This window comes from Hordeum vulgare, chromosome 5H (genome assembly GCF_904849725.1).
Source record: "Hordeum vulgare subsp. vulgare chromosome 5H, MorexV3_pseudomolecules_assembly, whole genome shotgun sequence".
In the NCBI taxonomy this organism is placed as follows: domain Eukaryota; kingdom Viridiplantae; phylum Streptophyta; class Magnoliopsida; order Poales; family Poaceae; genus Hordeum; species Hordeum vulgare.
In genome coordinates this window covers 511,217,588-511,289,676 of record NC_058522.1, presented here as the reverse complement: position 1 = coordinate 511,289,676, position 72,089 = coordinate 511,217,588, and the positions used below count along the sequence as shown (strand labels likewise).

The following is a 72,089-nucleotide window of genomic DNA, read 5'->3' as shown; positions in this document are numbered from 1 at the left end:
GGTGAAGCTCTTCCGCGCCGATAATCCTCCTCCGAATGAGGTTAGCACCTCTTGTCGAGTGCTTTCAATCTTCTTAGATTTATCGCTTTTCTTGTGTCGCCGCTTGGTGTCTGACGTTGTCAACTGTATTTTGTGCAGGAGTGGACCAACTGGCATTCTCCCTTCTCGAACGGGAATCCCGCTGAGGAAGAGGAGGGCAACCAGGAGGGCAGCGTGGATAGCGCCGAGTACGTCTCCCACAGTGGGGAGACGGAGGAGGAGTCTGAACACGAGGAGGGGAAGGTTGGGGAGCAGAGCTCCCCACCTCCACCATTGGAGCCTCGAACTAAGCGCCGTCACGAACCCGCGGCTCCGCCGGCTCCTCCAGCAGCTCCGAGTGCTCTGCCTGCTTCTCCCATGGCTCCGAGTGATCCGCCAGCTCCTCCCATGGCTCCGAGTGCTCGGAGCGTGAAGAGGACCAGGGACGCTGCTATCGAGCCCACGAACCAACCGTCCAAGGTGGCCAAACCGAGTGGGTCCAAGCCTCGGAAAGCTTTGCCTCGGATGAGGATCACTGTTCCAGTTGCCTCAGCGTAAGTATCTTGTTCTCCCATCTTCTTTCAATATTTGATTGAACTCATGTTTACCGGTCGAGTGGATTTTACTCGACACAGCTGCTAGCTCCGCCACCTCTCTGCCGTGCCAGGACGATGATCCCATGGATACGGATAACGCTGCCACATCCCAGCAAGGTACGTTGTGACGACTCCGAGAGTTTGCATTATTGTTTCGCGAGTGATGTCTTTAATCTTGCCCTTTTTCTGCAACCTCATGTATGTTCAGTCGGGCTTCCTTCGGAGGTGATTCATCTGGAGGAGGACGACCAAAGGGGATCAGGGCCAACTTTGGCGCCTGTCCTTGAGGTTGTTCCATCTGTTGCTGCTCCCACCATGGACGCGCCGCCGACCGAGCTGATGCCGTCGACTGAGGCGGTGCCCCTCGCGGCGGAACCGACTGGAGCGGGACTTGGGATGCCCAAGGAGTCTTCTGTCATGCCAGGTCCATCGACCGTCCAGTACGACGCCCGACACCTCCCGGAAGACCAAGTGGGAGCCGCCAAGGAGGCCATGGTGCAGGTGGAGTTGATGGTGGGTGATGCCAAGGGAGCGTACGACTCCATCGCGTCTTTGTACAAGAGAATCTTGGAGCGCCGAGACGATATCCGAGTAAGTGCGCTAGTAAGTGTTTACTTTCCTCTTGTAACCCACTGGGGGTTTAAGTGATATACTCGGATACAGAAGGATTATTTTGCAATGGGTTCACTCAGAGTGAACGCAGTGGGTGTAGTCCCGGAGACTTCTCTTGAGTGCTTGCACCGGCAGTTGTCTTTATATGTATTTCCCGTTATCTGAGCAGATCAAAGCTGGTCTCCCGAAAATTACCAGTGGGGGCACTCCTAGTGCATCCACTGGATGTAGTCCCCGAGAGTAGTGTTACTCAGGTCGGGTAATAACATTCTCATAGATTTGTCTGTTTGTCATGGAGCTCAATAGGGCCGACCTGTTCGAGCTTCATGCCAGTGGGGTCACTCTTAGTGAACCCACTGGGTGTAGTCCCCGAGACCGCTGCCGAGTGCTTGCATCGGTAGGGGTCTGAAGAACTTTGATTGTTTTGTTTGTTTTCCTTGTTGGATGTGTCTGATCTTCCCTGTGCGTTGATTTGGCAGAAGACTTGCGAAATGGGATCCGCGTACAATGCTCTGAAGGCTCAAAAGATTCAGCTTGCTGCGAATTGGATGCGGCTGTGAATGACTTGGCTGGTCTGAAGGGGGCTCTTGCTGACCGAGAGAAGTCTTTGGAGGAGTCCCGGGAGACCAACAAGGCATTGGTGGCCGAAATTGAGAAAATGGGCAAGCAAAGAACCGAACTGATGGGTCAGATGAAGGTGATGAACCGTCGATGCATTTCGCAGGAGAAGTACGTCAGCGACTGGGCAAGGAAGATGATTGCACTGCTCGGTGGTAAGCTTTTTGCCGAGTGCTTCTTGACTTTGTAATTCATTCTGTGCTTACTTTCTGCTCGTCTTTTCTTTGCAGATTTTTGTCCGGACGCTGAGGCTGAAGCAACCGACATTGAACGGTCGGTTGTTCCGAACGTTCCACTCGGCGACGAAGCCAATCGGGACATGCTCCGAGCACATATTCGCCTTGGCAGAGTGGGACCTTTCATCGGCCGTCTGAGAGAAGTCATCGGCCGGATCGACAAGGAGCTGTGGCCCGAAGACGATTCCCGGCAGGAAATGGAAGGGTTGATGACTCGGCTGGAAGAAGTCTGCAGCTTGTTGTGGTGCGGACGTGGCGCTATCGCTGGTCCGAGTGCACTGCAAGGAAGATCGCAAAGAAAAGCTGAAGACGTTGCAGGTCGCCAACACCAAGAAGCTTCAATTCAAAGATTTCATGGAGACCTTCCTGGAGGCAGCCACTCGTATCGCGGACGGGATCGACCTTGAGACCTTTGTGGAGCCTGCCAGTCCCGGTGCCAGTCCTGATGACGCTTGAAAAAGTTTACCTCGGTATGCCGAGTGGTATCTGTATCAAACTTGGGCCACTGTTGTTGTTCGTCACATTCGTGGTTCGGTGTGGATAAGCTTGATCCACACCGAGCCGACTATCGTAGATCCAACTTTGAATTCGAATCGAATATTTTGCTCTTCTTTCGCCAAGTTTTTTTTTGACACGATTTTGGCTCGTGGTTTTTGTTTGGCGTTTCTTGGTGAAGCCAATGGCAAACATGCGGAGCATGTAATTGTCAGTTGTCTTCACATCCACATGAGCCTCAATGAGGGTCTGCTAAGCCTCCGAGTGGATCTCGAGGATACACTCGAAGGAAGCTTTTTTACTTAGGCGATTCTAGATCGCAGCTAAGTCCCCGAGTGCGGCATCTCGTGCGCACTCGGAGTGAGTTGATACTCATGTAGTTGTCAGTTGTCTTCACATCCACATGAGCCTCAATGAGGGTCTGCTACGCCTCCGAGTGGATCTCGAGGATACTCATGTAGTGCACATTCGGAGCGAGCTTTTTACTTAGGCGATTCTGGATCGCAGCTAGGTCTCCGAGTGCGGCTTTTAGTGGGCACTAGGAGCGAGTTTTGTACTTAGGCGATTCTGAATTGCAGCTAAGTCCCTCAGTGCGGCTGTTAGTGCATACTCGGAGCGAGTTTGTACTTAGGCGATTCTGGATCGCAGCTAAGTCCCCGAGTGCGGCTTTTGGTGCGCACTCGGAGCGAGTTTGTACTTACGCGATTCTGGGTCGCAGCTAAGTCTCCGAGTGCGACTTTTAGTGCACACTCGGAGCGAGTTTGTACTTAGGCGATTTTGGATCGCAGCTAAGTCTCCGAGTGCGGCCTTTAGTGCACACTCGGAGAGAGTTTTTTACTTAGGCGACTCTGGGTCGCAGCTAAGTCCCCAAGTGCGGCTGTTAGTGCACACTCGGAGAGAGTTTTTTACTTAGACGACTCTGGGTCGCAGCTAAGTCCCCGAGTGCGGCTGTTAGTGCACACTCGGAGAGAGTTTTTTACTTAGGCGACTCTGGATCGCAGCTAAGTCCCCGAGTGCGGCTGTTAGTGCACACTCGGAGAGAGTTTTTTACTTAGGCGACTCTGGGTCGCTGCTAAGTCCCCGAGTGCGGCTGTTAGCGCACACTCGGAGAGAGTTTTTTACTTAGGCGGCTCTGGGTCACAGCTAAGTCCCCGAGTGCGGCTGTTAGCGCACACTCGGAGAGAGTTTGTACTTAGGCGATTCTGGATCGCAGCTAAGTCCCTGAGTGCGGCTTTTGGTGCGCACTCGGAGAGAGTTTTTTACTTAGGCGACTCTGGGTCGTAGCTAAGTCCCCGTGTGCGGCTCTTAGCGCACACTCAGAGAGAATTTATTACTTAGGCGACTCTGGGTCGCAGCTAAGCCCCCGAGTGCGGCTATTAGCGCACACTCGAAGAGAGTTTTTTACTTAGGCGACTCTGGGTCGCAGCTAAGTCCCCGAGTGCGGCTCTTAGCGCACACTCAGAGAGAGTTTTTTACTTAGGCGACTCTGGGTCGCAGCTAAGTCCCCAAGTGCGGCTGTTAGCGCACACTCGGAGAGAGTTTTTTAGACCGGAGTCTGCAAACGCGGAAGAATTTTGGGCCTGCAAAAAATCAGTCTGCTTTGTATTACTTCAATGATACTTCTTCTTTACATTGCCTCCGTCAGCGGTCACGTGTAGAAGCGCTTCAGGAGATCTCTGTTCCATGCTCGCGGCTCGTCTGTTTCCCTGTCGAGGTTGTAGAGTCGATATGCTCCGTTGTTCAGCACCTTAGAGATGATGAAGGGTCCTTCCCAGGCGGGAGCCAACTTGTGAGGCCTCTGCTGGTCCACTTGGAGCACGAGGTCGCCTGCTTGGAATGTGCGACTCCTGACGTGCCGCGCGTGAAATCACCGCAGATCTTGTTGATAAATTGTTGAGCGAGTCAGTGCTATTTCGCGCTCTTCTTCTAGTAGATCCACTCCATCTTGCATGGCTTGCTCTGCTTCGGCTTTGGAGAAGAGTTCGACTCGTGGAGAGTTGTGAAGCAGGTCACTCGGAAGGACCGCCTCTGCTCCATAAACGAGGAAAAACGGGGATCGCCTTGTAGATCTATTTGGAGTTGTGCAGAGGCCCCACAACACCGAAGGAAGCTCAGTGACCCATGTGCCAGCGGCATTTCCAACTTCTCGTAGGAGTCGAGGCTTCAACCCTTGAAGAATAAGTCCGTTCGCCCGCTCTGCTTGCCCGTTGGTTTGGGGGTGCGCCACAGATGCAAAATCCACTCGGATACCTTGGCCTGTGCAAAAACCTTTGAATCTGTCTGAGTCAAAGTTTGTGCCATTGTCAGTGATTATGCTGTGCGGAACCCCGAATCTGGCGATGATGTCCCTGACAAACTTGATGGCCGTAAGGGCCTCGAGCTTCTTGATGGGCTTGGCTTCAATCCACTTGGTGAACTTGTCGACTGCTACCAACAGATGTGTGAATTCCCCTTGGCCTGTTCTGAATGGACCGATTGTATCCAATCCCCACACGGCGAACGGCCAAACAAGAGGGATTGTCTTGAGCGCAGATGTTGGCTTGTGGGACTTGTTCGAATAGAACTGACAGCCTTCCGCACTGGTCGACCATATCTTTCGCCATTTCATTCGGCTCCAACCAGAAGAAGCCAGCTCTGAATGCGTTGGCGACGATTGCTCTTGAGGAGGCATGATGGCCGCAGGTTCTCGAGTGAATTTCTTCTAGGATTAACTGTCCCTCCTCAGGGGAGATGCATCGCTGAAGGACGCCTGAAACACTCTCCTTGTACAACTGGCCATCAATGACGGTGAAGGACTTCGACCTGCGGACGATCTGCCTCGCTTGGACTTTGTCTTCTGGCAATTCTTGCCTCAGGATGTACGCAATGAACGACACAGTCCAATCGGGGATGATAGCAAGAATCTCCATGATCAAATCAACCACAGCAGGGACTTCAACTTCAGTCGGATCTGTTGAACTCTTCGGTTGTACCGGTTCCTCTGTAAAAGGATCTTCTTTCACCGAAGGGAGATGTAGGTGCTCGAGGCAGACATCACTCGGGACTGGTCTCCGAGTGGATCCGAGTTTTGCCAACTCATCAGCTGCTTGGTTCTTCAGTCGCGGAACATGGTAAAGTTCCAGACCTTCAAACTTCTTCTCGAGCTTCCTTACTGCGTTGCAGTACGCCGTCATGGTGGGGTTCCTGACATCCCACTCCTTCATCACTTGATTAACCACCAAATCTGAATCGCCATAGACCATCAGGCGACGGACGCCGAGTGAGATGGCCATGCGCAATCCATAAAGGAGAGCTTCATACTCTGCCTCATTGTTGGAGGAATCGAAATGTATCTGCAACACATACTTAAGTTTATCACCTTTTAGCGATATGATTACTACGCCAGCGCCGGAGCCATTCAACATCTTGGACCCATCGAAGAACATAGTCCAATGAGCCGAGTAGATGTGAGTCGGTTGCTGTTGTTCTACCCATTCTGCTATGAAGTCAGCCAGAGCTTGAGACTTTATAGCCTTCTTGGCTTCGAACTTGATGTCGCAGTATAACATCTCCATAGCCCACTTCGCCACTCGGCCTGATGCGTCTCGATTGTGGAGGATTTCCGACAACGGAGCATCAGAAACGACAGACACCGAGTGGTCTTGGAAATAATGAGCCACCTTCTTTGCAGTCATGTAGATCCCATAAATAAGCTTTTGATAATGGGGATACCTCTGCTTGGAAGCAGTCAGGACCTCGGAGACATAATATACTGGCCGCTGAACCTTGTACGCTTTGCCTTCTTCTTCGCGTTCGACTGTGAGAACAGTGCTGACGACTTGATTTCTAGCCGCGATGTACAGAATAAGGGGTTCTTTACTGAGCGGGACAGTAAGAACCGGCTGGGTGGAAAGCAGGGCTTTGAGGTCGTCGAATGCAATTTGGGCTTCGTCTGTCCACTCGAAAGTATCTGATTTCTTCATGAGTCAGTACAGAGGTAAGGCCTTCTCACCGAGTCGAGCGATAAACCTGCTCAAAGCCGCTAGGCAACCAGTGAGCCTTTGAACATCATGTATTCTGACCAGCCGCTCCATTCGGACGATGGTCCCGATCTTTTCGGGGTTAACATCGATCCCTCGTTCGGAAACGAAGAAACCGAGTAACTTTCCGCTGGGAACACCGAATGAACACTTGGCAGGGTTGAGCTTGATATCGTACCTACGAAGGTTGGCGGATGTTTCTGCCAAGTCAGTCAGCAGGTCGGAACCTTTGCATGACTTGACTACGATATCATCCATATATGCCTCCACATTTCGACCGATCTGGTCAAGGAGGCATTTTTGGATCATGCGCATGAAAGTTGCTCCTGCATTCTTCAAACCGAATGGCATAGTGATGTAGCAAAAACACCCGAATGGGGTGATGAAGGCTGTTTTAATTCATCTGGACCATACAGAAGGATCTGATGATAGCCCGAATAGGCATCAAGGAATGATAAACGCTCACAACCCGCAGTCGAATCGACAATTTGATCAATGCGGGGGAGCAGGAAATGATATTTCGGGCTGACCTTATTGAGATGCTTGAAGTCGATGCACATACGGAGAGACCTGTCCTTCTTGGGCACCATGACAACATTGGCGAGCCACTCGGAGTGGTGTACCTCGCGAATGAAGTTGACTGCCAAAAGTTTAGCCACCTCCTCTCCGATTGCCTTCCTTTTGTGCGCGGCGGACCGACGCAGGCGTTCTCGGACGGTCCGAGCGTTAGGATCCACATGCAGTCGGTGCTCAGCCAACTCCCTGGGTACACCTGGCATGTCAGCGGGCTTCCATGCAAAAATGACCCAGTTCTCACGGAGGAATTGGATGAGCTCGGCCTCCTATTTTGGATCAAGGGTGGTGGAGATGTTCGTCGGGGCGGCGGTGTCATCCGTCGGGTGGATGCTGACTTTCTTCGTGTCGCCCGCCGACTGGAATGTGGACTCCGAAGCTGGCTTCTTCGAACGCATCAAGTCAGCGGGGTCGGCTGTCTTCTTGTACTCATCCATCTCGATGATAGCCATCTGCTGGTCGGCAATCCTCGACCCCTGCTGCAGACATTCCTCGGCCCGCTGCCGATTGCCTGTGATCGTGATCACGCCTTTGGGACCTGGCATCTTCAGCTTCAAATACACGTAATATGGACGGGCCATGAAACGCGCATACGCCGGACGGCCCAGAATCGCATGGTATGCACTCTGGAAGTCCACCACCTCGAATGTCAGCTTTTCCTTGCGGAAGTTCTTGTCGGATCCGAAAACGACGTCCAACGCGATCTGGCCGAGTGACTTGGCCTTTCGTCCTGGGACGACTCCATGGAACTGCATGCTGCTCTCGTAAGTTTGGACATCGGAATGCCCATCCCCTTGAGAGTGTCAGCGTACATGATGTTCAAGCCGCTGCCGCCGTCCATGAGGACTTTGCGCAGTCGGACTCCTTCCACCACCGGGTCGACGACCAGAGCCTGCCTCCCCAGGGTGGGCACATGTGCTGGATGGTCCGACTGGTCAAAGGTGATCGCAGTCTGAGACCATTTGCGGAACGTGGGGTTGGTTGGTGTTGCCATGTCCACCTCCCTGTTCACTAGCTTCAATCGACTCTTGCTTTCCACATCAGCAAAAATCATCAATGTTGCATGGACTTGGGGGAACGGATCCTCCTTGTCCTCATCATCCTGCTCGTTGTCCTTTTCACTCGGTTTCCCTTTGCCGAACCCTTGGATCAGGAGGCGACATTGCCGAGTGGTGTGCTTTGGGAATATGGCGTTGCCTTCTTCGTCCATCTTCGTGTGGATTGGACATGGCTAATCCAGTATGGAATTCCCGAACTGCTTCTTCTTGGGGGTGTACTGAGCTTTCCCCTTGCCCTTGAACTTGGGATTGGTAACGGCTGCTGCCTCTGCCTGCGGAGTGGACGGAGCTTTTTTGCTTTTGCTTCCGATTTTTATTCCCATCTCCGTCCGCGACTGCCTTGTGCTTGCCGCTACATATGCGGTCCTCTTCTTCGCCATTTGCATAGCATGCGGCAATCTCCATCATCTTGCTCATGGAGATGTCGCCTGTTCGACCGAACTTCAGGGGTGTGTGACATTCTCCATCGTGTGGTAGAGGGTCGTCCAGCGCTGGCTGAAATCGTGCAGGGGTTCATTCTGCTTCTGGACACAGTGCTGGAGCTCCACGAGACCAGCAGGGCGTTTGCACGTGCCCTCGAAGGTTCTGATGAAGACTCGGGACAGATCTGCCCAGCTGTAGATGCTTGATGGAGCCAACAGATTCAGCCACGCTCGTGCCGAGCCATCGAGCATCAGGGGGAGATGTTTCATGGTGACCTGGTCATCTCCGCCACCGATCTGGACTGCCACTCGGTAGTCGTCCAGCCACGTTTCTGGCTTGGATTCTTCTGTGAACTTGCTGATCCCCGTCGCCAATCGGAAGTTGGGAGGGATGTCAGCTGAATGGATGGCCCGACTGAAGCACTCGGGGCCAGAGACGATGGTCCTGCTACCACTCGGACGGTCTCTATCGTGACCATCACGATGGGCTCGACTCCTGTCGACCTTCCTCTGCGCGATGTACCCTCTTGCGTCGGGCCTTGGATCATACGTGTCACCGACTGAACGCCGATCAACATGATGTCGGGGCCCGTAAGGCCCACCCCGCGGAGGGGTGCGTGAACGGCGACGATCTTCGGGATTCATGGAACGGTTGTCCCCTCTGCGTCGCTGATGAGAGTGGGGGTTGTAAACCGACCGATGCGTGTTCGCGTGAACAGAACTGTTGTGGATCCTGTTGTGCGACTGGGAGACCGCCGAATTCTGCTGCTGCGCCGTGTGCAACAGGGCACGGATCTGCTCGATCCCTCTACCAGCCTCTGAATCAGTCGGTTGGAGGGAATCGGCTCTCTTGGCAGCGGCAGCCAGGTTGAGGACGGGTGTGCGGAACACCTCGACGTTGCTGTGACAAGTGCGTCGACTAGCAGAACGGTGGGGTTGACGGCGAGCGCCGGATGACTCGCCGACCTCGTGCTCGTTCCGACCAGTCTGACGGGGACTTTCATGGGAATTGGCCATGAGAACTTCGGCTGTAGGCCCGCGACCCAAGTACTCGGAAGGCAACTCAGTCGGAACTGAGTCCAAGCACTGGGACGGCGGCGCGGCCACAACCGACTCGAGGACCGCCACTTGAGAGGACGCGTTCTGGCGCGCCTGGGCGTGTCGCACCCAACGTTGGAGCCGCGGACGGCGGGACCGCTTGTTGCGGCGCGTGACGGGGGCGAAGATCGACACCGGAGCCGATTGCTGGAGAAGAAGGACGCCGCGGGCACCGGCACGGAAGTGCGTAGCCCCGCGACTGGGGAGCGCCTCGACGTCGAGAGGCGCATCCCGAAGCCATGCCGAATCGTCGACGATGAAGGAGAGTGCGCCGAAGAGGATCTCATGACCCATGCTCAAATCTCCACCGGACGACATGATGAAAAGATGAAGTTGCAAACTCGTCGGAAGTCGCTTAGACGCCTGCCCCACGGTGGGCGCCAACTGTCGTGGGTATAAGTCGGACAGTAGATGTGTAGGGTACGAAAGGATGGGCAGAGCCTTAACTACGGCGAGGTTGTATGAGTTCAGGCCCCTCTACGGTGGAGGTAAAAGCCCTACGTCTCAGTGCTCTTGGGAGCTTAGTGTCGAGTGGAATATAGGATTACAGTAAATGCCAACCCCTGCACCAGTGGGGAAGAGCGGCTTATATAGAGTGTGTTGCCTTCCACAACGACACGGTGGACAGGGGTGGAGTAGTGGCGAATAAATGCCTACGTTACAGGTAACGTATGCCTTAAATGCTAATAATGGTGTATGAAAACGTATGACCGTTGCCCTCGTGGGAGGTTGCGATGTACAGAGTGGAATTCAGTCGGTACGATAAATATGCTCTGAATGCTCGTCACCGACTGGATGATGGGGGGTCCTTAGTTCAGTCAGAACTGTCTAAGGGTCTTGCCCTCTATGAAGGGTAGTCCTTGGGTAGGACCTATAGGGCAGGCCTATGACCCTACCCTGGGACTATAACCCCATCAGGTATACCTTCTATCTTAGATCCGAAGGTAAAACTTTTGTTGCCAAGAACGGATCCTTTCTAGAGAAAGAGTTTCTCTCGGAAGAAGTAAGTGGGAGGAAGGTAGAACTTGATGAGGTAATTACACCCCCTCTCGAACATGATAGTAGCGCAACACGTGAAGTTGTTCCTGTGGCGCCTGCACCAACTGAAGAGGAAGTTAATGATAATGATCATGAAGCTTCGGATCAAGTTACTACTGAACCGCGAAGGTCCACGAGGGCATGCTACGCACCAGAGTGGTACGGCAACCTTGTGATAGAAATCATGTTGTTAGACAACGGTGAACCTTCGAACTATGAAGAAGCGATGTCGGGCCCGGATTCCAACAAATGGCTTGAAGCTATGAAATCCGAGATAGGATCCATGTATGAGAACAAAGTATGGACTTTGGTGGACTTGCCCGATGACCGGCGAGCCATAGAAAATAAATGGATCTTCAAGAAGAAGACTGATGCAGACGGTAATGTAACCGTTTATAAAGATCGACTTGTCGCAAAGGGTTTTCGACAAATTCAAGGAGTTAACTACGAAGAGGCTTTCTCTCCCATAGAGAAGCTGAAATCAGTCTGAATCATGTTAGCGATTGCCGCCTTTTATGATTATGAAATTTGGCAAATGGACGTCAAAACAGCGTTCCTTAACGGGAACCTTAAGGAAGAGTTGTATATGATGCAACCAGAAGGTTTTGTCGACCCTAAGGGTGCTAAAAAAGTGTGCGAGCTCCAGCGCTCCATCTATGGGCTGGTGCAAGCATCTCGGAGTTGGAACATTCGCTTTAATGAGGTGATTAAAGCGTTTGGGTTCATACAGGTTTACGGAGAAGCTTGTATGTACAAGAAAGTGAGTGGGAGCTCTGTAGCTTTCCTCATACTGTATGTGGATGACATATTATTGATGGGGAACAATACAGAAATGTTGGAGAGCATTAAGGCCTATTTGAACAAGAGTTTTTCAATGAAGGACCTTGGAGAAGCTTCATACATATTAGGCATCAAGATCTATAAAGATAGATCGAGACGCCTCATAGGTCTTTCGCAAAGTACATACCTTGACAAGATATTGAAGAAGTTCAATATGGAAAACTTAAAGAAAGGGTTCTTGCTAGTTTTGCAAGGTATGAGATTGAGTAAGACTCAGTCGCCGACCACGGTAGCAGATAGAGAGAAGATGAGTTTTGTCCCCTACTCTTCAGCCGTAGGCTCTCTAATGTATGCCATGCTGTGTACCAGACCTGATATAAACCTTGCCATAAGTTTGGTAGGGAGGTACCAAAGTGATCCCGATATGGTACACTGGACAACGGTCAAGAATATCCTTATGTACCTGAAAAGGACTAAGGAAATGTTTCTCGTTTATGGAGGTGACGAAGAGCTCGTCGTAAAGGGTTACGCCGACGCCAGCTTCGACACAGATCTGGATGACTCTAAGTCACAGACCGGATACGTATATGTTTTGAATGGTGGGGCAGTGAGCTGGTGCAGCAGCAAGCAAGAAGTCGTGGCAGCATCTACATGTGAAGCGGAGTACATAACTGTTTCAGAAGTGGCTCATGAAGGAATTTGGATGAAGGAGCTCATCACCGACCTTGGAGTGGTTCCAAGCGCGTCGGGTCCAATGAAACTCTTCTGTGATAACACTGGGGCCATTGCCATTGCCAAGGAGCCCAGGTTTCACAGGAAGACGGAGCACATAAAACGCCGCTACAACTCCATCCAGGACCATGTCCAGAGTGGAGTAATAGATATTTGTAAGGTACACACGGATCTGAATATTGCAGACCCGTTGACTAAACCTCTTCCACGAGAAAACATGATCAACACCATAATGCTATGGGTGTTCGATACATCACAATGTAACTAGATTATTGACTCTAGTGCAAGTGGGAGACTGTTGGAAATATGCCCTAGAGGCAATAATAAAATGGTTATTATCATATTTCCTTGTTCTTGATAATCGTCTATTGTTCATGCTATAATTGTATTAACAGGAAACAGAAATACATGTGTGAATAAATAGATCACAATGTGTCCCTAGCAAGCCTCTAGTTGGCTAGCTCGTTAGTCAATAGATGATCATGGTTTCCTGGTCATGGGCATTAGATGTCATTGATAACGGGATCACATCATTGGGAGAATGATGTGATGGACAAGACCCAATCCTAAGCATAGCACTAGATCGTATTGTTCGTATACTAAAGCTTTTCTAATGTCAAGTGTCTTTTCCTTCGACCATGAGATTATGCAACTCCCGGATACCATAGCAGTGCTTTGGGTGTATCAAACATCACAACGTAATTGGGTGACTATAAAGGTGCACTACGGGTACCTCCGAAAGTATCTATTAGGTCGGCACGAATCGAGATCGGGATTTGTCACTCCGTGTGACGGAGAGGTATCTCTGGGCCCACTGGGTAGAACATCATCATGAGCTCAATGTGACTAAGGAGTTTGTCACACGATGACGTACTACGGAACGAGTAAAGGGACTTACGGTAACGAGATTGAACAAGGTATAAGTATACCGACGATCGAATCTCGGGAAAGTTCTATACCGACAGACCTGCAACGAGAGAGGGGTGAGTGCATCTTCATACCTTTGAAGATCACTAAGCGGAAGCGTTGCTAGAACGCGGTTGAAGGAGTCGTACTCGCGGCGATTCAGATCGCGGTGTGATTCCGATCTAGTGCCGAACCACGACACCTCCGCGTTCAACACACGTGCAGCCCGATGACGTCTGCCGCACCTTGATCCAGCAAGGAGGAGGGAGAGGTTGGGGAAGATCTCCGGCAGCACGACGGCGTGGTGTCGATGGAGAGACGAGGTCTCCCGGCAGGGCTTCGCCAAGCACCGGCAGAGAGGAGGAGAAAGAAGAGCAGGGCTGCACCGAGGGAGAGGGAAAACTGTTTGTCAAATAGCCCCGAAACCCCCACTATATATAGGAGGAGGGGAGGGGGGGTGACACCCCTAGGGTTCCCATCCTAGGTGGTGCGGCGGCCAGGGCAGGGGGAGGGGTGGCGCACCCCTAAGGGTTAGGCCCACCAGCGCCTAGGGTTTCCCCCATCTCCACCTCCTGCGCCTTGGGCTGAGTCTGGGTGGCGCACCAGCCCACCTAGGGGCTGGTTCTCTCCCGCACTTGGCCCATCTAGCCTCCCGGGGTCGTGGCTCCCTTCCGGTGGACCCTCCGGGACCACCTCCGGTGGTCCCGGTACGTTATCGGCGACGCCCGAAACACTTCCGGTGTCCAAAACCATCCATCCTATATATCAATCTTTGTTGGGGAACGTCGCATGGGAAACAAAATTTTTCCTACGCGCACGAAGACCTATCATGGTGATGTCCATCTACGAGAGGGGATGAGTGATCTACGTACCCTTGTAGATCGTACAGCAGAAGCGATTAGAGATCGCGGTTGATGTAGTGGAACGTCCTCACGTCCCTCGATCCGCCCCGCGAACAATCCCGCGATCAGTCCCACGATCTAGTACCGAACGGACGGCACCTCCGCGTTCAGCACACGTACAGCTCGACGATGATCTCGGCCTTCTTGATCCAGCAAGAGAGACGGAGAGGTAGAAGAGTTCTCCGGCAGCGTGACGGCGCTCCGGAGGTTGGTGATGATCTTGTCTCAGCAGGGCTCCGCCCGAGCTCCGCAGAAACACGATCTAGAGGAAAAACTATGGAGGTATGTGGTCGGGCAGCCGTGAGAAAGTCGTCTCAAATCTGCCCTAAAAGCCCCATATATATAGGAGGAGGGAGGGGGACCTTGCCTTGGGGTCCAAGGGAACCCCAAGGGGTCGGCCGAGCCAGGGGGAGGACTCTCCCCCCCCAAAACGATTCCTACTTGGTTTGGTGGGAGGGAGTCCTTCCCCCTTCCCACTTCCCCTCCTTTTTTTTCCTTCTTTGATTTTTCTTCCTTGGCGCATAGGATTTGGTGGGCTGTCCCACCAGCCCACTAAGGGCTGGTGTGACCCCCCCCCCCAAATACCTATGGGCTTCCCCGGAGTGGGTTGCCCCCCCTCCGGTGAACCCCCGGAACCCATTCGTCATTCCCGGTACATTCCCGGTAACTCCGAAAACCTTCCGGTAATCAAATGAGGTCATCCTATATATCAATCTTCGTTTCCGGACCATTCCAGAAACCCTCGTGACGTCTGTGATCTCATCCGGGACTCCGAACAACATTCGGTAACCAACCATATAACTCAAATACGCATAAAACAACGTCGAACCTTAAGTGTGCAGACCCTGCGGGTTCGAGAACTATGTAGACATGACCCGAGAGTCTCCTCGGTCAATATCCAATAGCGGGACCTGGATGCCCATATTGGATCCTACATATTCTACGAAGATCTTATCGTTTGAACCTCAGTGCCAAGGATTCGTATAATCCCGTATGTCATTCCCTTTGTCCTTCGGTATGTTACTTGCCCGAGATTCGATCGTCAGTATCCGCATACCTATTTCAATCTCGTTTACCGGCAAGTCTCTTTACTCGTTCCGTAATACAAGATCCCGCAACTGACACTAAGTTACATTGCTTGCAAGGCTTGTGTGTGATGTTGTATTACCGAGTGGGCCCCGAGATACCTCTCCGTCACACGGAGTGACAAATCCCAGTCTTGATCCATACTAACTCAACTAACACCTTCGGAGATACCTGTAGAGCATCTTTATAGTCACCCAGTTACGTTGCGACGTTTGATACACACAAAGCATTCCTCCGGTGTCAGTGAGTTATATGATCTCATGGTCATAGGAATAAATACTTGACACGCAGAAAACAGTAGCAACAAAATGACACGATCAACATGCTACGTCTATTAGTTTGGGTCTAGTCCATCACGTGATTCTCCTAATGACGTGATCCAGTTATCAAGCAACAACACCTTGTTCATAATCAGAAGACACTGACTATCATCGATCAACTGGCTAGCCAACTAGAGGCATGCTAGGGACGGTGTTTTGTCTATGTATCCACACATGTAAATGAGTCTTCATTCAATACAATTATAGCATGGATAATAAACTATTATCTTGATACAGGAATTATAATAATAACTATACATTTATTATTGCCTCTAGGGCATAATTCCAACAGTCTCCCACTTGCACTAGAGTCAATAATCTAGCCCTCACATCACCATGTGAATTACATTGTAATAAATCTAACACCCATACAGTTTTGGTGTCGATCATGTTTTGGCCGTGGAAGAGGCTTAGTCAGCGGGTCTGCTACATTCAGATCCGTGTGCACTTTGCATATATTTACGTCCTCCTCCTCGACGTAGTCGCGGATGAGGTTGAAGCGTCGTTTGATGTGTCTGGTCTTCTTATGAAACCTTGGTTCCTTTGCTAAGGCAATGGCACCAGTGTTGTCACAGAACAAGGTTATTGGATCCAGTGCACTTGGCACCACTAAAAGATCCGTCATGAACTGCTTCATCCAGACACCCTCCTTAGCCGCCTCCGAGGCAGCCATGTACTCCGCTTCACATGTAGAATCTGCTACGACGCTTTGCTTGGAACTGCACCAGCTTACTGCACCCCCATTAAGAATAAATACGTATCCGGTTTGCGACTTAGAGTCGTCCGGATCTGTGTCAAAGCTTGCATCGACGTAAAATTTTACGGCGAGCTCTTCGTCACATCCATACACGAGAAACATCTCCTTAGTCCTTTTCAGGTACTTCAGGATATTCTTGACCGCCGTCCAGTGATCCACTCCTAGATTACTCTGGAACCTACCTGCCATACTTATGGCCAGGCTAACATCCGGTCTAGTGCACAGCATTGCATACATGATAGAGCCTATGGCTGAAGCATAGGGGACGGAGCGCATATGCTCTCTATCTTCATCAGTTGCTGGGCACTGAGTCTTACTCAATCTCGTACCTTGTAACACTGGCAAGAACCCTTTCTTGGACTGTTCCATTTTGAACCTCTTCAAAACTTTATCAAGGTATGTGCTTTGTGAAAGCCCTATCAGGCGTTTTGATCTATCCCTATAGATCTTAATGCCTAGAATGTAAGCAGCTTCTCCTAGGTCCTTCATAGAGAAACTTTTATTCAAGTAACCTTTTATGCTCTCCAAAAGCTCTACGTTGTTTCCAATCAGTAATATGTCATCCACATACAATATTAGAAACGCCACAGAGCTCCCACTCACTTTCTTGTAAATACAAGATTCTCCAACCACTTGTATAAACCCAAATGCTTTGATTACCTCATCAAAGCGTTTGTTCCAACTCCGAGATGCTTGCACCAGTCCATAAATGGATCGCTGGAGCTTGCACACCTTGTCAGAATGTTTAGGATCGACAAAACCTTCGGGTTGCATCATATACAACTCTTCCTTAAGGAAACCGTTAAGGAACGCCGTTTTGACATCCATCTGCCAAATTTCATAATCGAAAAATGCAGCTATTGCTAACATGATTCTGACGGACTTAAGCATCGCTACGGGAGAGAAAGTCTCATCGTAGTCAATTCCTGGAACTCGTGAAAAACCCTTTGCCACAAGTCGAGCTTTATAAACGGTCACATTACCGTCAGCGTCCGTCTTCTTCTTAAAGATCCATTTGTTCCGAATAGCCTTGCGGCCCTCAGGTAGTATCTCCAAAGTCCACACTTTGTTCTCATACATGGATCCTATCTCGGATTTCATGGCTTCTAGCCATTTGTTGGAATCTGGCCCCACCATTGCTTCTTCATAATTTGCAGGTTCATGTTGTCTAACAACATGATTGATAAGACGGGATTACCGTACCACTCTGGAGCAGCGCGTGATCTCGTCGACCTACGTGGTTCAACAGAAACTTGAACTGGAGTTTCATGATCATCATCATTAACTTCCTCCTCAACCGGCGTCGCAATGACAGAGGTTTCCCCCTGCCCTGCGCCACCATCCAGAGGGATGAGAGGTTCGACAACCTCGTCAAGTTCTATCTTCCTCCCACTCAATTCTCTCGAGAGAAACTCCTTCTCGAGAAAAGTTCCGTTCTTAGCAACAAACACTTTGCCTTCGGATTTGAGATAGAAGGTGTACCCAACTGTCTCTTTTGGGTAACCTATGAAGACGCATTTTTCCGCTTTGGGTTCCAGCTTTTCAGGCTGAAGCTTTTTGACATAAGCATCACATCCCCAAACTTTAAGAAACGACATCTTTGGTCCTTTGCCATACCACAGTTCGTATGGTGTCGTCTCAACGGATTTTGATGGTGCCCTATTTAAAGTGAATGCAGCTGTTTCTAATGCATAACCCCAAAAAGATAATGGCAAATCAGTAAGAGACATCATAGATCGCACCATCTCTAACAAAGTACGATTACGACGTTCGGACACACCATTACGCTGTGGTGTTCCAGGCGGTGTTAACTGCGAAACAATTCCACATTGTCTTAAGTGAGTACCAAACTCGAAACTCAGATACTCACCCCCACGATCAGACCGTAGGAACTTGATCTTCTTGTTACGATGATTTTCCACTTCACTCTGAAATTGCTTGAACTTTTCAAATGTTTCAGACTTGTGCTTCATCAAGTAGACATAACCATATCTACTTAGATCGTCAGTGAAGGTGAGAAAATAACGATATCCGCCGCGTGCCTCCACGCTCATTGGACCACACACATCGGTATGTACGATTTCCAACAAGTCACTTGCACGCTCCATTGTTCCGGAGAACGGAGTCTTAGTCATCTTGCCCATGAGGCATGGTTCGCACGTGTCAAGTGAATCAAAGTCAAGTGACTCCAAAAGTCCATCAGCATGGAGTTTCTTCATGCGCTTTACACCAATATGACCCAAGCGGCAGTGCCACAAAAATATGGTGCTATCATTGTTTACTCTAACTCTTTTGGTCTCAATGTTATGTATATGCGTATCTCTATCAAGATTCAATATGAACAATCCTCTCACATTCGGTGCATGACCATAAAAGATGTTACTCATAGAAATAGAACAACCATTATTCTCAGACTTAAAAGAGTAACCGTCTCGCAATAAACAAGATCCAGATATAATGTTCATGCTCAACGCAGGCACTAAATAACAATGATTTAAGTTCATCACTAATCCCGATGGTAGTTGAAGTGACACGGTGCCGACGGCGATTGCATCAACCTTGGAACCGTTTCCTACGCGCATCGTCACTTCGTCTTTCGCCAGCCTCCGTCTATTCCGCAGTTCCTGTTTCGAGTTGCAAATGTGAGCAACAGAACCGGTATCGAATACCCAGGCACTACTACGAGAGCCGGTTAAGTACACATCAATAACATGTATATCAAATATACCTGATTTTTCTTTGCCCGCCTTCTTATCTGCCAGATACTTGGGGCAATTGCGCTTCCAGTGACCCATACCCTTGCAATAGAAGCACTCTGTTTCAGGCTTAGGTCCAGCCTTGGGTTTCTTCGGCGGATTGGCAACAGGCTTGCCGCTCTTCTTTGAATTGCCCTTCTTGCCTTTGCCGTTTCTCTTGAAACTAGTGGTCTTGCTCACCATCAACACTTGATGCTCTTTACGGAGTTCAGACTCTGCGACTTTCAGCATCGCAAACAACTCGCCGGGAGACTTGTTCATCCCTTGCATGTTGTAGTTCAACACAAAGCCTTTATAGCTTGGCGGCAGTGATTGGAGGATTCTGTCAGTGATAGCTTCTTGCGGGAGTTCAATCCCTAGTTCAGCTAGACGGTTTGAGTACCCAGACATCTTGAGCACATGTTCACTAACAGACGAGCTTTCCTCCATCTTGCAAGCATAGAATTTATCGGAGGTCTCATACCTCTCGATCCGGGCATTCTTCTGAAAGATAAACTTCAACTCCTGGAACATCTCAAATGCTCCATGACGCTCAAAGCGACGTTGAAGTCCCGGTTCTAAGCCATACAAGACTGCACATTGAACTATTGAGTAGTCCTCCTTACGTGCTAGCCAAGCGTTCTTAACATCCTGATCAGCCGTAGCGGGTGGTTCATCTCCTAGCGCAGCATTAAGGACATAATCCTTCTTTCCAGCTTGTAAGATTAGCTTAAGATTACGAGCCCAGTCTACAAAGTTGCTTCCATCATCTTTCAACTTAGCTTTCTCTAGGAACGTATTAAAATTGAGGATGACACTTGCGTGAGCCATGATCTACAACACAAATATATTCAAAGTGGACTTAGACTATGTTCAAGATAATTAGAGTTCAACTTAATCAAATTATATGCTAAACTCCCACTCAAAAAGTACATCTCTCTAGTCATTTGAGTGGTTCATGATCCACTTACACTATCCCAAGTCCGATCATCACGTGAGTCGAGAGTAGTTTCAGTGGTAAGCATCCCTATGCTAATCATATCAATTATATGATTCATGATCGACCTTTCGGTCTCATGTGTCCCGAGGCCATGTCTGCACATGCTAGGCTCGTCAAGCTTAACCCGAGTGATCCGCGTGCGCAACTGTTTTGCACCCGTTGTATGTGAACGTTGAGTCTATCACACCCGATCATCACGTGGTGTCTCAAAACGACGAACTGTAGCAACGGTGCACAGTCGGGGAGAACACAATTTCGTCTTGAAATTTTAGTGAGAGATCACCTCATAATGCTACCGTCGTTCTAAGCAAAATAAGGTGCAAAAAAGGATTAACATCACATGCAATTCATAAGTGACATGATATGGCCATCATCACGTGCTTCTTGATCTCCATCACCAAAGCACCGGCACGATCTTTTTGTCACCGGCGCCACACCATGATCTCCATCAACGTGTCGCCATCGGGGCTGTCGTGCTACTTATGCTATCACTACTAAAGCTACATCCTAGCAAAATAGTAAACGCATCTGCAAGCACATATGTTAGTATAAAGACAACCCTATGGCTCCTGCCGGTTGTCGTACCATCGACGTGCAAGTCGATATTTCTATTACAACATGATCATCTCATACATCCAATATATCACATCACATCATTGGCCATATCACATCACAATCATACCCTGCAAAAACAAGTTAGACGTCCTCTAATTTTGTTGTTGCAAGTTTTACGTGGTGACCAAGGGTATCTAGTAGGATCGCATCTTACTTACGCAAACACCACAACGGAGATATATGAGTTGCTATTTAACCTCATCCAAGGACCTCCTCGGTCAAATCCGATTCAACTAAAGTTGGAGAAACCGTCACTTGCCAGTCATCTTTGAGCAAAGGGGGTTACTCGTAACGATGAAACCAGTCTCTCGTAAGCGTACGAGTAATGTCGGTCCAAGCCGCTTCAATCCAACAATACCGCGGAATCAAGAAAAGACTAAGGAGGGCAGCAAAATGCACATCACCGCCCACAAAACCTTTTGTGTTCTACTCGAGAAGACATCTACGCATGAACCTAGCTCATGATGCCACTGTTGGGGAACGTCGCATGGGAAACAAAAATTTTCCTACGCGCACAAAGACCTATCATGGTGATGTCCATCTACGAGAGGGGATGAGTGATCTACGTACCCTTGTAGATCGTACAGCAGAAGCGATTAGAGATCGCGGTTGATGTAGTGGAACGTCCTCACGTCCCTCGATCCGCCCCGCGAACAATCCCGCGATCAGTCCCACGATCTAGTACCGAACGGACGACACCTCCGCGTTCAGCACACGTACAGCTCGACGATGATCTCGGCCTTCTTGATCCAGCAAGAGAGACGGAGAGTTAGAAGAGTTCTCCGGCAGCGTGACGGCGCTCCGGAGGTTGGTGATGATATTGTCTCAGCAGGGCTCCGCCCGAGCTCCGCAGAAACACGATCTAGAGGAAAAACTATGGAGGTATGTAGTCGGGCAGCCGTGAGAAAGTCGTCTCCAATCTGCCCTAAAAGCCCCATATATATAGGAGGAGGGAGGGGGACCTTGCCTTGGGGTCCAAGGGAACCCCAAGGGGTCGGCCGAGCCAGGGGGGAGGACTCTCCCCCCCCAAACCGAGTCCTACTTGGTTTGGTGGGAGGGAGTCCTTCCCCCTTCCCACTTCCCCTCCTTTTTTTTCCTTCTTTGATTTTTCTTCCTTGGCGCATAGGATTTGGTGGGATGTCCCACCAGCCCACTAAGGGCTGGTGTGACCCCCCCAAATACCTATGGGCTTCCCCGGAGTGGGTTGCCCCCCCTCCGGTGAACCCCCGGAACCCATTCGTCATTCCCGGTACATTCCCGGTAACTCCGAAAACCTTCCGGTAATCAAATGAGGTCATCCTATATATCAATCTTCGTTTCCGGACCATTCCAGAAACCCTCGTGACGTCCGTGATCTCATCCGGGACTCCGAACAACATTCGGTAACCAACCATATAACTCAAATACGCATAAAACAACGTCGAACCTTAAGTGTGCAGACCCTGCGGGTTCGAGAACTATGTAGACATGACCCGAGAGTCTCCTCGGTCAATATCCAATAGCGGGACCTGGATGCCCATATTGGATCCTACATATTCTACGAAGATCTTATCGTTTGAACCTCAGTGCCAAGGATTCGTATAATCCCGTATGTCATTCCCTTTGTCCTTCGGTATGTTACTTGCCCGAGATTCGATCGTCAGTATCCGCATACCTATTTCAATCTCGTTTACCGGCAAGTCTCTTTACTCGTTCCGTAATACAAGATCCCGCAACTTACACTAAGTTACATTGCTTGCAAGGCTTGTGTGTGATGTTGTATTACCGAGTGGGCCCCGAGATACCTCTCCGTCACACAGAGTGACAAATCCCAGTCTTGATCCATACTAACTCAACTAACACCTTCGGAGATACCTGTAGAGCATCTTTATAGTCACCCAGTTACGTTGCGACGTTTGATACACACAAAGCATTCCTCCGGTGTCAGTGAGTTATATGATCTCATGGTCATAGGAATAAATACTTGACACGCAGAAAACAGTAGCAACAAAATGACACGATCAACATGTTACGTCTATTAGTTTGGGTCTAGTCCATCACGTGATTCTCCTAATGACGTGATCCAGTTATCAAGCAACAACACCTTGTTCATAATCAGAAGACACTGACTATCATCGATCAACTGGCTAGCCAACTAGAGGCATGCTAGGGACGGTGTTTTGTCTATGTATCCACACATGTAAATGAGTCTTCATTCAATACAATTATAGCATGGATAATAAACTATTATCTTGATACAGGAATTATAATAATAACTATACATTTATTATTGCCTCTAGGGCATAATTCCAACAATCTTTACCTCCGGACCATTCTGGAGCTCCTCGTGACGTCCGGGATCTCATCCGGGACTCCGAACAACTTTCGATAACCTCGTATAACAATTCCCTATAACCCTAGCGTCATCGAACCTTAAGTGTGTAGACCCTACGGGTTCGGGAGGCAGGCAGACATGACCAAGACACCTCTCCGGCCAATAACCATCAGCGGGGTCTGGATACCCATGGTGGCTCCCACTTGCTCCACGATGCTCTCATCGGATGAACCACGATGTCAAGGATTCAATCAATCCCGTATACAATTCCCTTTGTCTGTCGGTATAGAACTTGCCCGAGATTCGATCGTCGGTATACCTATACCTTGTTCAATCTCGTTACCGGTAAGTCTCTTTACTCGTTCCGTAGCACGTCATCGTGTGACTAACTCCTTAGTCACATTGAGCTCATGATGATGTTCTACCGAGTGGGACCAGAGATACCTCTCCGTCACGCGGAGTGACAAATCCCGATCTCGATTCGTACCAACCCAACAGACACTTTCAGAGGTACCCGTAGTGCACCTTTATAGTCACCCAGTTACGTTGTGACGTTTGATACACCCAAAGCACTCCTACGGTATCCGGGAGTTGCACAATCTCACGGTCGAAGGAAAAGACACTTGACATTAGAAAAGCTTTAGCATACGAACAATACGATCTAGTGCTATGCTTAGGATTGGGTCTTGTCCATCACATCATTCTCCCAATGATGTGATCCCGTTATCAATGACATCTAATGCCCATGACCAGGAAACCATGATCATCTATTGACTAACGAGCTAGCCAACTAGAGGCTTGCTAGGGACACATTGTGATATATTTATTCACCCATGTATTACTGTTTCCTATTAATACAACTATAGCATGAACAATAGACGATTATCATGAACAAGGAAATATGATAATAACCATTTCATTATTGCCTCTAGGGCATATTTTTAACAGAAATGTCAAGCGAGGCTTGGAAGACAACGATGTTGACGTCTATAAGGTGGAGTGCCCGAATGAAGGGGCCATTGGTGGCGATGTTCATTCCTTGCTAGAAGGAGGAGGCGAAGGGACACCACAAGATGAGATGCTCACAAGTCTCCGGGAGGTCGGGGCTGAGAGAACAATCAACCCCCTCAACACCAATGATGGTTTTCCAGAGGAGGATGCCACCCGTGTGGATGCCGGAAAGGGTGAGCAGTGAAGCAAAAAAAATTGACCCGCAACGAGACCCTGGAAGCCCAACTCATGGCAGTGTATGGTGCCGCACGGGACAACTCATAGAGGTGAGCAGTCGACAGAGTACCACACACACTACCACATAGGGGAAAGCCGACGATCATCAGGGTAGTTGGAGGAGGCGAACCAAGGTGATCATGTCCCAAATTATGTAGTCTACAATTTATTTTATTAAACTTTACATGTCCCAAAATATTAGTACAAAGTTAAGTCATTTTTGAGTCACTTATTTTGGGACGGATGGAGTATATGATTTCACAGTTTTTTTGAAAACTTTGAAATGACAGTTTCATTTTCTGCAAAGTATCGAACTTCGACCTAAGATGTCGCTCTCTAGGAGGAAGCGTTTCCTCAGCATGATCGATGCAAATATAATAGGATGACGTAGGCGGGTTATAAGATATGCCACATAATTTTTTTGTCTAGTTGAACTAAAGGAAAAGATGAGAGAGAAAAGAAGCAGGCTGTAGAGTTACAACCGGCTGTAGCACGGACTCCAACACCCTTTGCGAGAGAGACAAATGAGTGATATATTCATGATATGATAACTTCGTATAGACGGTTGTTGGCTACACTATTAACCTTGCTCTTAAACACAGACACACAGTGACGGTGCCGGCTCAGTCTCTCGAAGACGCTCATAGGGATAGGATATGCATGCGGGCGTTCATAGGGGTGAGTGTATGTTTATGTATGTGAGCGACTTCGATTATACTCTGTTAAAAAAGACATGTTGTAGTGGAGCTATAGCGTGATATTTAGAACCATGTTATTTAACCATGTACATCCCTCCTGTATGATTAAAAGGAATATAATAAAACAAAATAAAGGAGATATATATAGCTCGTAACGCAGAGTTAAGTACTCCCTTCGTTCCAAAATATAAGACCTTTTAGAGATTTCACTAGAAGACTACATACGGAACAAAATGAATGAATATATACTCTAAAATATGTCTATATACATCCGTATGTAGTTTATAGTATAATCTTTAAAAGGTCTTATATTTAGAAAGGGAGGGAGTAACTTTTTCGTTCTTTAGTTATCCACGGTTTCAATATAGAACTCTATTTTTTTTTTTCTCTAGCAGCTCGTCGATCATCACTAAGTAGGTGCAGAATTGCAGATTCCAGGATAGCGACCTAACCTTCCTTTCCTACATATACCAGACCTACTGAGGTCCATGGGAATTATCAATCGAGTAGCCGCTAGCCACTCGCCATCATGGAGGTGGCAGCGAACGTAGCAACTCCGCCAAGTCGTCTACGCTCTGTCCGTGTGTCGGCAGAGATGGAATGTGCTGACAGTTCCACGGCGGAGGAGCTGGAGCCCATGAGCCCTACCGGAAGAATCTTGGAGGAGATGGGCGTCTGCATCGTCGTAGTGATGGGGCTCGGCACGCCGGTAAACCTACCCGTCTTCCGTGCCGGCATCGAAACGGAACTGGTCACCCGATTCCCACGCTTCAGCAGCATTCAAGTAATTACAAGAACTTTCGTTTAATCTGTGTGGTTCGTGTATATATGTATTTGAAATAATTTACCATCTGCTTCTATATGTATCCTAATTAATCATCTGCCCACAATATTGCATGTGTAAAAGGTAATGGATGGATGCAAGGATGGCAAACCAGGATGGGTGCAAACCAAGGTGAACGTGGACGACCACATCGTCGTCCCTGTGCTTGATCCTGCTGCAGTTGTTTCTGACCCGGACAAGACCGTGGAGGACTACATGGCCTCCCTGTCAACGCTCCCGATGGACAAGCGTCGCCCGCTTTGGGAGTTCCACTTCCTCGACTTCCCAACCTCCGAGGCGACCTCCACGGCGGTGCTCCGGCTACACCACTCCATCGGCGACGCCATGTCAATCATGACACTCTTCATGGCGTCCTCATGCAGCACAGCTGACCCATCGAGGCTGCCGGCCATGCCGCCGCCGCCCAAGCGCACTGGCGCCATCTACCAACGGCACCCACGGCCTGCGCTGTCCTCGTTAGGCGATTATCTGGCGTGGGTATGGTCGTATTTCTTGCTGGTGTGGCACACGCTGGTGGACATCATGTTCCTTGCTGCCACCATACTGTTCTTGAGTGATCCACGCACGCTGTTCAAACGTGCGGACAACGGCGAGTGTCACCGCCGCCAGCGTTTTGTGCATCGGAGCATTAGCCTTGACGATGTCAAGCTCATCAAGACTATCATGAACTGCGTAAGTAGAGCCGTTTAAACTTTTTATATTATCTAAGTGAAACAACGCTACAAATAAATTTAATAAAAACTGCTACAAAAACCGCACATCGAGGTACCCACCATCCTGTTATAATGTTTTGTATGCTGTAGTCGAGGGTCTAGATAGAAGTTTTAAATAGCGTCCTATAGCTTTTGGAGAGCCCTCCAACTAAAGCTATACATTTTTAACGCTAGACTGAAAAAGACGCTAATAGTTTGCTAATTTCCGTTATAGCGCCTATATCTGACTTATTCTAACCTTATTCTTGATATGTATGATGCATTAATCCAAGTGTTGGTAACTGAATTAGGACGCCTGATCAATGCTTGAATTTTACTGTATATGATATATCACATATGATGCCTGATTGTATGCTTATTTTTCTAGAGAAATTATGGTTTAACAAAAATGCTAAATGAGGCCACCGTTAAATGGCTTAACCTGCTATTTAAACTTTGGTTTGGATTATGTTTAGCTCTGTATTTTATAAAAAATTGATGAAGGAGTCTACATAGAACGTTGGAAGATATCCCGACAATTTCTTGGCAAGATTCAAATGGTTACTAACATGGTAGAGGCAACATTTTTTACATTTTAAATCCTCCTCAAACAATTCAGAACAAAACATATAACAAGGAATGTTCAAAATAAATAAATTAAATATGTGGCCTGGCCTTACAATGCATAGGTTCAATGACTAGTTGTTCAATAGCACGGCTCTGACCCCCTAAGGGCATCTACAATGGTGCACTTCAATAGGGGCACCGGGATTTTAAACCTGATCAATTGGTGGTTATCCTGACATCGAGGCTAGAAGTAGAGGCGTACATGATTTGCGTCTTGTCAAGTGCCTTGCCTTGAACGAGAGGGTGCTTAGCTCATTTTCCAAATTTGGTGCCCATTTAAGAGTCCAACATCGTAGATGACCTCATAAAGCTAACAGAAATATGACTCGCTTGATGGACGACGCTTTTTGATTTAACTCAATGGACAAGTTTGTCTTTCCTTTTCATTTTTGCAGACTCTAAACGATGTGCTAGTTGGTGTGACTTCAGCAGCTCTTTCACAATACTACTTTAGAAAGTCTGGTAAGTGGTTCAACTAACAACGACTATATGTCTGGTTTTGCATCGACATGTAATTTTCACACATTGCTCTATTATCTTCAAATTAGGTCACACCAACACTAAGCGAATCTATTTGCGATCATTTGTCCCTGTCAACATAAGGCCAATCTCTAGTCGACAAGTAAGAATTTCATTTATTTTTCTTCTTATGATAGATTTTTAAGATATATTGAAATGAAACATTGTGACAGGATCTTCCTACTTTGCTAAGAATATGCAGTTTCTTTAATTTTATTCTTAAACAATGAACAGACATACGTTACCAAGGTACATACAGGGAATCGACTTAGCAGCCTCATCTGCCCATTTCACATAGCCTTGCATAGTGATCCCCTTGAGTATGTTCGCAAGGCAAACAAATCTATGCTCAGGAAAAAGAGTTCTTTAGAAGTGTTGTTCACACAAGTTGTTGGTGAATTTTTGGTGAAATACTTCGGTGTAAAGGTATATATATCTCATTCTGCTTTTCTACTTTTACTATTCATGTTTCTAAATACATTGCAACTTGCCAATGAAAGCAGATTGGAGCTTTTATCTTCCACCGCTTGGGCTCACATACAACCATAGCCTTATCAAATGTCGTTGGACCAGCTGAACACATAACATTATGTGGGCACCCAATTGTCTTCATGGCGACTAGCACCTACGGGCAACCACAAGTATGTCACCTATGTTCTTACATCCAAAATATAACCATCCTTAGATTTCTTATACTAGAGACAATGAAACATCCTCATATCACTGAGTAGTAGCGACTGCACGTACATTCTATCATAACTAAGCTTTTATATCAAGAGGTAGCTACTGTTTTCCCCGTAAGCATTAACTTTCCAATAAAAAGGTAAAGTCTACCTTCTTTTTAGTGAATGGAAAAATCAAATTTACGTGCAAGGGTGTGCATTCAGGTTTAGGCTTTACCTAATTATGCATATTCATAATTTCTAAAAACATTTATAGATGTGCATCATGTTACAAAATGAGCACCTTAGGAATTATATTCAAGCCAAAGTGGGATTGAGTATGTACTCCATAAAAATGCGAAGTGGCTGTTGTCACACTATTAAAAAACACTTTAAATATATTTAACTCATTTAGTATTCAATTGTCCGGATTTCTTGTGTAGGCTCTCACCATGCACTACCTAAATTACGGTGGTACTATGAAGGTAATTATGGCAGTTGATGACACACAATTTCCAGACTGTCAGCAGATTTTGGATGATTTTGCCGAGTCCATCAGGCTCATTAAGGATGCAGCGATCCTAAGCAAATTAACAACGTCGACAAAATGACCGTGTAATGGCAGTTGAATATGAGCACCATGTTAATGGCAGTTGAATGTATGCCATTATCAAAATCAATTGCTACTCATGTACTCGCAATTTTGTTTTGCGGGTTTACTTATGTACTATTATTGTGTGTACTTAGTTGTGTGTGTGTGTGCATGCGCACGCACGAGCGCGCCTGTGTGTGTCATGTGTTAATATTTTATGTCAATCACCATTGTGTTCAGTCTTTTCCCTGTAGCATGCAATTGGTTATCATATTCAGCCAATCATGCATAGACGTTTAAACTAAGATTTTCTTTTCTTAAGAGAAGTCAAAAGACAGTCCTCCTCGGTCGAGCACCAGAGGGCCGTCGCCAATAACCTCTGTCGGCCACGCTTTCACTCCGGTTTACCCAACCAAGATGGCACCTTGTTCACCTATTGCATATACGTCCAACAATGACTCAACTCGCGAGGTCTTCGTGGAGGGAGCATGTTCTAGTGCGGTCACCAGCCGCGACAGCCCGATGACCCATAGTTCTTGATAAATATGTCATTAACTCTTGTGGAATCAGTTGTTCGGCTGTGAAGTGCAAATGTTTAAAATATTTGTAAGCTTCCCCCAGTGAAGAACTAATATATCAATCCGCCGAGTCTTGGTTTTTGCAGCCAATGATCAGTACATGCATACAAGTACTAAGATACTTCACTTAGTGCCCAACACTCGTAGTAAGGGTGTCAACCTTACTAGGCTTTCTAGTGTCAAGTATTAATTTATTTTGTATTTGGAATTGATGATTGTAAGTAAATAATACAATAGTTCAGATTGTAAACAATAAGAAAAAGAGTTGATGGAGGTTGTATCAATGAGGAATAATGGACCGGGATCAATAACTTTATTAGTGGAATCTCTCCATAAAGCATAACACAGGTGTCACGGACACGTTACAGTTACATATCGATTAAATTACGGTTTTTATTGACCATACATGTCATGGTTTCATAAAGGAATTACATGTGTACATCTATGGACAGTTATCCAATTGCGTTTATAGCTAATTCTCCACTAGAGACAACTATTCATCATGCATCTCAAAGTATTATGTAAAAACAGAGCGTTGCATTAAGCAAGGAGACATAATGTTGACAATATATTGTGTTTACCTCTAGTTTATCACTGAGACAACTACAAAACTACTTTCTCTGTCCAGAATTAGTTTTCGCTCAAATGGATGTATTAGTTGTCGCTCAAATGTATGTATCTAGCACCACATTCATTTGATCGATAACTAATTTCGGACGAAAGGAGTATCTTTTTTTACCCTTAGTGGCAATAACACAATACAAGCCTTTTGCCATTTCTTAAACTAATATAGACTACTTGCAAGGCTAAACCCAACTAACATACATAACCCCCTTCCTTGGAGATGGTTCATCTAAACATGGGCAATGAAAAGAATACTGGACCAGCGACCATATATGTCCATAAATCATGGAGAAAAAAGCTCACATGGATCCAAAATAAACAATATATAAATATTGTCATAAAGTGATAATTCAACACACCACACCAAACACATCATTAATTAAATCAGATGGATCACAATCATGTTAGGAAGCTCATGTAATACCTCTATTGCCCAACAAGGGAGATAGGTTGCCATGTGGCTACTGTTATGGAGCCATAATCCAAGGAGTACTACTCACCCATGGACATGGTGGTAGCAAGGTCAATGTATATACGAGAAAAGCCCCCCCCCCCAAATTTGCATCATCAAAGAACAAGAGGTGGCAAACAAATACTTGATAATTAAATTGGGTGTTTTGGGAGTATATAAAGGTATGGGCACCGGTAGAGCAGAGGGGTGCCATAAGGACCAGGACCTCACATGGTCCCACCCGACGGCCCACAAGCTGGTCACGTTGGTCTATTGTGTGGGTGCCCTGGGGACTCTTTCTCTGACCCATGGCTTTATCCTGATGAGAAACTTTCGAAAATATTTGTCCAATGTTTTTCTTCCCGAAAAGCACGGTTTTCGGAAACTAAAAAACATGAAAAATGTCAACTAACAATATGCACTCGACTAATAGACTTGTCCAATAAAATGATATAAAATCATGCCAAAACTATGCCATAATGATCTAAAAGTGGCATGAACATATCAAGAATCCTAGTTGCAATTGAAACACATCAACATCACCAATCTTAATCAAAGCTCCACTTTGAACAAGTACATGATAAACACATAATGTTTGCCTCCGAATGCTACCTTAACATGTACTTGATTATGTGATGCAGTCTGATAATGTTTAACTCAAATGATTAGCGATGCAACACAATTGTTTATAGTCGATAGTAAGCAAGTAACATCAAAACACACTAATAAACCAGCTCTTGTTTCTTATGAATCAATGCTTTCAAATTGAAGTTTTACCTCAACAAAAATAAAAATAAAAACCAATATTATGGAGGGAAGTCAATATTACTTGACAACCAAATCACAATATAGTATTACCGAATTATCTATGTAACACTAGTACAATATTTGAGCGTGAGCCTACGCCGTGCTTATAACTTGTGGGGAAAAGGAATAACGATGTTTTTTTTTGAGAAGTCAAAAAGGAAGATTTTTTGCATGAATGCAATTGATTATTAGGCAATTAAGAGACGCTATAATTGATATTAATTCAAGTATTAGAGATTACCATGAAATAATTGTACTAGAGATACTCTCTCCGCCCAAAGTTCTTATCTTAGATTTGTCTAGATATGAATGTATCTAGTCACATTTTAGTATTTAGATACATCTATTTTTAGACAACCTAAGAAAAGAATTTTGGCACGGAGGGAGTATATGTGTATGAAAGCTATCATTTGGACCAGTGAGGGTGTGCATACAACTTGCTTGCTCATGAGACCTATTCATCATGGAATATACAAACCAAATTCTACAACTTGCTATTGTGTGGTCACATCCAAAATCCTTATCAGCAATTGCCAATAGAAATATGTCAAAATCCAAATAATGTTTGCTCACAATGTACATACGGGGTCCACCTTAGAAATGTTTATTGATAAAATTGTAATATATTAGCAAACAATTGAATGCATAAAAGTATCTTGGCGGCTATGGTAATGACATGGTGAGGAAGAGTACCTAATAACCTTGTGCATGGTAAATTTTGGCCAGTATATGTTTTCACATATTTCTGTGTGTACCTAAAGGCACACTAAAGTTAAAGAGCCAATTGAATAAATAAACAAGAACAAATATAGCAAGACATAGTGAATCTTGCCACGCACCGGCGGCTCCTGCAGGGGCCTCGGACAAGAAGCGGACGTAGCCATCCCCGGCGATGTAGACTAACTTGTTCTCTTTCGGCGATTGCCATCAGTACACGCATCAGCGCTTGGCTGCTTGCTGCACCGATGCAGCCATGTTCTCTGTCCTCGGATGGTCCAATGGGAGATCGATTAGGGTTATGGCGGGTTTGTCCAGACCCAGACGTCGCGTCCCGGTGACTAGTCTAGACTCTGCAGACATGGACGCCCGTCGCACTTGATGCCATCCATGTCTGTCGCGGCACGCCGCGTGGCACTGCCCATGCCGGTCAGTGCACGCCCGTCGCGGCAGCGCTGCAGGAATCCACAGTCTGGCGCTTCGAGTCTACATGCCGATCCCGGAATATAGGGAGCTCGCCATTGGACAGAAGTAGGAAGGATAAGATTGCCTGCTTGCATGGTAGGTTAGTGGTGCCTTTCCGTTTACAGGCCGAGGTACGGCCGGCTGCTCCACGGCCAAATGCCCCTGATTGCGCCACTTGCTTGCCGCCGGGGTGACCCGCGACTAGTACACTGACATGGATGCCCGGCGCACGAGGTGTACGCATATGTGTGGCGGCAGGCGGGGTGTCACTCTCCGTCCCGGTTGGTAGACGCCCGTCGCGGCCGCTGTGACAGTGCTGCAGCCTGCAGGGCTCGTCGGCGAGTTAGGACCGTGATGGACGTAGTCGTTCAGGCCAGGGATCCACGTCCACAGTACTCTCGGTACTTCGAGTGTACTTGGTGAACTGGCGATTGCCTTTTTTGTTGAGCTTCAAGGCGATCGCCATTAGCGCTAGTACTGCAGTATCTGGAACTGGGGGTACGTGCATCCATCCAATCCTTTTTCTTCCGGGTAACTTGAAGAGCTTTATTTCATATGAAAGTCAACCCAGGACAGTCCGCCAAGAGACCGGAGGAAGCTAGGAGTTACATCGAGCCAGCTTTCGGTCACATTTAAAGTGCAAGCATGTTTTGCACAAAGATGAGTCGGGATGTTAGCTGACCTACTAACATGAATTAAACTAAATGAAAAGAAAATGTTACTGAGCTCTCCTATTTCTAGAAAGGATAGGAGCCACAATTGAGCAAGAATTGTAGCGAGTGTTCCAGATTTTAACCAACTCTAGGCAATCCACTTTCATCAACACATGAGAGAAACCCCTAAGAGCAGCGAAACGGACACCACCCCGCAGTGCGAAGGCTTCAGTGATCAAGGGATCCGAGACCCCCAAATAAGGTTTGCACCAAGATCCTAGCAGGCTTGTCGATGAACGGGCGACGCCTCCTGCACCGCCCCTTGCTTTTGCGAAACTAAGCGCACCATCTGTGTTAATCTTCACAAACCCCTCATCAGGTGGCCGCCAACCAAAACCTCGCAGAATAGCGGCAGCTTCCCGAGGGAGGTTCAGCAAAGCAATCGCCTCCCTAGTGGATCGCATGGTTGACACCGGATCCCGGGCATCCTCCCCGTGCTTAACACGGTTCCGGGAGTGCCAGATTGACCACATAATGGTTGTGATCTTCGCACGCTCATCGTCAGTGAACCGAGGATCACAAGTAATGTCCCTTGCCCAAGAACTCTGATGGAGGTTGGTAGCCTGCACCTCAGAATCTGCAATGTGTCGATGCTTCATTGTACTTTCAGCAGGTAGAATGCCCCGAAGCACTCTCCACCAAAAAACCCTGACTTTCGGAATGACTTTTAGTTTCCATAAGGCCTTCCATAACTATTGATCGTTTTATGAGGTTCCGGTAGCCGCCCTTCCTCTTGAGCACGCAGCTCTTCCTGAGTCACTAGAGCACGGTACGCCATCTTGACAATATAGTTGCCTGATTTATCAAAAGCCCAAGCAAGGAAATCCTCCCCTCCACCCTGCCGAATTGGAATGTTCAGTATAGCAGCAGTGTTAGAAGGAGAAAAAATGTCCCTAACAACATCCTGTCGCCATGACCAAGTATCAATATCAATCAGTTCAGAGACTTTCTCAATACTTGTCATCGATGGCTGCACTTGTGGGATAATTGAAATGGTTCCTGGAATCCATTTATCCGTCCACACACAGATTGATGTGCCGTCGCCCATTCGTGAGATCAGGCCCAAACTGAGAGCTTCCCTTCCCGCTATGATCGCCTTCCAAGTGGGCGATGCCGATTTTGGGACTGTAGCTTGCATGAAGTCTGAATCCGGGAAGTAGCGCCCTTTTAAAACTCTTGTGCATAGGGAGTTCGCGTTGGTGATAAGACACCATCTGTGTTTCCCTAACATTGCAAGGTTGAATTGGTGTGGGTCTCGGAAGCCCATGCCACCATTGCACTTGGGTGTAGATAATTCCTTCCAAGACACCCAGTTCATGGATTTTTTATCAAGAGAATTGCTCCAAAAGTACCGAGCCATAGGAGAAGTCAGGCTCTTGCAAACCTTTTTTTGAAAATAGAAAAGTGCTCATCAGATAGGTCGGCATTGCTTGGATGACTGATTTCAGAAGTGTTTCCCGTCCAGTACATGCTAACACCTTCTCCGACCAACCTTGAATTTTTGCACGAGATCGATCCCCAATATATTGAAAGGTACCGCTCGTAATTCGTCTCACGACTGTCGGCAGTCCAAGATATCTTTTATTGAACGCCTCCACCTGGATATTTAGTGTTGCTTTCTTGTTTTGCTTCACAGAGTCAGGAGCGTTAGAGCTAAAGTAAATGGAACTTTTATCATGGTTAATGTGCTGACCTGAAGCATCCCCATAAATCCGCAAGGTTTCATTGAGTCTGAGAGCACTCTGGTTTTGTGCGTTGATGAAGATGATGCTATCATTAGCGAACAAAAGATGGGATACCCGAGGAGCTCTGTAGCTGACTTGCAAGCCTCTGTCGATTGTTCCCCCATTGTAAAACTTCAAAATCAAGGAGAAACCTTCTGCACCGAGCAAGAACAAAAAAGGTGACACTAGTAGAAAACAGGGCTACCGTTCAGCCCTGGCCAGCCCATTAGTCCCGGTTCTTCAAGAACCGGGACCAATGGGGGGTATTAGACCCGGTTCGTGAGCCCAGGGGGCCGGCCGGGGCCTCGTGGGCATTGGTCCCGGTTCGTGTGGAACCATTTGTCCCGGTTCGAGCCACGAACCGAGACCAATGGTCCTCGCTGCTGGCCCACAACCTTTAGTACCGGTTCATGCCACGAACCGAGACAAATAACTTGCCTACATATATACCCACCGCCGCGGCAGAGCACTCCACAATGCTCTGTTTTTGTCGAGCCGGCGAGGGGAGGGCATTTGGGTGCTCTAGTTCACCTCCTATGCACATGAGGTGTTCGATGAAATGCCCGAGCCACACTAGTTAAGCTTTCTCCTACCGAAACTCGACCTCCGAGCTCCATTTTCAACGAGACTTGTCTAGATTTAGCGGTCCGTCACGCCCCGTCCCCGCCCCGTCTTCACCGCCGTCGATCGCCCGCGCCGATCTCGTCGCCGGCACCACCGTGGTGAGCCTCTTGTTCTTATCTTCTTTCTGAAAGAAAAAAAATTCTGACTTCAGATAGATACTTGTCTAATTTTCTTACTTTTATTATTCCTTCTTATTATATAGTGCGATGGTTGTGGTATCCGCCCCCGTCGGCCCTCGTCCTGTCTATGATTCAGATGTGGTATATATTATCTTTTCATAACTATTTGGTTCATTTATTGTTTATGACAATTATGATGACCAACGTGACATATATTTTTAATCTAGGAGGTATGTGAACCGGAAATTCCAACCCACCTACAAATGCTTCTCGAGAAGTTAACTTTGGTTGAAAAAGAAAACAAATTGTTGAAGGAAAAATTGAAAATAATTGAGGATAAGAATATGAAAATGGAGTTGCATGTTGCCGAGGTCATTGACGATCGCAAGATGAAGATCTATGCGATGCGGTTGAAGATGGATGAAATGCGCTTGAAGATTAGGAATATTAGAAAATATGCCATTGATAAAGAGGCTTGGTATCATTATGCTGTTGGGTCAATTGTTACCTTACTTGCGACTTTGATCGCGTTTGTTGTTGCATTTAAATGTTTTACATAGTTGTATGTTGTTTTATGAGAGAACTTTATGTATTTATTTTTCAATAATAACATTTGATCACTATTGTGCTTTGGTTTTAATGTGATGATGACTTTGTATTAATTTGGTCATTTCTCTATTCATTTTGTTCTGCAATGATTTTTTGATATATACTTAATTTCATAATAGAGATGAACAGCCAATGGATGTACGGTGACCGACGCACTTTGGAGTACATTACGAACCGGGACTAATGCCCGAGTCGAAAAGGGTTGTAAATGGATGATGTGGCTTTGAATGATGCATTTTGAACACAGAAAAACTATGGAGTTCAAATAAGTTCTAAAAAAAATGAAATCCCTTTGTAACAAACGAGTTTCCGTATGAAACCCTCATACTTCGAAAGAGATTGTCCGTTTTGTACACGAAGTGCATCCAGTTTTTTCCGTAACCCTCTCAACTTTCTCGCACATGCTATGTGTGTGAAATGATGATACCATGCCAACTTGGAGCCTTTTCAGAGTTCATTTCAAATGCTTTTCAATTTCATGGTCTTATAGCTCATAATAATCAGTAAATGCATGAAAAATAACAAATGAAGTCAGAAAGGGTTGTAAATTGATGATGTGGCTTTGAATGGCGCATTTTGAACACAGAAAAACTATGGAGTTCAAATAAGTTAAAAAAAATGAAATACCTTTTGTAACAGACGAGTTTCCGTATGAAACCCTGATACTTCGAAAGAGATTGTCCGTTTTGTACATGAAGTGCATCCAGTTTTTGCCATAACCCTCTCAACTTTCTCGCACATGCTATGTGGGTGAAATGATGATACCATGCCAACTTGGAACCTTTTCAGAGTTCATTTGAAATGCTTTTCAATTTCATGGTCTTATAGCTCAAAATAATCAGTAAATGCATGAAAAATAACAAATGAAGTCAGAAAGGGTTGTAAATTAATGATGTGGCTTTGAATGGTGCATTTTGAACACAGAAAAACTATGGAGTTCAAATAAGTTCAAAAAAATGAAATCCCTTTGTAACACACGAGTTTCCGTATGAAACCCTGATACTTCGAAAGAGATTGTCCGTTTTGTACACGAAGTGCATCCAGTTTTTGCCGTAACCCTCTCAACTTTCTCGCACATGCTATGTGGGTGAAATGATGATACCATGCCAACTTGGAACCTTTTCAGAGTTCATTTCAAATGTTTTTCAATTTCATGGTCTTATAGCTCAAAATAATCAGTAAATGCATGAAAAATAACAAATGAAGTTAGAAAGCGTTGTAAATTGATGATGTGGCTTTGAATGATGCATTTTGAACACAAAAAAACTATGAAGTTCAAATAAGTTCAAAAAAATAAGTTCAAATAAGTTCCTGATATCAAGTAATTATTTTCTTTGTCTGACAGGGTTTGGAAAAATTCACCGCAAAAACTCCGGGACTGCCGAAGAAGCTGCAATTTAGACACCCGAAAGTAAGTATTATAGTAGCATGTTCCACGCATCTGCTAGTGATTCAAGCACTAGTTTCATCAATACCATTTAGCATGCTTGCTAACTATCAGTTTGATTGACCTCTATTTCTTGTAAAGTGTTTGTGGCAGGAACCAGGGAATGATTACTGTGGATACTACATTTGCGAGTCCATCCGCCACGTGACCTGTGAGCGGGGCTACTCTTACAAACAATATGGCGTGCGTAAATAATAATATTCACAATTTTATTTTATTACCATCATTTGTGTTCAGTTTCATTTATTCATATATATGTGTTGATCCCCTTCTTCAAATTAGATATATCGGATGCGGAATGAACTCCTACCAGCAGATCGTATGCGAGGAATTCAAGAGGAATTGGCGGCATTCTTTCTTGACCACGTGATCGCTAAAGACGGAGAATACCATGTGAACCCTAATGAGTTGAATTTTAATTAGGAGATTATATTGTAAGAGATAATTATATTGTATATATGTAGCCAGTAGCGTCGGATAGATATACGAGAACTTGTTGTTTGACCAATCTCTCTGAGAAGGAGAGGTGGTCGATATCACTTCTCTTTGTATGCATATGTTCATGATGATCTTCTGTTTCCTTCATTTGCTTACTAGCTAGCGTGTCTAGTCCTCTCTATACGTATAGTATGCAGCATTGACCAAGCACGGAGATAAGAGAGGACACTTCTCTCTATTCATTAGCTAGCTAACACAATATATGAAACACCTAAATTAACCCCCCAAAACCCCCTAACCCCCCCCCCCTTCAAAAAAAACCCATCACCTGAAATGCTGACGAGTGGATGCCTTTTGGTCCCGGTTGGTGTCACCAACCGGGACTAAAGGCCCCCCTGCCCGGGCTCGCCGCACCGGCCACGTGGAGGCCCATCTGTCTCGGTTTGTGTAAGAACCAGGACTAAAGGCCAAGGGCATTAGTAACGACCTTTTAGTCCCGGTTTCGAAACCGGAACAGAAGGCCCTTACGAACCGGGACAAAAGGCCCTTTTTCTACTAGTGTGAAACTGGATCACCTTGACGGAACCCCTGGAAGGGGTAAAGAGAGGCAACAACTCTCCGTTCACTCGGACAGAGAATCTGATAGAGGAGATACATTTCGAAATCAGCATAATAAAGACAAAGCTCAAACCCAGTTTTGATAGGATTGCCTCAAGATAGTGCCACTCGACGCGATCATAGGCTTTCATCATGTCCAGCTTGACCGCACAAGAATAATTCTTCCCTTTTTTCCTTCTCTTCATAGTGTGCATACTTTCATATGCAACAAGAACGTTATCAATTATGAGTCGGCCAGGGATAAACACACTTTGTTCTTCACTAATAATCTCATCCATGAATGGTCTCATGCGGTTGGTAATAGCTTTAGCAGCTATCTTGTAGAGAACAGAGCATAGTGGGATAGGCCGGTACTGAGCTATGGACTAGGAATGACTAACTTTGTGATGAGTGTGATCGAAGTGTCGTTCAAACCCATAGGTAGTTCCCCTCCATTGAGAAATTCCAAGATTGCATTGGTCACTTCTTTGCCTAAAAGCAACTAGTGGCGTTGATAGAAACCAGCAGTATAACCATCGATGCCGGGAGCCTTTGAGGGCGCCATCTGAAACAACGCATCCTTAACTTCTGAATCAGTGTAGGGCTTGGTGAGCATAAACTTCATAATTGGTGTAACTTTCACCGGAACATGGTCGAGTAAGATGCTGGCATCCACAAAGACCTCTTACAGGTAGAGGTGTTCATAGAAATTCTGCACCTCAGCCTTGTCCTCATTGTCATCTGCACAAAACGACCTGTCAGCTCTCTGGAGTCTTCGAATTTTATTAACACGTTTGCGCTGTCGGGCTTGTGCATGGAAGTAGGAGGTATTGCGATCTCCTTCCCGAAGCCACGGCACTCGAGAACGTTGCCGGAACCATATCTCTTCCTGGTAAAGTGCTTCCTTCAGCTTTTGTACTGTATGTTTTTCCTCATCAGAAGGACCGCACCCAACCGATTGAGAGCGGAGAAGATCAAGCTTCTTCTGAAGATTTCTAACTAATCTCGAGAGACTTCCAAACTCCTTCGAACTCCAAGGTTCTACTGTTGGGTAACGTCGCATGGGAAACAAAAATTTTCCTACGCGCACGAAGACCTATCATGGTGATGTCCATCTACGAGAGGGGATGAGTGATCTACGTACCCTTGTAGATCGTACAGCAGAAGCGTTAGTGAACGCGGTTGATGTAGTGGAACGTCCTCACGTCCCTCGATCCGCCCCGCGAACAATCCCACGATCAGTCCCACGATCTAGTGCCGAACGGACGGCACCTCCACGTTCAGCACACGTACAGCTCGACGATGATCTCGGCCTTCTTGATCCAGCAAGAGAGACGGAGAGGTAGAAGAGTTCTCCGACAGCGTGACGGCGCTCCGGAGGTTGGTGATGACCTTGTCTCAGCAGGGCTCCGCCCGAGCTCCGCAGAAACGCGATCTAGAGGAAAAACCGTGGAGGTATGTGGTCGGGCTGCCGTGGAAAAGTCGTCTCAAATCAGCCCTAAAACCTCCGTATATATAGGTGGGAGGGAGGGGACCTTGCCTTGGGGCTCAAGGAGCCCCAAGGGGGTCGGCCGAGCCAAGGGGGGAAGGCTCCCCCCCCAAACCGAGTTGGACTTGGTTTGGTGGGTGGGAGTCCTTCCTTCCCTTCCCACCTCCTCTTTTTTTTCTTTTCTCTTTGGTTTTATTTCCTAGGCGCATAGGGCCCTTTTGGGCTGTCCCACCAGCCCACTAAGGGCTGGTGCGCCACCCTCAAGGCCTATGGGCTTCCCCGGGGTGGGTTGCCCCCCCCGGTGAACTCCCGGAACCCATTCGTCATTCCCAGTACATTCCCGGTAACTCCGAAAACCTTCCGGTAATCAAATGAGGTCATCCTATATATCAATCTTCGTTTTCGGACTATTCCGGAAACCCTCGTGACGTCCGTGATCTCATCCGGGACTCCGAACAACATTCGGTAACCAACCATATAACTCAAATACGCATAAAACAACGTCGAACCTTAAGTGTGCAGACCCTGCGGGTTCGAGAACTATGTAGACATGACCCGAGAGACTCCTCGGTCAATATCCAATAGCGGGACCTGGATGCCCATATTGGATCCTACATATTCTACGAAGATCTTATCGTTTGAACCTCAGTACCAAGGATTCATATAATCCCGTATGTCATTCCCTTTGTCCTTCGGTATGTTACTTGCCCGAGATTCGATCGTTAGTATCCGCATACCTATTTCAATCTCGTTTACCGGCAAGTCTCTTTACTCGTTCCGTAATACAAGATCCCGTAACTTACACTAAGCTACATTGCTTGCAAGGCTTGTGTGTGATGTTATATTACTGAGTGGGTCCCGAGATACCTCTCCGTCACACGGAGTGACAAATCCCAGTCTTGATCCATACTAACTCAACTAACACCTTCGGAGATACCTGTAGAGCATCTTTATGGTTAGTGAGTTATATGATCTCATGGTCATAGGAATAAATACTTGACACGCAGAAAACAGTAGCAACAAAATGACACAATCAACATGCTACGTCTATTAGTTTGGGTCTAGTCCATCACGTGATTCTCCTAATGACGTGATCCAGTTATCAAGCAACAACACCTTGTTCATAATTAGAAGACACTGACTATCTTTGATCAACTGGCTAGCCAACTAGAGGCTTGCTAGGGATGGTGTTTTGTCTATGTATCCACACATGTAAATGAGTCTTCATTCAATACAATTATAGCATGGATAATAAACGATTATCTTGATACAGGAATTATAATAATAACTATATTTATTATTTCCTCTAGGGCATAATTCCAACAGTCTTCCACTTGCACTAGAGTCAATAATCTAGCCCTCACATCATCATGCGAATTACATTGTAATAAATCTAACACCCATACAGTTCTGGTGTTCATCATGCTTTGGCCGTGGAAGAGGTTTAGTCAGCGGGTCTGCTACATTCAGATCCGTGTGCACTTTGCATATATTTACGTCCTCTCCCTCGATGTAGTCGCGGATGAGGTTGAAGCGTCGTTTGATGTGTCTGGTCTTCTTGTGAAACCGTGGTTCCTTTGCTAAGGCAATGGCACCCGTGTTGTCACAGAACAAGGTTATTGGATTCAGTGAGCTTGGCACCACTCCAAGATCCGTCATGAACTGCTTCATCCAGACACCCTCCTTAGCCGCCTCCGAGGCAGCCATGTACTCCGCTTCACATGTAGAATCTGCTACGACGCTTTGCTTGGAACTGCACCACCTTACCGCACCCCCATTAAGAATAAATACGTATCCGGTTTGCGACTTAGAGTCGTCCGGATCTGTGTCAAAGCTTGCATCGACGTAACCTTTTACAGCGAGCTCTTCGTCACCTCCATACACAAGAAACATCTCCTTAGTCCTTTTCAGGTACTTCAGGATATTCTTGACCGCTGTCCAGTGATCCACTCCTGGATTACTCTGGAACCTACCTGCCATACTTATGGCCAGGCTAACATCCGGTCTAGTGCACAACATTGCATACATGATAGAACCTATGGCTGAAGCATAGGGGATGGAGCGCATATGCTCTCTATCTTCATCAGTTGCTGGGCACTGAGTCTTACTCAATCTCGTACCTTGTAAAACTGGCAAGAACCCTTTCTTGGACTGTTCCATTTTGAACCTCTTCAAAACTTTATCAAGGTATGTGCTTTGTGAAAGTCCTATCAGGCGTTTTGATCTATCCCTATAGATCTTAATGCCTAGAATGTAAGCAGCTTCTCCTAGGTCCTTCATAGAGAAACTTTTATTCAAGTAATCCTTTATGCTCTCCAAAAACTCTACGTTGTTTCCAATCAGCAATATGTCATCCACATATAATATTAGAAACGCCACAGAGCTCCCACTCACTTTCTTGTAAATACAAGATTCTCCAACCACTTATATAAACCCAAATACTTTGATCACCTCATCAAAGCGCTTGTTCCAACTCCGAGATGCTTGCACCAGTCCATAAATGGATCGCTGGAGCTTGCACACCTTGTTAGCATTCTTAGGATCGATAAAACCTTCGGGTTGCATCATATACAATTCTTCCTTAAGGAAACCGTTAAGGAACGCCGTTTTGACATCCATCTGCCAGATTTCATAATCGAAAAATGCAGCTATTGCTAACATGATTCTGACGGACTTAAGCATCGCTACGGGTGAGAATGTCTCATCGTAGTCAGCTCCTTGAACTTGCGAAAAACCCTTTGCCACAAGTCGAGCTTTATAAACGGTCACATTGCCGTCAGCGTCCGTCTTCCTCTTCAAGATCCATTTGTTCTGAATAGCCTTGCGGCCCTCAGGCAGTACCTCCAAAGTCCACACTTTTTTCTCATACATGGATCCTATCTCGGACTTCATGGCTTCTAGCCATTTGTTGGAATCCGGGCCCACCATTGCTTCTTCATAATTTGCAGGTTCATTGTTGTCCAACAACATGATTGACAAGACGGGATTACCGTACCACTCTGGAGCAGCACGTGGTCTCGTCGACCTGCGTGGTTCAACAGAAACTTGAACCGGAGTTTCATGATCATCATCATTAACTTCCTCCTCAACTGGCGTCGCAACGACAGAGGTTTCCCCTTGTCCTGCGCCACCATCCAGAGGGATGAGAGGTTCGACAACCTCGTCAAGTTCTATCTTCCTCCCACTCAATTCTCTCGAGAGAAACTCCTTCTCGAGAAAAGCTCCGTTTTTAGCAACAAACACTTTGCCTTCGGATTTGAGATAGAAGGTGTACCCAACTGTCTCTTTTGGGTAACCTATGAAGACGCACTTTTCCGCTTTGGGTTCCAACTTTTCAGGCTGAAGCTTTTTGACATAAGCATCACATCCCCAAACTTTAAGAAACGACAACTTTGGCCTTTTGCCATACCACAGTTCGTATGGTGTCGTCTCAATGGATTTTGATGGTGCCCTATTTAAAGTGAATGCATGTTTCTAATGCATAACCCCAAAACGATAATGGCAAATCGGTAAGAGACATCATAGATCGTACCATCTCTAATAAAGTACGATTACGACGTTCGAACACACCATTACACTGTGGTGTTCCAGGCGGTGTTAACTGTGAAACAATTCCACATTGTCTTAAGTGAGCACCAAACTCGAAACTCAGATATTCACCCCCACGATCAGACCGTAGGAATTTGATCTTCTTGTTACGATGATTTTCAACTTCACTCTGAAATTGCTTGAACTTTTCAAACGTTTCAGACTTGTGCTTCATCAAGTAGACATAACCATATCTACTCAAATCGTCAGTGAAGGTGAGAAAATAACGATATCGCCGCGTGCCTCCACGCTCATCGGACCACACACAACGGTATGTATGATTTCCAACAAGTCACTTGCACGCTCCATTGTTCCGGAGAACGGAGTCTTAGTCATCTTGCCCATGAGGCATGGTTCGCACGTGGCAAGTGAATCAAAGTCAAGTGACTCCAAAAGTCCATCAGCATGGAGTTTCTTCATGTGCTTTACACCAATATGACCTAAGCGACAGTGCCACAAAAATATGGCGCTATCATTGTTAACTCTAACTCTTTTGGTCTCAATGTTATGTATGTGTGTATTGCTATCAAGATTCAATATGAACAATCCTCTCACATTGGGTGCATGACCATAAAAGATGTTACTCATAGAAATAGAACAACCATTATTCTCTGACTTAAAAGAGTAACCGTCTCGCAATAAACAAGATCCAGATATAATGTTCATGCTCAACGCAGGCACTAAATAACAATGTTTTAAGTTCATCACTAATCCTGATGGTAACTGAAGTGAAATTGTGCCGACGGCGATTGCATCAACCTTGGAACCATTTCCTACGCGCATCGTCACTTCATCTTTCGCCAGCCTTCGCCTATTCCGCAGTTCCTGTTTCGAGTTGCAAATATGAGCAACAGAACCGGTATCGAATACCCAGGCACTACTATGAGAGCCGGTTAAGTACACATCAATAACTTGTATATCAAATATACCTGATTTTTCATTGGCCGCCTTCTTATCTGCCAGATACTTGGGGCAATTGCGCTTCCAGTGACCCATACCCTTGCAATAGTAACACTCCGTTTCAGGCTTAGGTCCAGCTTTGGGTTTCTTCGTCGGATTGGCAACAGGCTTGCCGCTCTTCTTTGAATTACCCTTCTTGCCTTTGCCGTTTCTCTTGAAACTAGTGGTCTTATTCACCATCAACACTTGATGCTCTTTACGGAGTTCAGACTCTACGACTTTCTGCATCGCAAACAACTCGTCAGGAGACTTGTTCATCCCTTGCATGTTGTAGTTCAACACAAAGCCTTTATAGCTTGGCGGCAGTGATTGAAGGATTCTGTCAGTGATAGCCTCTTGCAGGAGTTCAATCCCCAGCTCAGCTAGACGGTTTGAGTACCCAGACATTTTGAGCACATGTTCACTGACAGACGAGTTTTCCTCCATCTTGCAAGCATATAATTTATCGGAGGTCTCATACCTCTCGATCCAGGCATTCTTCTGAAATATAAACTTCAACTCCTGGAACATCTCAAATGCTCCATGACGCTCAAAGCGACGTTGAAGTCCCGGTTCTAAGCCATACAAGACTGCACATTGAACTACTGAGTAGTCCTCCTTGCGTGCTAACCAAGCGTTCTTAACATCCTGATCAGCCGTAGCGGGTGGTTCATCTCCTAGCGCAGCATTAAGGACATAATCCTTCTTCCCAGCTTGTAAGATTAGCTTAAGATTACGAGCCCAGTCTACAAAGTTGCTTCCATCATCTTTCAACTTAGCTTTCTCTAGGAACGTATTAAAATTCAGGGTGACTGTCGCGTGAGCCATGATCTAAAACACAAATATATTCAAAGTGGACTTAGACTATGTTCAAGATAATTAGAGTTTAACTTTAATCAAAATTATACGCTAAACTCCCACTCAAAAAGTACATCTCTCTTAGTCATTTGAGTGGTTCATGATCCACTTACACTAGCTCAAGTCCGATCATCACGTGAGTTGAGTATAGTTTCAGTAGTAAGCATCCCTATGCTAATCATATCATCTATACGACTCATGATCGACCTTTCGGTCTCATGTGTTCCGAGGCCATGTCTGCACATGCTAGGCTCGTCAAGCTTAACCCGAGTGTTCCGCGTGCGCAACTGTTTTGCACCCGTTGTATGTGAACGTTGAGTCTATCACACCCGATCATCACGTGGTGTCTCGAAACGACGAACTGTAGCAACGGTGCACAGTCGGGGAGAACACAATTTCGTCTTGAAATTTTAGTGAGAGATCACCTCATAATGCTACCGTCGTTCTAAGCAAAATAAGGTGCATAAAAGGATTAACATCACATGCAATTCATAAGTGACATGATATGGCCATCATCACGTGCTTCTTGATCTCCATCACCAAAGCACCAGCACGATCTTCTTGTCACCGGCGCCACGCCATGATCTCCATCAACGTGTTGCCATCGAGGTTGTCGTGCTACTCATGCTATTACTACTAAAGCTACATCCTAGCAAAATAGTAAACGCATCTGCAAGCACAAACATTAGTATAAACACAACCCTATGGCTCCTGCCGGTTGCCGTACCATCGACGTGCAAGTCGATATTATCTATTACAACATGATCATCTCATACATCCAATATATCACATCACATCGTTGGCCATATCACATCACAAGCATACCCTGCAAAAACAAGTTAGACGTCCTCTAATTTTGTTGTTGCATGTTTTATGTGATGACCACGGGTATCTAGTAGGATCGCATCTTACTTACGCAAACACCACAACGGAGATATATGAGTTGCTATTTAACCTCATCCAAGGACCTCCTCGGTCAAATCCGATTCAACTAAATTTGGAGAAACTGACACTTGCCAGTCATCTTAGAGCAACGGGGTTACTCGTAGCGATGAAACCAGTCTCTCGTAAGCGTACGAGTAATGTCGGTCCAAGCCGCTTCAATCCAACAATACCGCGAAATCAAGAAAAGACTAAGGAGGGCAGCAAAACGCACATCACCGCCCACAAAAACTTTTGTGTTCTACTCGAGAAGACATCTACGCATGAACCTAGCTCTGATACCACTGTTGGGTAACGTCGCATGGGAAACAAAAAATTTCCTACGCGCACGAAGACCTATCATGGTGATGTCCATCTACGAGAGGGGATGAGTGATCTACGTACCCTTGTAGATCGTACAGCAGAAGCGTTAGTGAACACGGTTGATGTAGTGGAACGTCCTCACGTCCCTCGATCCGCCCCGCGAACAATCCCGAGATCAGTCCCACGATCTAGTGCCGAACGGACGGCACCTCCGCGTTCAGCACACGTACAGCTCGACGATGATCTCGGCCTTCTTGATCCAGCAAGAGAGACGGAGAGGTAGAAGAGTTCTCCGGCAGCGTGACGGCGCTCCGGGGGTTGGTGATGACCTTGTCTCAGCAGGGCTCCGCCCGAGCTCCGCAAAAACGCGATCTAGAGGAAAAACCGTGGAGGTATGTGGTCGGGCTGCCGTGGAAAAGTCGTCTCAAATCAGCCCTAAAACCTCCGTATATATAGGTGGGAGGGAGGGGACCTTGCCTTGGGGCTCAAGGAGCCCCAAGGGGGTCGGCCGAGCCAAGGGGGGAAGGCTCCCCCCCCCAAACCGAGTTGGACTTGGTTTGGTGGGTGGGAGTCCTTCCTTCCCTTCCCACCTCCTCTTTTTTTTCTTTTCTCTTTGATTTTCTTTCCTAGGCGCATAGGGCCCTTTTGGGCTGTCCGACCAGCCCACTAAGGGCTGGTGCGCCACCCTTAAGGCCTTTGGGCTTCCCCGGGGTGGGTTGCCCCCCCCCCCCCCCCCCGGTGAACTCCCGGAACCCATTCGTCATTCCCGGTACATTCCCGGTAACTCCGAAAACCTTCCGGTAATCAAATGAGGTCATCCTATAATCAATCTTCGTTTCCGGACCATTCCGTAAACCCTCGTGACGTCCGTGACCTCATCCGGGACTCCGAACAACATTCGGTAACCAACCATATAACTCAAATACGCATAAAACAACGTCGAACCTTAAGTGTGCAGACCCTGCGGGTTCGAGAACTATGTAGACATGACCCGAGAGACTCCTCGGTCAATATCCAATAGCGGGACCTGGATTCCCATATTGGATCCTACATATTCTACGAAGATCTTATCGTTTGAACCTCAGTGCCAAGGAGTCATATAATCCCGTATGTCATTCCCTTTGTCCTTCGGTATGTTACTTGCCCGAGATTCGATCGTTAGTATCCGCATACCTATTTCAATCTCGTTTACCGGCAAGTCTCTTTACTCGTTCCATAATACAAGATCCCGTAACTTACACTAAGCTACATTGCTTGCAAGGCTTGTGTGTGATGTTATATTACCGAGTGGGCCCCGAGATACCTCTCCGTCACACGGAGTGACAAATCCCAGTCTTGATCCATACTAACTCAACTAACACCTTCGGAGATACCTGTAGAGCATCTTTATAGTCACCCAGTTACGTTGCGACGTTTGATACACACAAAGCATTCCTCCGGTGTCAGTGAGTTATATGATCTCATGGTCATAGGAATAAATACTTGACACGCAGAAAACAGTAGTTTGGGTCTAGTCCATCACGTGATTCTCCTAATGACGTGATCCATTTATCAAGCAACAACACCTTGTTCATAATCAGAAGACACTGACTATCTTTGATCAACTCGCTAGCCAACTAGAGGCTTGCTAGGGACGGTGTTTTGTCTATTTATCCACACATGTAAATGAGTCTTCATTCAATACAATTATAGCATGGATAATAAACGATTATCTTGATACAGGAATTATAATAATAACTATATTTACTATTGCCTCTAGGGCATAATTCCAACATCTACAACGGCTTGGAGCTTTCCAAGGGCCACAATAATGCCTTGCATTCCCGGACTATGGTTAATGCTACGCCAAGTCTCAGTGACTAGGTGATCATAATTAGTGTGGGTGTGCCACACATTCTCATACCGAAACTGTCTCTTATTCATCGGTCTTGAAGAGAAAGATTCTCAAACTTTCGGTACAGCAAAACAGTGGTCCAATTCCATTGAGGAGAGGTGTTTTATTCGTAGGAACTGGAATTGTTGTCGGAATGCTTCTTTCGCAAAGGCTCGGTCCAGCCTTGATTTAAGATTAGTCTCACCAGATTGGTGGTTGTCCCATGTATACCCCGTGCCTGACCACCCCAAATCTTGGAAGGAAATATCATCAACAACTTCATGAAATGCTCTCATCTGTCGCTCCGATCGATTAGCTCTGCTGAAGTGCTCATTGGGAAACAAAGTTTCGTTGAAATCGCCCATACACAACCAAGCATCATGCGGTATGGAGAAAAGAGAGCGTAAAAGCTGCCAGCTTAGGTGCCTGTCTTCCACTCGCGGGGCTCCATAGAACCAGTAAACCTCCACAAGAAAGAACTCTGAACTTTATTCCATACCAAGACATCAATATGACAATTGCTGAAGTTTTTTAATTCAACTATAACATCCTTAGACCAAAAAAGACCTATGCCGCCACTAAGGCCGACACTGTCTACAGCAAAGCAACCATCAAAACCCAGCTTATGCTTCAGGTCCTCCACTCTCTTTGCATATATTCTTATTTCCATTACAAAGAGTAGAGCGGGTCCTTCCAGCTTCACAATACTACGAAGCTCACGAACTACCTCGAGGTTCCCAAGCCCCTCGCGTTTCCAGCTGATGCATCTCATTATGAAGGGCAGGGCTGCACGACAGCCTCTGCCGAGTTATCAGGTGTAGGCTTCTTCCTCTTGGGGCTGCGATCAGCGCCTTCCACAACCTCATTTCTTGCAGAGGTTATGCCAACCATCCCAAGACTAGTTCCCACTTCGACAACAACATTCTTCCCATCAGTAAGCAGCAATGATCTTGCTATAGACCTATAGACTTGAGTAGGTGCTTCTTTGCGTTTCTATTGCTGTTTATTTTTGGCAGGGGAGACCACTTCTTGACGAGCATCCTTATGTGTACTAGAGTTCCTGGTTGTGTTCTTGCTATTTGCACTTGAACTTGGGTCCCTGGGGCTGGCTCCGTCGACGCTGCTTTCCTATATTCATCAGTCCCGCGAAGTTTGGTTCAAACAGGAGTTCCCCGTTCTCATCCCTAGTACCCGGCGTAGGACAGTACAGTTCAGAGTGCCCCAGCCTGCCACAGGAGAAACAGAAGTATGGAATCTGCTCATACTGATCTCATACATGTCCACCTTCTTCCTCCTGGCAGAGTCAATCAGGATCCATCGACGCAATGGTTTCTCCACCTCGATTGAGATCCTTGCTCTCAGAAAACCACCACTGTGGTCAAAACTCACAAGTTCAACATTCTTATCCATCTGCTTAGCAATGGACAACCACCAAGATTCACCCTTAGCAATGGACAACCACCAAGATTCACCCCTCAATTATAGGGCAGGTTCACTACCCGAGCCCAAAATTGGAGCCTGGTAAACTTAAGTTCGTCCGGCCTCATGCATTCATTGAACTCCACAAGAACCACAACATGCTTATTTATGTGCCATGGCGATCCGCCCCAGACACGATCTCTGTCGTGCTGGGTCTCAAATTCAGATACGAACGTGTTTGATCCAACTGATATGAATTTCAGCCCTCGTGGGTTCCCCCACGTAGGATGGAGGGCATTGGTGATGGTCTGGATATGAAATAGGCTTCGGTGAAGGATTTTACCAGCCAGTAACCATCTCGTAGTTCCTCCTTCGACCCGATTGTCGATCACTAGAGGGGTGGCCTCTTCCTCAGAGATATCCAACTTGCCCACAGCTTCCTCTAGTTTCTTCCTCGCGTCTCAACCCGCCCTTGCATTGTTCCCCGCTCCTGCATCGGCGGCATTGGGGGCATCCATCGACGATCCTTTGTAGCGGACAACACTCGCCCCGGCGATGAATCACCAATGAGAACCAGGTTCCACAGTCAACTCCCTAAATCGCCTATGATGCCGCAAGAGATTTTAGGATTTAGGGGAAAAGCATTTGTTGTTCGGACTCTACGCGACGACACGTGAACGTATAACAGTCCACATGGAATACATCCATCCAATCCATATATACATGCAAAACCAAACAGAGCCTTATCCAAGAAGTACGCTCGGGTGTATGGACATATGGTAAAAGCATCAACAGAATCGAGAGGGCCTTCCTTCGGACGGAAACAGGCAAAATTACTGGTGCCAAATGCAAGGTTAACCGGACTATGTGTGCTATCCATAACTTATTGGGGGATTCGGTGTGCTCGACCTGTGACAAGTTTGCTCGGGCCTTCCGTTTGCGTTGGCTTTGGTATGAGTGAAAAGAACCGGGAAAGCTTTGGGTGGGTATGGGGAACCCATGCAACAAAGTGGACATCGACCTCTTCTATGCCTCTACCATCATATCTACTCGCAATAGTGGCACCTGCCACCTTTTGGGATTCTTCTTTGCTCAACGAAAAGAAACCGAAAGACATTGCTCCAATCATTTACTTGGCCTCATCGCAATCTTTTTTGGAATGTCAAGGAGGCTTTGGAGGACGATGCTTGGATTCACAAGATAAGACTCAATATGGTTCTCGCCATGGAGCACCTTAGGCAATTTATCAAACTTTGGGAGCCAATTCGCGAAGATGTAATGGTCGTGATGATTTGGAAGCACTCGACAAGTGGGCATTATTGTTTGGCATCGGCTTACTGTGCACAATTCATATGATCTATGGTTACCGCCTTCCATTGGTACATTTGAGGCCTCTGGGTTCTACCAAAGGTGACATCATAATATAATTTGGACGGACGGCAGGCTTGGCGGGAGGGGTTGGCAAAATTGTGGACTTTGCCCACTTTTCTATTGCATGAATGATTTTCTCTACCATAACCAAAAATATTAATTTTTGATAGTTTGGTAACATGTATGACGTAGTAGTCGAACGATGTGTATTTGCATGAGTTTATATGAATTTAAGGTATGCTAATTGAGGCGTCCGGTTAAGAGAAGAAAAATTGAAGGCTTGATCGGACGTGTGTACGAACGTTTGAGTCCGATCCAACTGTAGATGCTTTAACTTAAGTAGCCACAGAGGCTGCAAAGTGGGCCACGAGGCAGTTGCCCAGCGCCCTTCCCGCTCGATATAACGTCTGCTGAATCCGGAGCTCGCACACTCCAACGAGCTCGCGGGGCAAAAGGGCTAACTCCACCGATGCCGCCGATCCTCACCTTCTCCTCGCCGGCACCGTCCAGGGCCCGGTTCAGGGTCGCGGCTTCCGCCGTCGTCGGCGCTCCCGGCCACTCCCCCAACGACTTTCCGTCGTTCCTTCCCAGGGCGGTGGAGAGCATCCGCGACGGCGCCGCCATCCGCCTGGCCAAGCGAATCGAGCGGGTGCCCGTCCAGGCGAGCTAGCTTCTCCAGACATTGCCGCCGTTTTGCTCTTCATTTAAACTTCTTTTGGCCGTAACACCTGTGATGAACGAATTTTCGTTGAACAAATCCGCACTTCAGACCGGCTTCTCCACGATCCCGATACTGAGCAGCTGCGTGAGGCCATTCAATCGTCAGCAGAGCAGTGACCCGGTCGTGCTGCTCCATGGGTTCGACAGGTGCGTGCAATGGAGCCACCTATCTTGGAGTATATCATTCAGATTTGTCGTGTCTGTTTCATGTGATGCTGCCACAATTCATGTGGGCGGTGGACCGGTATATATAGTATATTAAATGAAGCGGCCGAAGCATAGTCGATTGATAAATACGTCAGCATGATAGTTGTGTGGGCTAGTTGCCTAGTCTGTGTATAACTTTGGTCTAAAGTCAAAGTATTTCTACTTTGATCAAACTTATATTTAAATATATCAACCTTCAAAGTACAAAATTAATATCGTTAGATTTTTTATCGGACGTAGTTTCATATTATATATATACTCCCTCCGGTCCTTTTTACTCTGCATATTAGACTTGGATCAAGTCAAACTTTACAAAGTTTGACCAAATATATATTGAAAAATATTAACATCTACAATATCAACTATACATATCATGAAACTACCTTTCTTAATGAATCTAACAATATTAATTTGGCATTGTGAATGTTGATACATGTTTCTATAAATTTGGTCAAAGTAGAGATACTTTGACTTCGGACAAAGCTAATATGCAGACTAAAAAGGACCGGAGGGAGTATTTAGTACCGTAGATGTTGATATTTTTTTAATATAAATTTGATCAAACTTCGTAAAGTTTAACTTGACACAAATCTTATACACGGAGAGAAAAAAACAGGGGGAGTACTTGACACGTGAAACGCAATAGTGAAAATTGTTTATGATTTAAACATGCGATTCAATAGATATATCATTTTGAAAAAACCAATTTACGAAAAAATAACACAATCAATCGACCGTCCATCCTCACAAGCGGGGTGAAAAGACACACCAAAACTTTTTGATTGCCACAAATGGCGGGCATGTGATGCACCAGTTATCACCACTTGATGAGATGGAAACCTTTGCGATTTCGCAAAAAAAGAGAAAAACTTTGCAAAGGATACCTTTTCGTTAGTAATTTTCTAACTGTTTACACCAAATGGAGAAAGGAGACAAGAGGGTGATGAAAAGACTCACATGGTATATAAAAGACCATGTCCTGCAACAGTTGGCGGCATTGCCTGAAGTTGCACCCTTGCATCCGTAGAAATCGTAAGGAAGGTGATCAAGAGAGTTTGAAAACTTATTGAAAGAGAGTTTGATCAGCACAAGTTCTACGTGTGTAGCATCCCTTGCAATTGTGGCGAGTAGTATGAAATTTTTGAAAATTAAAAATTAAAAATAAGACCGGCAATAGTTGTGCATTTGTTAGGGCGCTAGGTTGCAACTCCGAATCACCGAATGGGTCCTTCATACATAATTGCACACGTGGAGTGCATGCATGCGGGTAGTAGGTACTCCCTCCATTTCATAATATAAGAACGTTTTTTAATCTGGATTAGCTTAAAAATATTTTTATATTATACGACGGAGGGAGTATTTGTTTGCTTAAAAGAGTCCGTATATGTCGTTGTTCTGTGTGCGTTGTTGTGCTTGTAATTGAGGATGCATTATGTCACATGCAAGCACATGCACGAGTATATGAACTCTTTTTTATAATCGAGCCTATACAAGATACACCCATGTTGCATCACATGCAGTTTGCATGCGGGCCACAGATGCAAGTAGTAGGGAAAACGTTTTAAAATGATAAAATAGTTGAGTTGTCACCAATTGTGTGTGTTGTGGCGTTTGCAGTTACGGATGGCGTGTGTCATTTGCAGTTGCACAAGTGCAAGTATTAGAAAAAGAAAAAGTAAAGACCCACCATTTGTATCAAAAAGAACAAACACAAGGACAAAAATGGGCTTCCTTTTGTTGTTTTCGGACCAGATTGTTTCCATGTACTCCATCCGTTCCTAAATATAAGTCTTTATAGAGGTTTCACTAATGAACTACATACGGATGTATATAGACATACTTTAGACTATAGATTCACTCATTTTTCTCCGTATGTAGACCTTTAGTGAAATCTCTTAAAAGACTTATATTTAGGAACGGAGGGAGTAGTCTACAAATAATTGTATTATTTAGAGTGAATTTCAACTTTTTATAGCATATATAGTTTCACGTTTATGACATATTTTAGCTCATCTAGTAAAAATCCTTAATTTTAAACAAAACCTATGACACAAATTATCTTCATCTTTCCTAAATTTTCTACTGTGTGTCATGTTTGCGGTTTATCTTTGATGTGTCGTCTGATCTTTCTGTGCAACGTAAGCTGGACCGCCGCTCCCGACCTGGTCCAGCATTGGTCGGTCAGGTCGGTCTCCTCCGTATGTATATGTTGGTGACGTCACACCCACTCACGTAGGATCGCCATCTCCTTTTCGTCTTTTTGTGAATGGCATCTCCTTCTTTTTATTGAATCCAACAAACAAATTGACCTGTCTAAGAAAGTGAGCGATATAGAGACGTAACACGTACATGCATGTAGATGGGTGTAGCACACCAGCATGCATATGCACGCACGAACGCTACAACAAGTACACGTTCAATGCAAAGTAAAAGTGATACTCCCTCCCGGTGGATAGGATATAATTATTTAGGAGTGGACAAAGTAAAAAAAACTAATTCTCCCCAATCCTTCGTACCAATAATTGGAGTTGGAAAGAATTAAACTAATTCTTTTCAACTACAATTATTTTGGTACGGAAGAAGTAGAAAAAGACTACAAAACCAAGTCCAAGTGGGTAGGGTACACAACATGATACTGCAAGCGTGCTAACCGCGTGCACCTCCTATGGTTAGATTTTTTGTGCGGTAAAACTAGTTCAAGTCCTAAATTTCGATACTGATGCTTGCATTGTTTTGAATTTATTTCAGTTTTTTCGGTCATCTTTATTTAGTGAGAGGAGATGTTTACGTCAACTACGAGGGAAGGTGATCAAGGGATAAATGTTGCGTACATGCATCAGTAGAAATCGTAGGGAAAGTGATCAAGGGATAAATGTTGCGTACATGCATCCGTAGAAATGATTGTATATGTGTGCAAGTGATTATGTAGGCTGCTTCTCCGAGACCTAGGCGTGCGAATTAATGTTTGGAGACAACTGTGTGTGCATGTCAATGTCATACTTTTTATCTTTTCATGTTAATACATGTCTCATTCATATAATAAATACCATGTTAGAAGGCATGTAAACAACAACTGGGCAAAACTAAAAATACATTAGAACTCTAGATTTTACACAAAGGGCCAACAACTAAGAAAGCAAAATATAATTAAGAATGAAGAATTCCCTGAGCTTGACGCCAACGTCTAACACCTACCTCTTGCACCACCATAGTAGGCACTAATAGAAAATGTGAATGATCAAATTTTTAACTGACTTTGACGTGGCTTCATCGTTGATATGACCTTGACTTTCAAAGTAGATTTCTATGAAGTCGAAGCCATTACCGTTGAAAATATTTGGTCGGAGGAACACCCTAGACACGCCATCAACTCCAGATATGGCACCACCACCGAACAATGATGTCGGAGAAGGAAACCATACCTACCAACCGTCAACCACAAACCCAATACTTAATCAACCTTTTTCTAGTTGTCGTTGACACATTTCACTATCTTCATCCGCTCATGTACTATCTCCTGAACCCCATACCGACGCTGAAGCAAACACCGTCCCAACGATACAACATGAGGACACAAGTTCACCATAGAGATGCCGCCGTCACAACATCCTCACCTGAACAAACTAACAACCAGATCCATCAATCACCAACGAACAAAACGCCATGTCAAGGACGGATCTGAAGCTTTATTATTTGCATATTGTAGCATAGCGGGGAGCGGTTATTATGGTAGTCGGTCGGCAGTGGCGGTGACAAGGGGACCAACAGGGACCCTGACCCCCTAAGATCACTAATTTGCTGCTAGTTCGTAGATGAACAATGTAGAATTTTAAAACCAGTACATATATTAGTGTTGTTTGGCTCTTTTATCAAAATATTGAGTCATTCGGCCCCTCTAATCTTTAATTTGTGGCTCCGTCATTGTCCATTGGTCTCCACTTATGTATATATGCACATTCTAATAACGTTACAAGAACTCATACGTACTCGCCATCGCCATCTCCTTTTCTTCTTTCTTAGAATCCAAGGTACAAGTTAGATCAATTGACCTGCGCACTCGATAATTTTCGGTGTCCGTGTAGTGTGGCTTGCCCGGGTAATGTAGGGTGTGGTCGGTGGGCAGGCACACATACCACGTCAAGTAGGTCCGGTTCGGTTTGCTACTGTTTAAAAAGGAAAAAAAGATAAAACAACATACGTGGCAAGTACAGTCAGCAGAAACTTTTGAAAATATATAATTTATGTCATAAACATAGTGAAAATTAAGAAATTTTGCTAACGTGAAAACTAGGGAGTAAAATATAGAAATCACTCTATTCCTTTTAGAGATAGGTAGATACTGTATATAAACGTATCTGTAAAAATGTGTTTTTGTTTGAAACTTTCAGATAGCAGTTTCTAACTTTTTATAATTCCCGTCTCCCTGGAGCCAAAACATTCCTCTCTTGGTAGGGCCCAAATATCCTGCCATGCATGATTAAATTAACTTCAACATTATATTTTAAAAGATCGTTTAGATCACTACTTGGGAGTACGGAAGGTGTGACTACCCTAGTTTGAAAAAGTGTTGAGAAAAACATCATCAAACAAAATCCAAAAATCTGAAATTTTGAGACAGCAAACTTTGTCAAATGTTTGAGCTTCTTGCAAAATTTCAGCCAAAAAAAAACATCCGAGGAGCTCCCACAAGAAAAAAACAAAATCCCTGCTCAAACAGTGCACAAAACTTTGAACATTGATTTTATCTTTTTTGTGAGAGCTCCTCTTGTGTTATTTTTGGCTGAAATTTGGCAGGAAGCTCGAACATTTGATAACGTTTGATTTCTCAAAGTTTCAATTTTTTTAGTTTGTTTTATCATGTTTCTTTTCATTTTTTTGAAACTCGGGTGTAGTACACCCGAGAGTAGAAAAGCCAGTGTCTTGGGAGTATATAAGATGGCCGTACAAGTCGGACCTGACGATCAAGATGGTACAATGTCCAAAATCTGTCATTTAAATAAAAGTAACTTCAAATTTAATGAGTAGTCTAAATATGGAACGAGGTGATCATAGATGATTGTACGTTACCCAAAGCTTAACGGCTGAAAGTCGACCCGAAGGTATATAATTATTATTGCAGGGAAATGGTTTCGAACATTTGTGGAGCTCAAATATATCTTTGTTAGTTTTTTTTTTTTGATAACTATATCTCTGTTAGTTATGGATAGAAAATCTCATGAAATACTTTTAACATAAGAGATTAACAAATAGGCTGCCAATTTTCCCAACACTTCTGGACAAGCATTAACCTATAAGCTTCCACGCTATACACTAGACAAAATTTAACAAATACGCCTCCGCTCACATATTTTATTGTGCTTGTTCACTCATTTTAGTCTGTATGTTGTTCATATTAAAAAATAAAAAATATCTTATATTGATGAACAAATATACTTCCACATTAAATGTGCGAGGTACCCTGCTAGTTTCACCATGTATTTAGCTGTGTGGACTATAGGCAATCTAAAAATATTATTGTCTGGTCTGTGGATACTCTAAAAGTTTTAGATGCAGTTCTTGTTTAGAGTGGAGGTACACCTACCCTTTGCTGGAGGATGCTGGATTGGAGGCTTGGGCTGTGGATGTTCTTGGATGGGGCTTCTCTAACTTAGGTATGCCCTCACTCTGATGCATGCCACAACTTCTAGCTGTTGTGACCAGTTCTAATATATTCATCGTTTGGATCATAGAAACAAGGCCACCATGTGATACCATGTCTAAGCGCGAGCATCTATACCAGGTACAAATTAACTAAACTACTACTGCTGGTGTACATTTCAATCCTTTCCACGTGATGAGGTCCTAGTATGTAGCCTTTTTGTTTAATTCGCAATAAACTTGATAAGTAACTGAAGTTTCAGCCTTGGTCAGAACTGCACAAAAACTAGCTTCTATGCCAAAATGAGGACTGGATTGTTCATATTATACTCCCTCCGTCTCAAAATTCTTATCTTACATTTGTCTAGATATGAATGTATCTAGTCATGTTATAGTATTTAGATACATCCATTTCTAGACAAATCTAAGACAAAATTTTTGAGACGGAGGAAGTATATTAGTACCATATGCTTTCCTTTGAGCAAGTTTTCGTAATGCCTTTCCTTGTTTAAATATGCTAAGTTTTTTTTTTATGTTTTAGTAGCAAACTTGTATGAGCAAGATATTATCCTTACATTCCAACAACCTCTTTGTGTAGTTCTGGAGATCCTACATCAAAAGGCCTATGACATTAGTTGGATCTAGCCTGGGTGCTGCTGTTGCCATTGATTTTGCAGTCAACCATCCGGAAGCGGTACCAGCATTTTAAGACTTATTGCGCTGTCCTCAGTGCTTAGCCAGCAGTCCAGCACAAATGGAATAGTATCACATGCTACAGATATACTCCAACGTTTTTGCAAGCTAACATAGCTTGCAAAAACGTCTTATATTATGCCACGGAGGGAGTATATCCTTAATGATGTCACTGATGCGAATTGTTGCATGTACTTTCCCGTATCCGGACAAATACCACAAGCTTTCTTACAAGAACTTAACTTTGACTTTGTTCACCAGGTATCAAAATTAATCTTCATTGGCGCAAGTGTATATGCTGAGGGCACAAGAGATATGACCGGAGTGCCAAAATTTGTTCCGTATGCGGGGGTGAGCTTTTTTTCTTCAGAGCTGCATACCTTGCGGCAGCGTAGCTCGACTTCAACATTGAATCATTATATTCTTGTGCATTTCACTGTTCGTGTTTAGTTTTCGTGTCCTAGCGCCCATGCTTAAATACGTAATTATTTTACATATGGATGATGGTTATGCTTGTCCTCAAGAATTGTTAAGATTGTATTATTATCTTCAAAATTTTGTCAAACCGATCCAGTGGTATGTGCATTTGTATTGGCTGCAATACAATGTAACTTTTTGCTCAATAGGCTTTTGTACTGAAGAGTCTTCCTCTGCGAGTGCTGGCTACACACTTGACGTTTTATAAAACTCCAGATGAATTCTTTGAATCTGTCCAGGTAATTAGGCATTCACACACTCCTTGCACCAGATTGAAAAACTATCATCTTTAGTTATTAGTGTATTAGTTTTCTTCCCTTCATGGGGGTGTTCTCTTATCATCCAAGTATGAAGTTTTCTCTATCAGTCTTGAAAAATTATTTTTTTTCCTTTTGTATAATAAAAAAACCTCTCAGCTCCCGATTTCATTTGCATGAAACCAGCGTGCCACAGCCATTACAAGCTCTAGTTCTTAGTTCCAGGCACACTTGATCAGAACATCTCAATATTAAATTCGTGATTCGGCTAATTCATCTTGAATTTCAAACAGATGGAGAAAGACGGACAATATATTTCAACAGCTCCCCTCGCTTCTAGGCTTTTTAGACTTACACATGGGATTGATGTAGGCCGCTGATTTTTTTTTTTATGTTGGATTGGCAAGGTTATGAACTCAAGATCGCTTGGCTTTGACACCATATTGAATTCATACTCTAGCCAGTTTATCCAAAAGTCCAAACTAGCAAAGGTAGCCTGGCAATATATTTCAAAACTTAAACCATACATCCCTAGATCTAATAAGTCCGGGTAGCTAAAGATAAATTAAGCATCAAACAAACAAAGCCTCACTGATAAGTTACAGTAGAATAGGCCACAACTGAACATATCTATTAGATTAAATTACCTAACTCAACCATAAAAATCAAATAATTTAAAGATTTTTTAGAACATATCAACCATATTACCTGGTATATCTATCACACCGAAAGCAGCGAAATAGCAACATTCCACACATACTTGGGCGAAGGACATGCAAACAAGATGCGCTCAATCTTTTCACAAGCTCCACAAATTCACATGATGCCATCCCCCTTCGGTGAATTGTCTCTAGTTAAAATTTTAGTTTCCACAGTTAAACATAGGGGAAATTAGCCCTCCTTGAAAAAACATGCATATAGATGTAACTATGAATTCACCAGATTTAGTTCAGGTTGATCTCACATCACGTCATGACCACACAAGGCTTACAGGCTCTGCCACATAATCATAGTGTCCTCCCTTAGGAATGTCCTAAATTTAACACAACCCCACCATTGGGAGAACACTTCGTGAACAATTATATTTTGACTTGGAGTACTACCCATGAAATGGCTAGCACAGGGGGTGACACCCAATCTAGGCATCCTCTCAGAATATTAGTTTCCTACCATCACCAATACCCTCTCACAGCATGAATAGATAGATCTCTAACACTAAATACATCCGATGAAAAATGAAAATCTTGTTTTCAACAGTGTGCAAACGCCGTCATGTGTAATTCAAACCATGTTAGTTTTTCTCTTCTCTTTTGGGTGTCAGGTCATGTGTTTATCCATTTATTGATTTATTATTCATTACAGATTGGCCGTCTACACTGCCTACTTCCTTGGTGGGAGGATGCTACTGTTCATTTTATGATAACTGGGGGTTACAATGTCGTAAACCAAATAAATCAGGTTCTTTTCTGTAAACATCCAAATTATGATTTTATCCAATTTTCACTTATGTTACATTTCTCTATTGCTGATCCAATTACATTGTCTTCTTATAATCCATAGTATCGTGGTCCTTTAGCAACTATCCGTTAGTGGCCTTCTCATTTTATTTAGATAAGGAAAGAGACCATTATACCATTTCTGCATCCAAAAATGCACACAACCGAAAAATATGACAAGATCATAAAAAAATATATGCATCCAAAGAATGTTGTTGCAGGCCATAGCTTTGTTTGCAGCAACAAAACATCGGTGATATAAAAGGTTACTACTCATATGAGACACATTGGTCTTCCTAAAACATTTTTGTACATTTGGTTCAAGTGATTCCTGCAGCATTAAACGATTTTATTGAGTTAATTTTTTTTAACCAACAGGTCATCCTGCTGACTTCCATTAAGTAAACCACCACAGTGTATAGTCAGATAGGCTTAGAGACATTATAGCAAAACAGAGATAGCCACTAACATATCAATTTATATAGGAGAACATAGAGTATCATGGGAAACTCCAAATGGGAGTTTCTTTGAAGCAGACTCTAGCAAAGCCGTAGAAAGATACTTTCACTGCATGATCCTCTTCTTGTCACGGGCACCCATCCATGGCTTCTTGCATATTCCTCCATGGGACCATGGCCACCTTCTTGAGAAGCACTAGGAAATTTACGTTTAATAAACACAACAATGCAAGTTTTCCAAATTGTCAAGCACACTATAGCTGTCCCACAGAGCACCAGTTTCTGCTGAGATAAAGGGAAAAAATCCATCCCCCAAACATATCATCATTTATCAATGGTATTGGCTTGATACCTTGTATATATAAACACCAATCCATAATGTTATAAAATTCTAATCTACTGTCTGACAATTAATTATAGACTGTTGGATAGTTGTGCTATTAGCATGTAAACTTGGATATCACAATCTGGCATGCATGTAAGGGAAACGGAACGGGTTATTTCTGACCGTGCTCTACTTTTTTGGAAAGGTAAAGCAAAAATGCCTTGTCTTATGGGGAGAGGATGATGGAATAATCAGCAACAAAGAAGCATTTGTAAGTTACCTGATAACGCATAGATGTTGTATGTGGTGTAATTTGCAAGATATCGTACATCTTGCGGATAAAGATGTGCACCATTTTAAACATGGTCCGACACCGTGCAGCGATTACAGCAGGAACTCCCAAGCGCAATTCTAAGACAGGTAAACCAGTGCGGCCACATTCCCCATCTTGAGAAGCCGAGAGAAGCGGTGAGACATATGCTTGAGTTTCTTCAAAGCGATAACCCAAAGAAGGCGGAACGAGCTTCTTCCCTGTCGTCAAATTTTCGGTAGTGAGGTATATATGCCATTGTTCACTGTGGAAGTAGCTTTGATAATATCCTACTCCAATGTTCTGAGCTGATCCAATGACGTTTTACGTGCACCGTGTGCAATGTGCTGCAGGATAGGTGAACAGGACCAGACCCCTTACCCCCTTAGGCTACCGTACGTGCATGAGGTGTACATGAGTGTACATGGCGCACTCATGTCTACGGCGCCCCTCCTGCAATCTCCTTGATTTAGGGAAAGCAATTTAGTAAGCATGGGAGATATCCCCAGCAACATCCAGATCAGCTGGGAGCAGCCGAGTTGATCAACAATGTGAGCCCAAGGCTTAGCCGCGGAGATGGAAAATGACGCTCTATGGAACTCGAAAAGCAGAGGCAGAAACTCTGGTCTCCTCTTCTTTAGGCTGCTGGTCTTCAATTAGCACTAGAAACATGTACGTACGTATGTATGTATGTTTGTATGGATGGATGTATGTATCGACTAAGCTGGCCTAGTTATTGTACACTATATTGAATATTTCAGCAGGCTTCCATATGATTTTATCCAGGTATGCGATAAATAAACCACGACAAATGGAATAAACATGACGATCGAACGGACAATAGTTGTACACATAGTAGACATCCAATTAGGTAGATATGCATCTCATGGTTTTGAAGAATCTTCCACGCCTGTCGTGCAAGTAAAGCAAAATTGAATAGTTCAACGTCCTGGGAAGTCTAGTCCTCCAACCCCAGAGATTTGGGTTTCGTCAGGTCTTCCTGTGACAATCAACACAACTTCTGTTTCCCTTCTTCGCACCCCTATCCAAAGTTTCGTAGCAGCGAATTAATGCGTAAGGATAGTCCACGGGGTAGGCAAAAGGACGCCCTGAAATAAGTAGGAATTCAGAAACTCAGAAACATATCCTCTCACAGAACTAACCAATTAAATGAAAATCATCGAAAAGGATGAAATAAAACTAGAAAAAATGCGAGCACCAATGTCAAGTGTAAAACTTAAACCCTGCTGGGCTGGTTTCATCACGCTGAACCTATCAACCTAACAAATTGAGGTGATTGGATGGTTATAGAAAGACAGTTCTAAAATTGACATTGGTGCTCCTAGACTTGCCTACAATGACAGGTTACTTTCCTGTCGAATACGAAGATGTTTGTGCCAACTTCATCAATCTCAAGATATGTGTCGGCTCAGCCTTTCAGATGTGCTCATAGGAGTAAAATGTGTCGGGGTAAGACACCCGCTCCCCCCCCCCCCCCCCCCCCCCCCCCGTAGTCCCTCGTGGGCGGCTCTCGGATGGAACCGCCGTCATCGCGACGACTCTCCTCCCGCCACCGGCAGGCGCCACCAGGGGAAAAGCCCCTCGTGATGGCCAGCGACGGGGCCTTCTTCCTTCTCGACCGGGGAGAACAATGCAGGATGTGGCGGCCTGGCCAGGATGCAGATATGGAGGTTGTTTGGTGACGACCTGGGGTGTGGCGGCGGCGTGCCCTACAGCTCCAGCGTGGTGGCTTCTCTCCCGATCCGGCGGTCGGGATCTTCGGGAGGTGCGGGGAGGTGGTGGCGTCCCACCTCGTCATCCCTCGCGGGCGGCTCTCGGGTGGAACCGCCGTCGTCTCCCTATCTCCCTTCCGACGACGGCTTCCCTCCCGCTGCCGGCAGGGGCAAAGCCCGTCGTGGTGGCCAGCGACGAAGCCTTCTTCCTCCTCGACCCGGGAGCACAACGCAGGATGTGGCGGTTTGGCCGAGATGCAGCACTCGCGCGGGGCCCTGCGGCAGCGGCACACGCGGTTGGGTGACGCGGGTATGGAGGCTGTTTGGTGACCTGGGATGTGGCGGCGGCGTGCCCTGCAGCTCTGGCGTGGTGGTTGTTCTCCCGATCTGGCGGGTCGGGAGGTGCGGGGAGGTGGTGGCGTCCCGTCGTGGGTCGCTGCAGCGGGGTCGCGACACGGCCTTCGGTCTAGCTGCGAGGTGTGTGGCGGTCTCGTGCTGCTGGTGCGGATCCGATGCAGATTTGGCTGGGGGGCGCGTGCCCGGTAAGGTGTCGCTGCTCGGGTTCCTCGGGGAGGTTGAGGAGCGGCCCGCTGCTCCGTTGCAGTGGTGGTTCGTGGTTCCAGCTCGCGGCGTTGACCCTTCGTGGTCTCGCCTGCTGGCGAGGGAGCTAGGGATCTGTTCTTGCGATGGTGGATGTCGTTCGATGTCGCGTAGGTGCAGGGGGGCGACCTAGTCTGCACCGGTGCAAGCTTTTGCGTTAGTACCCTTCTTCACTGCTGCTCCGCTGTGAAGAAGGTCTAAGTTACGCCTCGATTGCTGCTGTACCATTGTCTGGATCAGTGTTGATGGCTGGGGTGTTACGACGTGTGAGCTCTACTTGGCCTTGGTCAGTGGACTCAGGTTGAGCTTGCTCCATGGTGGCCGTCGGCAGCCTCTAGGTTGTGTCCCCCGGTCCATCGGGATTGGTTGGGGACACATGTGTGGATGCCTCCTACGATGCAAGTGTCGACCTAGATGACTGATGCCAGGCTAGGAGTGTTGCTGGCATGTCCGCCTCCTTTAGGTGTGGTAGTGCCCAGATCTGGTCTTAATGGGCCGACCTTTGTCGTGGTGTTGGCCGGGATGCCTCCTGGTAGTTCAAGCAAGTTTTCGAGCGAAAGCTTCGTGCTTCGGCGACGCCGCCGACGACACCTGCATGTGCACTTTCTTCTTGGAGACGTCGTCGTGGACTTTGTTCTTGTATGAGGGCATCAGGTGAAAACCCTGGTGTGTATGTTCGGACTCGGATGTCGCCACCTTCCTGTAGGCGTTATAGTGGACCTCACGCATCTTCGGTCGGGCCTCGGTGTAGTTGTTTTCCCCTTAACCCATTAAATAGATTCTTTTCATCAAATTTTTTATTCTTGAAACTGGAGCTATATGGAAGTCAAACATTCTTTCGATAACGCTATAACTTTTATATGAAACTGCTCTACAATGAATTTGATAAAGTGAAACCGTTTTTCTTTTTGAGACAAACTGGTTTTGATGAATTGAAGCAGTCCTTAATTCACGTAGCGGAGCCGTTATTGGGCCAATAAAGGAAAGGAGTGCGGCGATGAGCTGGCCTCGCCGGCTCACTAGTGGGGACAGGGCCTATAGCCCCGGCTGTAAGGGGCTTTAGTCCCGGTTCACCAACCGGGACTAAAGGGGCGGGACTAAAGGCCTAACCTTTAGTCCCGGCCCTGTTCCAAGCCGGGACCAAAGGTGCTCCAAGTGGGCACCTCGGAGCACCCTCAGGGGCAGGCCCTTTAGTCCCGGGCCTTAACACGGACCGGGACTAAAGAGTTTCTGCAGATTTTGTTTATTTTAGGGTTTTAGGGTTTTAGGGTTTTAGGGTTTAGGTGTTCGGGAGATTAACGTGATGCCTCGTTTGGTGTTCGGGAATTAGTTTTCATATAATTCTAAATATACATGTTTATGCATATATATAAGATTAACTTATCTTACAAGCGAGCATATATATACAATTATATGGAGATCTGAATTATCGGGACTAGAGCCCGTCTATTCGATTACATGGACCAACATCAGTAATGGCCCCTAGCTACACTAAATCGTCCTTTGTCATCTATAGCTTCCGTTCTCAGAAAGGTCGCAAGCTCCTCTGCAACAGCAATCGCGCGTTGCTCTGGTAGGGACTTCTCCCTCATGGCCGTGTACTATATAAGAAGAGGAGATGAATATGAATATCAATCATGATAACAAAGAATGACGGGTAAAAATAGAGGTGTGAATGTTCATTGCTTACGTCGTATCTGTGATCCTTGTGCTCAGAGGTAAACGTGCGAATGGTCTCGCAAACATAGTATCCGCATAGATGTGTCCCCCGTGGCTACTGGTCGCACTTTACGAGAATAGAATATATATAATCAAAATAATAATCTAGCATCATAAATGTATTGAAAATAGAAGTATATCATACTACTACTTACCTGAGCCGCTCTAAAGGTCAGCTTCTCAGGCTCGATACCGGGAGTCACGCACTTGAACCGTTTCCAAACCCTGCCCGACAAGGAAAATGATTTGCTAAGTTTTTCATTAATTGATATATCAGAAAATCATTGAAAGAGACCGATAGAGCGCAAGAATGATTGAAATTACCCTTGGAGCATGTCCTGCAGGCTTTGGAACTGTTCCAAGGGTCTCGATAATGGGTCGAAGGCATCAACTCTTCCCTTATCAATTTGAATGTCTAACAGAATCCAATGGAAGCCTCACATGTATATATATGTCAGTAACTTATCAATTACACTTATAAGTGAATGGACACAACAGAGTAAAGACCCTCACCTGAAATTGTATGGAAACAGTATGTGGTCACAGAAATTTTGATCTGTTAGAAACCTTAGAAGGTTTTCTTCCGTCTCCTTGCGTTTATCAGTTAGCGTCGCTATATGTATTTTATCTGGGTCAATAAACCCAATATTTAGGATGTTCCTACTTTTACATTCCAGAATCTTCATTCTGCATAATAGAGTACAAGTTATATGTAGACAATGAATTGAAATAACTAAACAAGTTATATGTAGACAACAAATTGAAAAACTTACAGACAATAGCAACTCATAAGCGATTTGTCGAGGGCGTCGACATTGTACATGTGGAAGAGTTCATCAAAGTCGATATGGATTTCTTCGGGGCGGCCGTAGTACTCCCGTGGGACACTCACCACGATCACCGTTCTCCTATTCTTTGATTCACTTAGGACGTGTTTGGTTGCCTGGGTGCATCCAGGATGCATTGCATGAAGGAGCTTGGGTGGTCCTGGCCTGGTTGACCTGATGCAAAATAAAAATGAGATGTGTGTTTGGTTGGGTGCATGATACGAGCTGGGTTCAACTCAGATTTTGTTTGGTATATTGCATCTTGGGTTGTATGAGAGATGCAACATACAACAGATATTGTTTGGTGGGTTGTATGATGTCGAACAGATATAAAATAATTACAAGATAGTTTTGGTAATATCTTTGATGATTGAAATAATGAAAGAATATGATTGAAGTAATTTAAAAAATTGGCAGCATCTTGTTTGTTTGTACGGTATAGAAGCAGCTTATGATACAATCAATATCCAATACACATAAATCAATATCCAATACATCTTAAAAGTTCACATATTATAGGGCCACACATCCATATTAATCCAGTACATCGCATAAGCATCACATAAGATTCAAGTTACATTCCATACATCACATATATATAGGGGCATTGTTTTTTTGACCAAATGGAATAAAATATGGTCAACTAGTTAATCAGCAAAGATTTGCTCAAACTCCACCCTTGGGCACATCATCCTTGAGCTTGGAAAGGTGGTGAATGACCCAACGAGTGCGGCGAGTCTCCGCCATCTGCACGAATGAGTGGCTCCTAGCCCTATTGGCACTCTCATTGAGATAATCCAAGATAATCAATAGATCATCCTCACTAAAACCAGGGAGCTCCATCACAGCATCATAAAGTTCAGGATGTGCCTCTGTAGTGGACTTGATAGCATTAGCAACTTCACGGACTGCTTCAGACATGTTGGTCATGACCAAAACTTCTTCTTCGCTCATGAGGCTAGCCCTCTTCCTTTTACCAGTGGAATGAGCAACAGCAGCTTCCCCATGAGCAGCAGCAGTAGCACTCGAGTCAGGTTCATTCCCATCAACAACAAATTCAAAACCAGAACCTTCAATGTTGACAACCGATGGGGAGGTTCCCACCATTGAAGCAACCCCAAGAGCCTCATTAGATGTCATTGCATACCTCCCTGTAGCAATACCAGTCCCAAAGATAGCAAGCATTTGAACATAGTTCTCTAAAGGCACATTGAGGTACTCAACATCTTTGGGATGGTCCTATATGTAGTGTGGTTATGGAAATGTTATATACTGACAAATAGGAAGCATGTGAAAGGAAATAATTATAGGTCAGTTCAAAGTACAAACCTTGATATGGCCCAGATAGTGCTCTTCCTCCAGTGATATGACATAGTTAGTATCATCCCAAAGTGACCCACTAATGTCTCGGAGCTTACTAATCTTCACCCACCTAGCACGCCACTTGCGGAGGTGGTTGTAGACTTGGGTCCCGGTTATTGCAAGACCAAAGTGGTCACTACAATTCTTAGCCACCTGGTTTAAGTGCACCTCCTTAAAGCCTTTGTCAGTCTTCACTCCACTAGCAATGAGCTCTACAAATCGACGTAACATGAAACCAGACATTGGAGATGTCCAACACAATGGGTGATTCCCACCACCATGCCCACCATCAGCCCCCATCTCAGCCATCACTCCTATGTACAAAGCAAACAAAGGAATCTGATTACGTAAGAGTATATAAAGTATTTAAAATGGAGCTGAAATAGTGACATAAAAGATTTAAAATGGAGCTGAAATAGTGACATAAAAGAATTAAAATGGAGCTGAAACATAAAAGAATTAAAATGGAATTAAAATAGTGACACATTTTGGGTGGTGCCAATTGTAGAGAAGTTGATTATAGGTGTAGGATTATTGGTTCGAAAAACAGCACAAGGCTAGTAGGTACCTCTAGTACAGAAGCTCTTGTAGGCCGGCCAAGTGCATGTGAGAGACCGGCCAACCGCCCTATTGCTGCATCATAAGAGACAGAAGATTCATCAGATTATATGACAAGGAGAGGAGCACACTTTGCCCCTTAGAATCATTTCATTTCTACTTGTCCAGATCACAACACTATTAAATCTGGATCTGTTTGAGGTTCTTTTATTTGTATGAAAGAGAGTTTCCTCTCCGTTTTCTATTAACAGAAACCAAGGTACTAGAGCTCCGATCACGTAAGTGCTTTGCAAACTGCCTAATCGGTACTAGAGCAGGCAATGATACATAAATCACCAACTACAGTCACCATGGAATTGTTTGGTCAGTTCCCTAGTTAATCTGCCTAACGCCACTACCACATAACCACCCAGGTCTGCAGCACGCCTCAACACCCAAATAAAATAACAGCACAAAGGATGGGTTCTCACATCTCTACATAAAGGACTGGAGCACGATAATTTCTAATTCTAGCCCTTGTAGTTATAGTGGTCATATATGCACACAAAACAGCAACCAAACCAGCAGCTTGCACTATCAGCGTATCTCGAGTCTTGCTGTTGTCATCCATCTATATAAATGTAGCACAGATTTAATACTGATAAATTAACACTGATAATATTTACATCAAAACAAAATAGAATATGTGCAAAAAAATTAAACAGGGGTAACCAGGGAGCAGCCTCAGAAGCAGCTCCCATGGCCGTCGTGGCCATGGCCAGGACCTCCCCTCCCTCGCGTTTCTGGCGGCAGCGTACTTATCAGATCCGAGAGGGATTGAGGGAGGAGGAGAACCAACCTGTGGGGGAGGAGAGTGGGTCGCCGGGGCGGGGGAGGAGAGCGGCTCGCCGGGGCGGGGGAGGACAGCGGCTCGCCCGGGCGGTGGCGGGGACGGGAGCGGCGCGTCGGGGTGGGGGCGGGGACGGGAGCGGCGCGAGGACGAGAGCGGCGCGTCGGGGCGGGGGCGGACGAGAGCGGCGCGTCGGGGCGGGGGCGGGGACGGGAGCGGCTCGCCGGGGCGGGGGCGGGGACGGGAGCGGCTCGCCGGGGCGGGGGCGGGTGCGGGGACGGGAGCGCGGCGTGGCGCGAGGACGAGAGCGGCGCTACGGACGAGAGCGATGCGTCGGGAGGGAACCCTATCCTCCAGGCGAGAGGATGCACGCGCGGGTCGCTGCACGCGCGGGTGCAGGCTCGAGGAAACGGCCCGAACTTGCGTTTCCCCGCAGCCTGGCCCGGAGGCGTTTTTTGCATCAGTTGGGCCAGGCCCAGATGGCCATACGGTTTACCAAACAAGCTGAAAATTGCATCTCGGATGCCATGCAGGTGCAGCGTGGGCAACCAAACACGCCCTTAAGTACCATGTATGCAAGTAACGCATATTTGTTGAGAGATCATCTTTGCTGACCAAAGGCGCTCCCATGACAAACTATGGCTTAGGGGCTACCACAGCCTTGGGTAACCTGTCGTCTTGGGAAGCCAGAACGTCTTCAACCGGGATACCCCATTCATCCGCCCACTTCTTTGCTAATTCCAAATCTTGCCCCTGCACCAGAAGGGGGACATTCTCGGATAACACCCTGAGGGGTGGGATCGACTGTTTGGCCTGTTGTCCAAGTTGAGGAACGTCTGATCTTTTTTTGCTTGTAGTTGAACTTGATTTGCTCCCACCTGCACTTGCACGTGATCTTCTCTTTTTCCCTTCCTTCTGCAATGTGCGTGTATGGTCATCAGGCTTATGGTGTAAGTCATACTGTGATGGAAGGTTCGTGAAGTATTTTGCATATGCTATTTGCTTCTCGGTGTATTCCGGGCGGGGCTCGGGTTCCTTCTTTTTCATCTGCGCATCATGATGTTCCTTTGCTATCCTGGCGTTTTCCTCGGCGGTACGATCACAAGGTCTGATAGGAAGATTAGCATGAGGTACCTTTGGGAGGGGTGACAGTTTGCGCTTTGGGGAGCTCCGTCGCTTAGAAATCATCGACGAAGCGTTCTTGCTGGCACGCTTCAGCTTAGTATCCGGAGCGGGCGGCGGCGGAGACAGACGACCCAAGTCCGTCGGCGGTGATCGAGATGGACTCGTGTTGTACTGGTCGTCGACATGTGGAGGTCTTGGAGGTGATGGAGGTGTAGGTGACCTGCGACGACTCGGAGGTGGTGTTGTCCTTGGGGCCGAGCGTGGAAGCTTGATGTAGTTCTTGTCCCATAGGATGACTCCACCCAGTACTTCTCCGAGTGTCCTCTCATCTTCGGGTCCAGCTATGTCGAGCTCCATATCATGAAACCCCGCCATGATTTCATCCACCCCGACTTTAGCAAAGCCAGCTGGAATCTCACGGCCATGCCAGTGTGCATCAGGGCCAGAAGGTAAAGCTTGTCCGACGGCCACCTTCATGGATATGTTCTTGAATTTCTGATGGAGTTCACATGATGTTGACTCCTTGATTCCATCCACAGGGTAGCCGGGACCGCCCTCTATCATTCTTCGTGCATCGTCGGGCGAGGCCTCAGATTCAGCCACGCTGCTTTTCCGCTTAGATGGGGCGCCGGTAATATCAAGTGCAGGATCTTCCTGGCGCGCTACTCCTCTAAGCTCATCAATCTGCTTCTGTTGCTCGTTAATCCTGGCAAGCAACTGGTTGAACTTGTCATTCTCCTCATCCTGCTGCCGCTTCTTTGCTCTCTCTCGGCTTCTGTAAGTGTCTTGGTCTCTGGCAAACCCAAGCCACCACGGGTAAGAAGGACCGAAGCCCCGCGTTCGTCCTCCATGTTCGTCATTGCCGAGGACCAGTGTGAGCAAATCGTTCTCTCTATCTGCACTGAACTTTCTTTTTCCCTCCTTAATTTCTTTCACTATCCTTTTCCAATTCTCCCTGGGTATCCTAAGACCGTCACTGCAGATGAGGTCCCCTGTTTTTTCGTCGTACGACACACCATGCGCAAGGAACCAATTTCTTGCTCTCAATTCCCACTCATCACGGAGTGGTTCAGGTACGATTCCTTTATCTAGCAGATCTTGCTCTTTCTTATCCCACTTTGGGATGGCAGTCTCATAGCACCCTGGCTCCAGCTTGTGGTGATATTTCTTCTTGTCGGCATTTATCTTGTTCTTTTCTGATAATGCCTGGGCATCTTCTGACTCCTTGTACTCTTGAAGTGCCTTCCAGTGATTCGCCTGCTTGGCTAGA

General features: G+C 45.9%; 2 protein-coding genes across 5 annotated transcripts; both read left to right on the top strand.

Moving 5' to 3' along the window:
• The first annotated feature begins 25,342 nt into the window (after window positions 1–25,342).
• On the top strand, window positions 25,343–29,030 carry LOC123397882 (wax ester synthase/diacylglycerol acyltransferase 11-like). Its single transcript, XM_045092401.1, has 7 exons — window positions 25,343–25,639; window positions 25,763–26,371; window positions 27,414–27,480; window positions 27,567–27,640; window positions 27,772–27,963; window positions 28,041–28,178; window positions 28,643–29,030. Exons 1-7 carry the CDS (start codon window positions 25,385–25,387, stop codon window positions 28,808–28,810), a joined length of 1,503 nt encoding a protein of 500 aa, XP_044948336.1. The 5' UTR covers window positions 25,343–25,384; the 3' UTR covers window positions 28,811–29,030.
• Window positions 29,031–51,921: 22,891 nt separating this feature from the next.
• On the top strand, window positions 51,922–62,821 carry LOC123451891 (2-hydroxy-6-oxononadienedioate/2-hydroxy-6-oxononatrienedioate hydrolase 1-like). Of its 4 annotated transcripts, none has more exons than XM_045128436.1 (11): window positions 51,922–52,147; window positions 52,256–52,353; window positions 57,967–58,064; window positions 58,143–58,192; window positions 58,649–58,744; window positions 59,005–59,094; window positions 59,370–59,459; window positions 60,840–60,935; window positions 61,962–62,027; window positions 62,138–62,312; window positions 62,420–62,821. In XM_045128436.1, the coding sequence occupies exons 1-10, from the start codon at window positions 51,956–51,958 to the stop codon at window positions 62,306–62,308; spliced, it is 1,047 nt and encodes a 348-aa protein (XP_044984371.1). In that variant the 5' UTR covers window positions 51,922–51,955; the 3' UTR covers window positions 62,309–62,312; window positions 62,420–62,821. The 4 variants fall into 4 exon arrangements, with proteins under 4 accessions (XP_044984371.1, XP_044984373.1, XP_044984372.1 ...); XM_045128438.1 differs by having other exon boundaries at window positions 51,932–52,147; window positions 61,968–62,027; XM_045128437.1 differs by having other exon boundaries at window positions 51,932–52,147; window positions 62,425–62,821.
• Window positions 62,822–72,089: the final 9,268 nt, after the last annotated feature.

Bases quoted from the DNA above. Each gene is read 5' to 3' on its own strand.
- LOC123451891 (XM_045128436.1), top strand. From the start codon at position 51,956: ATGCCGCCGATCCTCACCTTCTCCTCGCCGGCACCGTCCAGGGCCCGG. The intron at 58,745-59,004 runs GTACCAGCATTT...TTTGTTCACCAG, and splicing joins CAGTCAACCATCCGGAAGCG to GTATCAAAATTAATCTTCAT. The intron at 59,460-60,839 runs GTAATTAGGCAT...TATTCATTACAG, and splicing joins AATTCTTTGAATCTGTCCAG to ATTGGCCGTCTACACTGCCT.
- LOC123397882 (XM_045092401.1), top strand. From the start codon at position 25,385: ATGGAGGTGGCAGCGAACGTAGCAACTCCGCCAAGTCGTCTACGCTCT. The intron at 26,372-27,413 runs GTAAGTAGAGCC...TCATTTTTGCAG, and splicing joins TCAAGACTATCATGAACTGC to ACTCTAAACGATGTGCTAGT. The intron at 27,964-28,040 runs GTATATATATCT...CAATGAAAGCAG, and splicing joins TGAAATACTTCGGTGTAAAG to ATTGGAGCTTTTATCTTCCA.